This window comes from Phoca vitulina, unplaced genomic scaffold (genome assembly GCF_004348235.1).
Source record: "Phoca vitulina isolate PV1807 unplaced genomic scaffold, GSC_HSeal_1.0 scaffold3, whole genome shotgun sequence".
In the NCBI taxonomy this organism is placed as follows: Eukaryota; Metazoa; Chordata; class Mammalia; order Carnivora; family Phocidae; genus Phoca; species Phoca vitulina.
Genome location: NW_022589706.1, coordinates 14,810,483 through 14,882,571, shown reverse-complemented (window position 1 = coordinate 14,882,571; position 72,089 = coordinate 14,810,483). Strand labels below are relative to the sequence as shown.

Genomic DNA, 72,089 nt, shown 5'->3' with positions numbered 1-72,089 from the left:
TCAATTCAATCCCAATTCAAATCCTAACAGGCCTTTTTAAGGGAATTTAGTAAGCAAGTTATACAATTCAAAGGAAAGGCAAAGGGACCCAAATGGCCAAGAAAATTTTGAAAAAAAGAAAAACGAGAGAAGCCTTTCTCCTCCAGATATTGGAGCATACGCTGAGAGCCTACGTATAGACTTAGTTTACTGACATAGTTTACTAACATCTGCTCTGGGCCAAAATGAAACAACCGGTGCCCAGATTTAACCTCTTCCTTACACGATGAAATTGCTACACAAAACATACAAAATAACAGTTTCAGGCATTGGTTAACAGGTAGCACAGAGAAGGAAAACAAACGAGATGAACCCTAAAATTGCCTAAGCCTACTACCTGCAGAGAATTTCTCAGCTGCAGTTCAGGGAAGAATACCCAGAGTGATCCCTGACCTGAGCACAGAGTCATTGTCTGAAGAGTTGAGTCAAGGCAGCTAGAATTTGCGGGGCACACCAGACAGCCAAGAGCCACATGGCAAGAGCTCCGAAGACCTGCGGAGGGTTCCCTTTGCAGGTTTCAGCCTAGCACTCAGCAGTACAAGTGTACCTGAGTGAGCTCAGGCTGCTGTAACCAAATGCCATACACTGGGTGGCTTAAACAATGAACATGTATTTTTCATACTTCTGGAGTCTGGAGGTCCAAGATCTGGGTACCTAGTCAGGTTCTTGGTGAGGGTCCTCTTCTTGGTTACACCCTCATGTGGTCTTCCTTAGTGCTAATTGAGGAGAGGAGAGAGATCCTGTCTTTCCTCCTCTTTTTAGAAGGGTGTTAATCCCATTATGGGGGGCCCCACCTTCGTGACCTCATGTAACCCTAATTACCTCCCAAAGGCCTCACTTCAAATGCCATCATGTTGGGGTTAGGGTTTCAATATACGGATTTGGAGGATTCAAACATTCAGGCCACAGCAATGTGAATGAGAAAACTACATGAAGTGAGAGAAAGACCACCAGGAAAGATCAGGCAGAGCAATCCCCTCCACTAGCTTTAGGGTAAAGGCCCTTCTGGACCTAACTAACAAAGCATAAAAACAAGCTTTAAAAGGATCAAATTCAAGGCCTTGGTGGCTCAGTCGTTAAGCGTCTGCCTTCAGCTCAGGTCACAATCCCAGGGTCCTGGGATCGAGCCCCACATCGGGCTCCCTGCTCAACGGGAAGCCTGCTTTTCCCTCTCCCACTCCCCCTTCTTATGTTCCCTCTCTCGCTGTGTTTCTCTCTGTCAAATAAATAAATAAAATCTTTAAAAAAAATAATAAAGGGATCGAATTCCTTCCAAATATCTTAATTCTGCCCTAGAGCAAAGCCCAAAAATATTTAAAGGAACAAAAAATTCCCCACGTTGAACAAGACAACATTCATAGTATTTGCATTTAATAAAAGCTTACCAGACATGCAAAGAAGCAGAATAATATAACTCTTGATGGTGAGAAAAAGGAATCAATAAAACAACCCCAGAAATAACACAGTTGATGAAATTCGTAGACAATGGCATTAAAAGAATAATCCCAAGTTTAAGAAGGTGGAGGAAAGCACGAGTGTGTTAAGGAGGGATGTGGAAGCTATAGGAAAGATCCACACAAAATTTCTAGTGACTGAGGTTTTAGAGACTGAGGCATTCAGTGAATCAGCCTTTGGTGAATTCGCTTTTAGAAAAGTGGCTTTGGGAGAACTGGCCATGAATGTAGCCTGGACCTGTGACTGAGAGTGGGGCTAATATCTCTTCACCCTTGGAATGCAAGTAGCACAGCTGGGTAACAGTAAGCCTCTCTCCTCTTGGTGGAGAACCCAGGGTGTGAGCAGTGTGGGCGTTCTTTCTGGGCAAGTTACGAGGAGGAGGAGTGGAGAAAGAGAATGGACTCCATTTGTGGGCATGCAGATCCAAGAGAACAAGAACCAAAATCCTGGGTCAGACGGTGACTCATTAATCCCACCCAACTGAGAAACACAGACCAGCGGAAGTCAGGCTCTCACTGGGTCAGTGGAGATGGTGAAATCCTGTTCCTTGGTAGTTCCGCATGAGGAAGACTGCCTGAGAAGTGTGTAAAGACTCAGGGAACTCGGGAGCTGTCTTCAGACACCAATTGAGTTTAGGCATTGTGATTGTGCTGCAGTGTCAACTTGGGGGTGATGTGGCTGCATTCTCAAGTCTCTCAGTCTTGATTCCTCACTTTCTGTTCCTTTCTGTTTTCTTTATAGGCTTCCATTAGGGTTTCACTTGCCTCAGTGCCCGTATGGGGCTGCCCTGAGCTTCCTACTGCTCTGTTTATAAAGTTATCATGAGAGGAGGAGACTCTGGTACAAACTACCAGAGCCTAGAGCAGGGTCTCCCATAGACTCAGGGAACTCGGGCTCAAACCCTGAATGGCCCAAGTCTCATGACCATTCTCATGACTCTGAGGCCTGGGCCATTCAGGGCTCCAGCGGGGGTCTTCTCGAGCCAATATTCACACACTTGGCAAGAGCCAAGGGCATGTGGCCATTTGGAGTCCCTACCCCTGGGAACCTGGATGGGAGCCATGACAATTGGGCTAGGGTGTCCATAGAGGGAGGGGACAGAGGTGTGTATGCCACAGGCCAGGAGCAATCATTTGTATCCTTGCCCCAGATCCCTTCAATGTTAGCACTAGACCTGTTAGCCAACCCAGAGGTGGCCTGACTTCTTGGTGGTGGACCTCAGTATTATTTTTCACCAGCTCGAATGCTTTCTCTGAGGCCTGGATGTTGTATCAGAACTCATGGCTTTACCTATCCCTCTGGGTCGTGTCTCTGCTTCTCTCCTCCTCCTATATATCTTTTCATCTCTCATTCACTCCACCACTTTGGCTGGGTTTTCATCACCACCACTCTTCTGAAACAGCTCACATAAAGGTCATCAATGGCCTCCATCTTTCCCAATCCAGTGGTCAGATGTCTGCCCCATCTTACTTCTACATTCATTTTCTATTGTCGCTGTAACAAGTTATTACACACTTAGCAGCTTGAGGCAACAAAATGTATCTTATAGTTCTGTATGACAGACGTTTGACAGGTGACTCACCAGGCTAAAATAAAGGTGTCAGCAGGACTAAATTCCTTTCTGGAGGCTCTAGGGAAGAATCTGTTCCTTTGTTTATTCAGATTATTTGCAGAGTTTGGTTTCCTGCGGTTGTAGAACTGTTTGCTTTGCTGGCTATCAGCTAAGGGTTGTTCTCAGTTTCTAGAGGTCACATTCACTCCTTTGCTCGTTGCCCCTTTCCTCCATCTCCAAAGCAACAGAAGATGGGTCCCTCCCATGCTTAGAATCTCTCCTTCCTCTTCTTTTATCATATCAATCTGACTGTTCTGCCTTCCTTTTCCATTTTTAAAGGCTATTTGATTACACTGGGACTGCAAGCATAATCCAAGATAGTCTCCCCATCATAAAGTCTGTGAGCTTAATTTCATCTGCAAGGTATCTTTTGTCACATAATGTAGTAGATGTAGGGAAATATCCAGAGAATGAAGATCATGGAGCCAAAGTCCTGCCTACTACACTGGGCTTCCTAGAAACATTGAACATTTTTTTTTTCTTGATATGTCTACTGTTCTTACCAAGGGACTTGGTGTTTTTTGTTTTTTGTTTTAAGATTTTATTTATGTATTTGACAGAGAGAGGCACAGCGAGAGAGGAAACACAAGCAAGGGGAGAGGGAGAGGGAGAAGCAGGCTTCCCGCTGAGCAGGGAGCCCAACGCGGGGCTCGATTCCAGGACCCTGGGATCATGACCTGAGCCGAAGGCAGACGCTTAACGACTGAGCCACCCAGGCGCCCCAAGGGACCTGGTTTTGATGGTTGGTGCTTCTCTGTTGCCTTCACTGGCAGATGAAAGGATACCAAGAGGATGCCAGGGACTAGTTCTCACTCATGGATGAAGTGATCTCACCTAATTCCATGGTTTTATTTTTTTATTTACTATTATTTTAAAAAAGATTTTTTAAATTTATTTTGAGAGAGAGAGAGAAAGCATAAGCGGGGGAGGAGGGACGGTAGGGGCAGAGGGAGAGAGAGATGCAGGCTCTCGGCTGAGCAGGCTTGATCGCAGGACCCTGGGATCATGACCTGAGCCGAAGGCAGATGCTTAACCAACTGAGCCACCCAGGGTTCCTAGTTCCATGTTTTTAAATAACATCTCTATGCTGATGACGCCTAGATTTACAACCCCAGCCCTAAGCTTTAGTTGTAGGTTTAGCTGGAGATATCCTTGCTATCTCCACTTGGAGATGACAAGCATCTCAAACTTAGCATGACTAAAATAGAACTCTTAATTCATCTTAATTCATCCCCTCCAACCCATCCATCACAATCCTACCCACCTTAATAAATAGTTCCACCATATACCCAGTTGGCCAGATGTCCCATTTCTCTCTCCTTTCCCAAACTTCTTTTGAGACAATCCATTAGCATGTCCTGTGGGTTCTGTCTCAAAACTAGATCCCAAATCCAATTCTATCTCACCTGCTTATTGTCATCATTCTGGATTGAGTCACCATCACTTCTCATCTGGGCTACTTCAGTAGCTTCTGTACTAAACTCCCTGCTCCCATTTTTGCCTTTCCCCTGTGTAGTTGATCCTCTAAAGGTAGCTAGAGTGGCTTATTAAAAAGTAAAACAGAAATGTTGCTCCCTTGTTTAAAATTCTTCAGTAGATTTCCATTGAGATTAGAGTAGATCCAAACTCCTTACAATGACCCATGGGTCCTACACAATCTGGCCCCTGCCTACTTTAATGACCTCAACTCAGCCCACGCCCCCTTGTTCACTACCTCCATCCATGCTGGTCTTTTCCTATTGTTACCACACTCATACGAACTTCATTCCTTATGCTCACTCTTTTATCTGCCTAGAATACTCTTTTCTAGTCCTTAAAACGGCTCCATATTGCAATGCACATTCTAAATAAATGACTTTTATATGGTGCTGTTTCCCCAATAGGTAGAATACATAGGCTGGGAATCAGAAGGTGGGAGAAGGAGATCCCCACCTTCCTTCACTTCTAATGGTCCATTTTGGGAATTTGTACTTCCCATTCCTGAAATTCTGGATTCTGAATAGTTAAGAGTCCTAAAAGGAAATACTTCCACCATGGCTGTCAACTGCGCTCTTGAAGCTCTTCATGCCAAGGAGGCTTTGCCTTGTCTAATGCAACTTCTAAGAGAAGACTTTCTTAACTACCTTCTCAGTAGAATCCCTCCCACTTCTAGCACTTCTAGTCATTCTCTGTCATACTATCCTGTATTATTTTCTTCACAGTACTCATCAATATCTGAAATTATCCTATGAATTTCTTGCTCATTGTTTGTTACTCTCCACTGGAATATAAGGGCCACAAGGGCAGGGATCTTTTCTATTTTGTTCATCACTATAGCCTTAGCATCCAGAGCAGTTCTTGACATATAGTTGGCGCTAAGTAAATATTTGTTAACTGAATGAATGAATGTATATGTGAGATGTTCAACTTTCTGACGAGCCATCTAGAAAGTGTTTGGAGGTTGTTCATATTGAAAATAAGGAAGCCAACTCTAATATCTTAAATTAGGCTTCTTGAGAAGCAGACTCTGTTATTGAGATTAGCACACAGGAAGTTTATGAGGGAGTACTCTGGGGATCAACACCAGTGGAAAAGAAGGGAAGAAAGTAGGATTGAATAGAGAGAAAAGTGTGGCTGTGATAGTCCCTCAAAAGGCCAAAGTCAATCCCAGTGGGGACCTCAAAGCTAGGATAGCTCTTCCAACTGGGTCCAGATCACAGTGGGTGGCACCAAGACTTATATTCCCATAATAATCGGTTATTAGACATAGGCTACCCTGGGTAGGAGGTGTGCAGACACCAGCCCTGCGGTAGGTCTCAGGGCTGCAATCAATACCCATCGCTTCCTTCTTCTACTGGCCATCTATTTTAGCCTTACCCTCAGGTAGCACCTTTTGTGCTCCTGATGACTTACCTGGTAATAAAAACCAGACCTTCGGGGGGCCCCTGGGTGGCTCAGTCGGTTAAGCATCTGCCTTTGGCTCAGGTCATGATCTCAGGGTCCTGGGATCGAGCTCCATGTTGGGCTCTCTGCTCAGTGTGGAGTCTGCTTCTCCCTCCCTCTCTGTCTCTCTCAAATAAATAAATTAATTAATCTTAAACAAACAAACAAAAACTCCAGACCTTCAAATCTTAAGGGTCCGAGTCCCTGGTCACTATGCCATTCTCAGGCTGTAGCTACTACATTTGTATATTTATTATCAAAATTAGAAATGAGAGTACTAAGAGGTGCTCAAATGGATCACCTGAGAGGAAGACATCCTCTTTTTTGTGTAACAGCAGCTTTAATCTCCTCCTGGTGATCAAGGCCAATTACCTTTGCCAGGATGGTGATTCCTCTTCCTGCCCTCTGGTCCCTTGGCATGAGGAGCTCCGAGAGCACAGTTGACAGCCATGGTGGAAGTATTTCCTTTTAGGACTCTTAACTATTCAGAATCCAGAGTTTCAGAAATGGGAAGTACAAATTCCCAAAATGGGCCATTAGAAGTGAAGGAAGGTGGGGATCTCCTTCTCCCACCTTCTGATTCCCAGCCTATGTATTCTACCTATTGGGGAAACAGCACCATATAAAAGTCATTTATTTAGAATGTGCATTGCATTATGGAGGAAGGCATGCCATCTTCACAAGATGTTGTCTCTGAGCCAGGTATTCTATCATGCTAGTTACTTCTGGGTATTGCAGTTGTAATATGAGCAGTGTATCTCCTGGTCGTATGTCTGTTCCAGCACTTCCTTTAATGTTAAGTAGGTCCCTTTGTCTGACACCGTGGTATATAGAATCTCACAATAGAGGATTAAACATTCCATGTGCTTGGATAATGGTACTGGCTGAAGGATTTTGGATAGAAAAAGGCAATCCATACCTAGAATTTGTGTCTATTCTTGTCAAAATGAATGGCTACCTCTTCTAGGGGTGATAGTATCTGATGTAGTTTTTCTCTTGGAGGGATTGTATCATATTGGGCATCCAGCATTGGTTTCTGTTGTGAAAAGGTTGGATATTCAGGGATGGTGGTAGCTAGATCAGCCTTGTTAAGTGGGACCCATGCTGTTGTATCCACAAATAGCTTCCAACCCTGCTACCATGACAACTCCATTCATGTGGCCATCAAGCAAGCACTGGAGTGGCTGATGACAGAGGCCTATCACTGGATGGTATGTGGTTTGTTAGCGCCTCTTCTATGATGGATATTCTTTGATGGGCATTGGCCCATGAAATAAAGATCATCACACTCTGTACCCATTTCCTTATGTTCATCTGTGTGGCTTTACCCTAATCCTCATTGTCCTCCAATCTTCCAAGCTTTCTGCTTCCATACCCCTGGCCAGATGGCCAAGTTATTCAGCATGCCCATGAATCCCTGTGTGTTCTCATTTTAGGCCACTTCTCTTTCCACACAAAATGGCGAATCTTTCAAGATCATGCTGAATGACGCAGCCGTGCAGGCACTGCTGAGTCATTTGTGATCCATCTCAGGCTTTTCCCTCTTACATCAACTGATCATTGAGATGTGAGATGAGCAGTGGTCTACTGGTAAATATTTAACAACCAGCTTACTGAAAAGGAGAAAAAAATATGTGATTTGTAGCATTCGCTCATTTTCGTGGTATAAATACTTCTACCATGGTCAATTTCAATTATCCATGTCATGTCAACAGGATGGTAACATTCTTGAAAATTTAACAATGAGCTCTCATGACCCAGTACAAACTGGGCCCAGCACAGCATTAGAGCTGAGGGAGAGGGGGAGTCTAACAGTGGTGGTTGACTGAGCTACATGCCTACTACCTGTGCTTACACAGCTTGCTTGTGCTCTCTAGTTTTATTGATGTCTAATCCTAGAGGTACCTCTTCCATCTGGTCCCATCCCACCTTATGGCTTGGGGAATGTGATAGAACCTAGCACATGAGGGGCAGTTCTAGTGTCTTGGTCACTTGATGTTCAATGATGAGGTACCTGTCTCAATCAGGGCTTGAGAGTACTCCAAAAGCTGTTTTTTGAAAGGTGTATAATTCTCTGCTGCGGTTGATATGGCTTTGATCCAGAACCTATGGATCTACATTGTGATTCTCCAATTGGGGTTACAGAAAATCCACATGTCATCTTTTTCCATCACCGACACCCCTAATACTGTAGGATCTGCTGGGCTGTATGGTCCAAGAAGCCAGCGGTTTGCCCTCTAGCCTGGACTTGTGGCAGTCCTTTCTTACTATGGACCCCCGGAAAAAAGACATCCATCTGTGTCACCTGGTATGTGAGTTAGAGCAGTACTTTTGGGAGCATATTGCTTCCAGAACTTGAAGAGACCTACCTAGCAGGCACTGTGCTTCCTTGTACACGATGGCAAGGAAGAGATGTCCCCGCACAGCCAAGATCACTAGACTCTAAAATATTACTTATGTGGAAGGCTCTCTCTCTCTCTCTTTTTTTTAGAGAGGGGCGTGGGGAGGGGCAGAGGGAGAGGGAGAATCTTATGTAGGTTCCATCCCCAGCACGGAGCCCAACACAGGGCTCCATCTCATGACCCTGAGATCATGACCCTGAGATCATTACCTGAGCCAGATGCTCAACCAACTGAGCCACCCAGGCGCCCTGCTCCTGAATCTTTTAAGGTTTGTCTCCCTCAAGAGTGCATGTGAATTACCAAGGCCTCCAATCTCCTAGCCACTGTTTATTTGGTCTAGCTAGTATGATGTCATCAATTTCCCAGACCACTGTGGTATTCTGTGGGAGGTCCAGCTGGTTCATGTCTCTTTAGACTATGTTATGACAGAGGACAGCAGAGTTTTAACATAGCACTGGAGCAAATCTGTAAATGGATACTGTTGCATGCTCCAAAGGAAGGTGAATAGTTTCTGATTTTTTTTTTTTTTTGATAGGGATAGAAAAAGTCAATTTGCCAGATCATTGCCACATACCGCATACCTGAGTCCATCTGCTCTAGCAAAGATGACACACCTGACATAGCAGTTACATTTGGGGATGCTATTGAGCTAGGTTCGTGATAGTCAATTGCCATTCTCCAGAATCCGTCTGGATTTTGCAGAGGCCTGACCTGTAAATTAAATGGAGGTATGACATGGACTACCACCCATCCATCTTTTAGACCTTTAAGGGAGGCAACCATTTTTACCTTCTTTCTCTCATTTCTTTTTAATGTGGTAAAATATATTCAACATAATGGTTACCATTTTAACCATTTGTAAGTATATAATTCAGTGGTATTAAGTATATTCACATTGATGTGCATGTACTCATTTCTAGAACTTTTTCATGTTTCAAACGGAAACCCTGTTACCCATTAAACAAGAAATCCCCATTTCTACCTTTTCCCACCCTTGGCAACGACCACCATTCTACTTCCTGTCTTTATGAATGTGACAACTGTAGGTACCTCATATGCGTGGAATGATATAATACATGTCCTTTTGTGTCTGGCTTATTTCACTAAGCATAATGCCTTCAAGGTTCATCTATGTTGTACACGTGTCAGGTTTTCATTTCTTATTAAAGTTAAATAATATTCCATTGTATGTATATACCACGTTTTCTTTATCCATTCATCCATTAATGGACATTTGAGTTGTTTCCACGTTTTGGCTACTGTGAATAATGCTGCTATGAACATTAGTGTACAAATGTCCATTTGAGTCCTGCTTTCAGTTCTTTTGGGTACATATCCAGAAGTGGAATTGCTGAATCCTATGTTAATTCTATGTTTAATTTTTTTGGGAATCACCATATTGTTTTCCATGGTGGCTACCCCATTTTACATTCCCAACAGCAATGCACCGGGGTTCCAATTTCTCTACATCCTTGCCAACACTTGTTTTGTTTATTATAATAGCCATCCTAATGGGTGTAAAAGTGGCTCCTCGTTGGGGTTTTAATTCACATTTCCCTGATGATTAGTGATGTTGAGCATCTTTACACGTGCTTATAGGTCATTTGTGTATTTTCTTTGGAGAAATTTCTATTCAAATCCTTTGCCCATTTTTTAAGTCATTTTTCTTGTTTCCCTAGGTTGATTTTGTAACTGTTTTCTATTCATTATAGTCTTTCTTTATTTCTTTTCTTCACCTCTTCTTTGGTCTGCCTTCTCTGGTTTTCACTGAGTATTTTATATGATTCCATCTTATCTCCTCTCTTAACATGTCAATTACACTTAAATGTAGTGGTTGCCATGTATACTCTCCTGGTTTCTGTGGTACCTGTGAGCTACGTTCTACAGCTTCTTTGCGGTAGGGTCACCTTCCAATATTATTGGCCCTAGAATGTCCCTGGAATATTATATGTTGTGGCTTCAGTTTAATTATTACCTGGTAATCAGCAGGGGAAGTGTAGGTGTATCCTGAGATAAGTGCATTATTATCCCATAGAGAGGAGGCTTTTCATTAATTCACAAGCAAGGAGAATGGGGAGGAGTGGGGCATTTGGGCAGGCTCAGCAGGGTGAAGGGAATTTAGGGATTCAAGATTGAATGAACCTAAATGTCCCCATCCCATGTGTCACAGTTCTGCTCTTTCCCAACGAGGGCCTTGACCTTGACATATCACCCCTGCCTAAGTGGAGACTTTAGTTTTTGCAAGTTTCCACTTGGCTTTCGTACTGTTACGTTTAAGTCCTGGGACTGGTCCTCAGTTTTCTCTGTCTTCCCACTGCAGGAGATGAGAACCTCTTTACGTGCTCCCAGAAGGTCTTCTGGCTTTCACACTTCATTTTGAATTGCAGAACTACCACCCTAATCATTGTTACCTCTTCCCAGCATCCATTCCATTTGGCAGTAGCCATGTAATCCTATGTGCTTACGGATACTATTTCCCCTGTCCTTGGACAGCAATGCCTGTTCTTTCATTATACACCACATGCTCTTTCCTGTTACACCACAGGTGAAACTTTTAACAGTTGCCTTGCTTTCTTGTGGTTGTTGTGTTTTACCCATCACCAGTGACTCACTGTGGCCCTGTGACCAATGGCCAACCCCCAAATGCAATCAGAGTGTCTGCTCTCTTGGACCATTCCTAGCACCAAATCTTCTAAGTTGGGTTCCATGAAAAGTAAACTGAAGCAAAGATGAGTGTTCAGGAAGTTTATTAAGGAGGTACACTTAGGATCAACACCAGTGGAAGGGAAGAAAGGACAGTAGGATCAGACAGAGTGAAAAAAACGGGCTGTGACACTGTTATATAATACTGTTCCTGGTTCCTGAGAGGTAACTTCTAAACCCTTGGAATTTGCCAAGTAATAGGATTGTCTTTGCCATTTACTAAAAGGGTCTGGCCCTTTTAGCACTTATCAGCTGTAACAAACCACATAGCTTTTTTTGTATTTAGCTGTTTAACGCCTCTCTTCCTCTGGTAAGTGTGAAGGCAGGAACTGTGGCTATTTTGTTCTCTCCCGTATCCCCAGAACTAAACTCAATGCCTGACATGTAGGTTTAATAAATACTCATTGAGTGAATATGTAAATGAAGTAATTAAGAATAATAGTGATAAAGTATAGTGGTTAATAGTGTGGCTCTGTAATCAGGCTGGGTGCAAACCTTCCAAATCCTAACTTGTCCATGGAGAGCTCCGTAAATGAGTCCTCCCCTTGCACAGTGGACAAACTTCAGTTTATCAGTCCACATTGAGTTTGCCAGACTGGTAGAACTTATCCTCAGTAACCAAACCCTAGGAGAACAAGGTGGAATAAGAATACTATTTATCAGCTGCAGCAGCAGAGCATGGTACTTAAGCACAAATACTATCTGGGAATCCCAGAAGGGTCATCTTGACCACAGTACTTGCCCTGTTTGTACATCAGTTTCCTCACCTGTGAAGGAGTCTAACTCATAGCACCTAGCTGAAAGCTGTTGTAAGGGTCACATAGGTTGAAATGTATAAGAAACAGTGTCTGGTATCCGTAAGTTCTTTATTTATTAATTTAGGTTGGAAGACATCTCTGGCTGGACAGCTGGAGCTGGTTAGCTGCATAAGATATTCCCTCTAGGTGAATAAATTCATGCCATAAGCAAATAATAGATCAGAGGGTTGTCTAGCGGAAAAAGAGATGGTGTAAAGGAAATATTCTCTGGCATTTCCAGGAAGCTATAGGGATCTGGTGGGTGGCTCTTCTCTATTCTATGGTGGATCATCTAGGCACAGAACTCTGCCCCTCCCCAGCGCTGTGAACATCCTGGCAGATTCTGGCCCTTTGTTCTCCTTATTATAGATTCCAGAAAGGCCACTGTCTTTTGGTAAGTATGGCTTTTCTTCATTCAGATTACAACATGATTACAGTATAGTTTTTAGATATATCCTAGGCCCAAGGCAGAAGCATCATCATCTTGATTTCAGTTCCTCCTTTACCAAGTCTCCTTGCACATTTATGACAGGCTGGTGCTTCTTAGGGTGAGGCACTTTTTTTTTTTTTAAGATTTTATTTATTTTATTTGAGAGAGAGAGAGCAAGAGAGAGAGAGCATGAGCAGGGGGAGGGGGAGAGGGAGAGGGAGAAGCTGACTCCTCACTGAGCAGGGAGCCTGATGTGGGGCTCGATCCCAGGACCCTGAGATAAAGACCTGAACCGAAGGCAGACAATTAACCCATTGAGCCACCCAGGCATGAGCGAGGCACTTCTGCAGGTACAATTCTAACCTTTTCCCTCACTATTTCTCCAAAATTTTAAAGTACTTAATAGTAGCCCTCAAGCTGGGAAACTGATAATGCCCTGGCGGCAGAGATCCACAAAAGTCGTAAGAGTCATTTCACCCCAACAATTTGCTATGGCTTTAGGGACAGCTATTACGACTATGTGACTTATCTTCCTCAGCCTTAGTGTCCACATTTATAGAATAACACCTACCTTGCAGCGTTACTGTAAGATTGAGGACAGAAGTAGGGTTAATACTGTGGAATCACATAACAGGCTCATAGAGGGGAAAAAAAAAAAAAAAGCAAATTATGCCCTTACTGTCAATTTTCTCTGTTCCAGTAAAAAACATCTACAGAACATGTTGCCTCTGCTGGGTTAAAAAAAAGGGCAAAATGGATCATGGCAAGTCTTGATATTTTCTCACCTCAGTTTCCTTAACATAATTGAAAGGGTCTGGTCAGTGGCTGCAAGTTCAAGATTGGGAGTTACAAAATACTGGATTCCAATTCTGACTCCGCCCCTTATCAGCTAGCTGTATGATCTTAAGTAGTTTCTCAACCTCTCATGGTGTCAGATTCCCCTAAAGCCAGGATAATAAAGATGGATAGACTTTCTTCTCTCTCAAGTTTCTTTTCTTTCTTTTTTTTTTTTAGTCAAAGGGGCAGGCAGGCCATAGGGGATTACCCCTCGGAGCACCCAGGCAGGCCATAGGGGATTACCCCTCGGAGTACCCACACAGAAAGCACAGAGAGCATGTAGGAGGGACAAGGGCGGTGAAACGGAAGGAGGGCGGGCCAACGAGGTGGCGGGCGGGCGGGGCTGGAGTTCCCGCCTCCAGTGCGTGCGCGCGCTCCACGCACGCATGCACGCACGGCACGCACAGCACGCTGCGGAAGCGCGCTCGCAGGCCCAGCCCTCGTCGCCGCCGCCATTTTAGCTCCTGGTTCCGGCCGCACGGTGTAGGCTGTTGTAGCGGGAGGGGTGGGGGTCCTCCAGAGTTAAGTAGCTACCCTCGACTGTACCGATACAGCCGCCGGCTTCTTTTTTTTCTTCTTCCTTCATAACCGCCCGCTCGCAGAGTCCGAAGATGTCCAAGCGGCACCGGTTGGACTTGGGGGAGGATTACCCCTCCGGCAAGAAGCGTGCGGGGACCGATGGGTAAGCCAGGCCGGGGGCGCGAGGCAGCGGCTCGGGCTTTGTTGGGGTCCTGGAGGAGAGCGGGCCAGGATCGGCCTAGCCACGTCGGCCCTGGAGCCCGACCCTTTGTTTCCCTGTGGGCTCCGCTCACCAGTGGCGGGTCGGGGAAAGCGGCGCCACTCCCGGTGTTTGGCTGGGCAAGGGCGCGGGGAGATGTGTGGCGCGGCCGCCGCCCGGCCCAATCGGGAGGGTGGAGAGGCCTGCGTGGCCACGAGGGCGCCTCCGAGCCGAGCCAAGCCGGAGTCACTTCGAGGGGAGCAGGCGGGAGGGAGCCGCGGACCTCGTGGCCTGGGTTCTCCGGTGAGGTCTGGAGCCGGGGGGAGAAGGTGGGGGAGGGCGCGGCGGGAGTATTCGCTTCCAAGGGCACCAGGTAGTCTTCAGGCAGAGCGACCGCGGAGAGGGCCTTGGGGGACGGCTGGGTGCCCCGCAAGGAGAAAGGCGGAGGGCAGAAAGTGAGGAAAGCGCGTGGATTTCTGTGTAGGTTGGGATGGGGGTGGCGGGAGTTGAGTGAGGCGTGCAGACGAGTTCTCGGGGGAAGGGAGAGTAAAGTAGAGGGCCTGCCGGGAGAAAGGAAAACGTGGAGTATACCTGATGGGCTGGAGGGCTGGTAGTTTGGAGCCGCTGCATTTGTAGTTTGGCGGGAGAGCTTGTGCCTCAGTCCATTCAAACACTTCAAAGTAGATACTAGGCAAACTTCCGCTCTCTGCCTACGCTCCCGCCATCTCCTTTATTTCCTGCTTTGGCTAAAATAGTGGTTATTGGGCAGTCCTGGGATGGGAATTGGAAGGCATTTTTTTTTACCCCCAGAAGTTCTTGTTTTATATCTCCCCTCTTTCATAAGTAGTTTTGGAAACACGCAGACACTTTTCAAAAATGTTTTTAGTATTTTTGGCAAAATGTCGCCCGTGGGGAGGTTGTTTGGGAGTTGAAATAGACTCGTGGTGTTTCAGATTGCTTTCCCTTAGCATTTCCTGAAAGCTACAGAGGAATTTAACAGTTGATTTAGCAATTTCATCAAAATCACTTCTTGTGTATTGTGTGTTTTCATTCCTGAAGTTCAGAGATTTATTTGGGTAATTCAGGCTAGAAAACAGAAGTATGCATATCCAAATACTTTTCATAATTTTATTTTGTGTGTATAAGGAATGGAAGGAATCACTGTGTCAAGTTATCTATGTAAGTTCTGTGGGTTTTTGTTTGCCCAAAGTCCTTCATTTCTCTTGGTTTCCAGGTATCTGTTTAGTGTCTGTGGAGTATGAGCCCGGGTAGGGTGTATTGAATGTGGAAAGCAGAATATGTAACATTTTAATCTTGTAGGATTTTCAGTTTACAATGTTAGACATTAGTTTTCTTTCTCTTTAGGATATTCTCCACCCCGCCCCCAGCAAAACTTTAGCACTTTCAGTGAAAGACTCCTTAGAGCTGGAAGTTACTTTGAAGAGTATCTATCATCAGCTCCACTGAAGGGATAACAAATGGAGATGCAGAGTTGTTAAGGTGGCTTGTGCAACCTTACACAGTTTACAGCTGGATCTAGAACCTTGATCTTTCATTCTCACTCTTAGTCTCTTGCTTTTTTCCATTACAACGCAGAATATGGCTGTAGTTAAGTCAATGCAGCCTATTTTAATGACATTTGTAATGGGTTGGTAAAGTAGGGAACACTTGGTTCTTGGTTCCTGTGAGGTAAAAATAAATTGGCATGTCATCTGGCTAAGATGCAACTGATGTCTCGCAAGAGTCAAATTGAACAAAAGACACTAGGATGCAATGAATTCATTTATTCATATTTGTATGTATGTGCACCATTAAATGCTTTGGGATTAGTGGCCCCATGACAGACATATATATGGGGTTGCTCCCTTTCTCTTGCAAAACAGATAGCCTTAGGAAAATGGGGATTTTTTTAGGTCTATGATGGTGACCTTATGATTCTCTTGGTATTATATGATACCTACCTGTTGGTAAAGGAGAGTTCATCTTTGGAATAGAGCCCAAGTTCTGAGATAATTCTGGAGAGGTTTGTATACACATTCCTGTATCACTTCTCATACAACTAATTCTTTAGCAGTGGGTTACAATTGTTAATAGTGTTTGGGTTTTTTTTCCCTCCTCTGTTCGATAATTTCGAAAGTCACTTTTGTTGACTGCCATGCAATCTTGAAGTTGGGGTTTTTTTGTTTGTTTTTAAGCTCTGATAGTTATTAACAAGTGGTTTTATCTAAGGGAGAGGAGCTTGCCAGTCCAATGAACTCCATTACTGAGAAGGAAGGTAATTTGGTGGGAGATTTCATTTAGATTCAGGTTCCCAAACTGTATATGGCGTTACTTATTCTTGCTGTATTTTTATTTGGAGGTCAGGTAGAGAAGTTGAAGGTTTCTGTTACATACTGACCTTATTACTTTTTTCATCATACCACAAAATTTGCTTTATAAAATTATTAACAAGCCAACTGAAGTATGGAAAAAACTTTGCGAACATAAGGACACTTTCCATTTTGATGTTTGTTTTGGAGATTACTTCCTAATAAGAGCTTTTCTCCTCAAGTGTGGAAAAGTGAAACAAATACAGCATATGTAGAATACAGACTGTGCTCCCAAAACTATTCTGGGTGCTAGATATGTATAACCACATTTTCACTGCAGTCCTATGATATAGGTGAGGTTAAGTAACTTGCCCTAGGGAAGACAAGAAATGTCCATACAGAAAAAAATAAAGAAAAGCAAAAAATTTCCCTGAAATCTTCATTCTCATCTTTAACCACTTGATGAACATTGTTTTTAGTCTTTGCATGTTTATTCACAAATATAAACTATAATGTTTAGTATCAGTGAGATGTTTCAATATGGGTTGTTTTGTGTTTTGATTTTCATTTACTAAGAAATGTATCATAAACTAGAATAGATATGCATTATCCTTTTCATTGGCTGTATAATATTCCACTCAAAAGGGGTATCATAACTTATCTACCCACTTTCCTGTTCTTTGGTGTTTAGGTAGTTTCCCAGTCTTTATTGTTTTACAAGTGAAAGGGATGGAGAACATCCTCATGTATACATATTTGCATACTTATATCCTTTGAAGTTCCTGAAGTGAGATTGCCAAATAAAAAGCAAGGCGTATTTAAAATATTCTGATTTTGATAACCAGTTTTTACATCTTCATTAGCAGTACTGTAGTACCTGTTATTCCATGTAGAATTTTAACATGGTATTATAAATTAAACAAACAAACAAAAAAACCCTTCAGTGATAAGCAATATTTATCAGGCATTTACACTGTTCCAGGCACAACTTTAAGCACATAACATGTATTAACTCATTTAATTCTTGAAATACTGCACAAGATCTATGAAGAGCCACATTTTATAGACGAGGAAAGAAATAACTGTGGTCATATAGTTAGCTTAAGTGCTGAGCCAGGATTGAGCTGAGACAGTTAAGAAACATGTGCTTAACAACTGTGTCATAATTGTGTCTACCTGCCAGGATTGTGGCGCTGTGATCAATAAAGCACTGCTTTTTACTCAGTTTTTTTAACAGTAAAACTCCTGTCTAATGAAAGTGCCTGTTTAAAAACAGAAAACAGGCGGGGTTGCCGGGGTGGTTCAGTGGGTTAAGCCCCTGAGTCTTGATTTTTGGCTCAGGTGATGATGTCAGCGTTGTGGGATCCAGTCCCGAGTCGGGGTCTGCGCTCAGCCAGAGTCTGCTTGTCCCTCTGTCTGTCTCTCTCTTAAATAAACTAAAAGAAAAGAAAAGAAAAGAAAACATATACATGGTAGTCTACACATTATTTATGAAGTAATGAGTTTGAGAGATCTCTCAGCTGTTTTTTATCCTCCCTCCCCTATTGAAAGTAGATAGTTTGAATCTTGGGCAACATTTCAGGATGATTGGATTTGCTTTCTGCATCCTTCCTGTTGCCTTATTTTAATCTCAGACTATTTTATTAATACTTGTCTCTTTGCAGATAGTAAATTGAGGCTTACACCCCGCTGTGATCTCAGTGCTCCTTTTTTACTCTTTTTGCCCCCATTTTTTTGGTCGGCAGTTAAATTTTTGTGTCCTTAGAATGTATTTTATGCTCCCTATGCTGTAGTTGTTTTTGGTAATGAAGTTTCTGGTGAAGTAGGCCCTTGAAAAACATCTTTGTATAGATATTACTGTAACAAAGCAAGGTGTTACGATTTACTTTGTCGATCACTCTCCATCCCCCATATTTTATAACTCTGGAAAGGTTAGGTTCATATATGTTAAGTGCCTGGTGCTAGGAGTATAGAAGTTCATTAAACTTCTATTTTTGTCCTGTTGTCTCTTGGTGATCATATAATGGTCTTCTGTCCCACCCCACTCCTAGAGTACTAGAAACATGAATCCTTTGCATTTAGACCAGATGTTCTTTAAGGGTTCTTTTATGTTCTGTGACCTTTAAGATGCATGGTCTTTGAACCATTCATGGCTACAATGCTTCTCACTTTGCTGGGCACATTTCCGTATACCCTGTTAGAAACTTTCTCATTCATTTTTGGGGCAATATAAATAATTAATGAGCACCTTAGACCAGAGGCAGAATGAGAAAAGCAAAGAAAAGATGGTTGATGGCATATTTCAAAGATAGGCCAGGAAGCTGTGAGTTCTGAGACTTGATTTTTTTATGTTTATTAGGTTATCCTTTGGGTTTTTTTTCCCTTTGACTTTCTTGTGCGAGATAGGATGAAAGGCTTCAATCCTAGCTTGTATGTCCTGTGATTCTGTAGAAGGTGAACAGTGGGATTGGAGAAAGGAGGATCACTTTTCATATATGTATTTTATATTTATACGAAAAGTATGTATGTTGTTATATGAAAGTATATATATGAAAGGTGTGTGTATGTGTTTATACACATGATAAAGCTTTTCTTTAAATTCCTATGGAATACAATTATATTTTAGGAAGGACAAAATAAAATGCAATTGGTCTGCTTACCATTTCTGTAATTGGAAACATCCTAACTCCTGCTGGCTCTAGAATTTTAGCTGTATTCTACCAAGGGTTTTCTTTTGTCCTGCTGATGTGCTATTATAGAGAATGAATGGTCTTTCCTACTTGCTACTGATAATTGGTACATGGGAAATTTGTATGTCTTTTGAGTCTTATGGATAAGGAATAATGACATGTTTAGTGGCTTGTCTTACAGCTCTATGTTGCCTCACTATTTCAAGTCTGGGTCCAGATACCTTGTGGCAAGTTTGCTATAGGATTTGGTCTGAAGTAAACTGGATTAGTAGAATAAATAAGCAGAGATTATTTAAAAATTACTATTGTTTTGGGAATCATGTCTGGTAACTGGAAGTAGATACTAAAATTGAGTACTTAAAGTTGACCTAGATTTAATATAGTGGCCATCTGCATTATTTTAACATTCTAAAACAACTTACTGTTGTTCAGTGGAGCTTGTTTTTAATGGTTATGTTTCACTTGATGGATGTCCAAAGTATACATAGGTTTACAAAGTTTTGCAGTTGCTCTTAAGGATATTGTGCAGATGAAAACAAAAGAATGAAAATGTTTTTAATTTTAGTTTTTCAATAGGACAAATATATGCTTATTAAACAAAATTGGGAAAGTGCTGTAAAGTGTAACTTGAAAGCAAACTCACCTACAGTCTTTTAATTCGTGCTTATATTATCGTTAGTGAAATAGAATTGTCTTCGTGTCCAGAAGCAGTTTTGAATTTTGAACATACCTTTTCATGTGACTAAAAAGAGAGTCTGGGGAAAATTGTGATGGCATCCTCTTTTTGCTTTATTTACTCCTACCTTTTCCCCACCTTGCCCTCAGTCTTTAACTTCTGTCTAAGTAGGAAGGGATTTTACTTTACTCAGTCTAGTCTGAGTTCTCAGACTTGTGTTCTCTCAGCTGGTGGTTAAAGGTGTGGAAAGAGACTGCCCCTTAACAGAATTTGAGGTCTCATCAAAGAGGGAAAGATGTTCATGGGTGAGGCATGGAGAATTCTTGATTATAAGGTCTTTTTCATTATTGAGTTTTTCATTGGTTTATTCATTGGCTGTTGGACGTTTCATTCTTTGTGACTATAACACTGCCAAGAACATTTTGTGTAAAATTCAGAATCTGAATTCTAAATTTTTATTTTTAGGAAGGATCGAGATCGTGACCGGGATCGTGAAGATCGGTCTAAAGATCGAGACCGAGAACGTGATAGAGGAGATAGAGAGCGGGAGAGGGAGAAAGAAAAGGAGAAGGAATTGCGAGCTTCGACTAATGCTATGCTTATCAGTGCTGGATTACCACCTTTAAAAGCTTCCCATTCAGCTCACTCAACCCACTCTGCACATTCAACACATTCGACACATTCTGCTCATTCAACACACACCGGACATGCAGGACACACATCACTTCCACAGTGCATTAATCCATTTACCAACCTACCCCATACTCCTCGATACTATGATATTCTAAAGAAACGGCTTCAGCTCCCTGTTTGGGAATACAAGGATAGGTTTACAGATATTCTGGTTAGACATCAGTCCTTTGTACTGGTTGGTGAGACTGGGTCTGGTAAAACAACACAGGTGAGTTATTATTGTATACCATGGTACCTACTGTATTAATGTTCATGTTTACTAAATGTTGCTTATTTGATCCTAGTAGTCCTTCACCTTGTCTTTCTGGTAGAAACATCCCGAAGAATAGCTGCTTAGACGCTTAGCACTTTTTAGTGACACACGGAGTGGGCATCTTGTAGGGAGTGCCTATTTTCCTGAGTCTAGGGGAAAATAGCAGTGCTGTTTTGTTAACTTTAAGTATGGCAGAATGATGCTTTCCGGCCACTTTGACTCTGGGGTGGTACAAATTTGGAGGTACAAGTTCTGTTTTCCATTGCTTGAGTGTAGAGATTTGAACCATTGGGGCAGTTTTGTTTTTGTTATTCTTGTTTGTTTCTTTGTTTTGAACCATGTGACTATTATCCTTTTTTTAAAAAATGGAAGAGCTAAATAAAGTCTCTTTGCCCGTGACCTCCACATCCATCTAGTTAAACAGCCCCGGAGACACATCGCAGTAAGCACTAGTGTCTTGTTAGTAATAAATCTAGGATATTTTTCAAAAATGGATGAACCATTGTTTACTGGGCCCATCTTACAGACCTCTAGGCTGCTTCTAATGGTTGTTTTTCATGAGCAAGTAGATCCAATAGAGTATACTACGGAATTTGAATTTTTATGAATCTGATATGTGAAAAATGGTATTTTGGTGTAATTTTTAATTTGCATTTCCTGTTACCAGTGAGGTGTTAACCATATTTTCGTATGTTTGAGCCTGACCGCCAGTTAAGAATTTCTAAGAGATTACAAAAGTAGTAGTCCCTGGCCATTGTAGAAAATCTGGAAAATCCAGGAAGTGTCGAAATGAATTTAATAATTCCTCTTACCATGTAGAGGTCATTATTATTATATTGTGTTTCTTCCTGGCTTGTTTTCCATGTTTATGTTCCTGTGATACATGTTTATAATTGAGCATACTGCATATACAAGTTACCATTTTTTTTAAGTTACATATGCCACAAACCTATCAATTTGGGTATATCATGGAGATATTTTGAAGGCTACAATAGAAGGCTTTTAAAGACTGAGCATTAGTGAATATGGTTGTTCTTTGTAAGTGAAAAAAACTTAGTGTTGATGTTAGGAACTGAAACTGTTAGGTTTATTTTTATCACCGTGTGGAAATTTAAATAATGTATGAAAAGATATAATTTTAAACTTATTTTAAAGATTTAGTATTTTAAAGAATTATTTCAACTGGTTTATCTGCTTTGCGTAGTATTTAATTAGCAATTGGATAAAGCTAGGTGCTATGTCCTTTGTATGTATTTGTTTCAAGAACACTATAAGGAAGTTGTTAATCACCATTTTACAGATGAGCAAAATGAGCCTTAGATTCATAAGAATCTTAGAGGTTTAGTGGGTTGCCTGTGGTTACATAGTAGATTTAGGTGGGTTCGGGATTTAAAGCCTTGTCTCTTTGTTTTATAGCCAAAGTTATAGTTACTTCATTCCGCTATTCTTTGATCTTACCCACGTGGTTAACCTTGTTCCAGAGACGAGTTTCTTTAGTAGCAGTTAATTTAGAAGGTCAAGTCAATTCAAAATGAGAGGTTTGTGATTATTTGGATGAATATTTGTGGTGTTTTTTGTTGTTTGTTTTTGTGTACTTAGGATTGCAGGGCAATTGGGGAGTTCAGAGGGAAGCTGAACAGCTTAAATAGTGAATTTCTTACCCAAATGTTTTTTTGGCATGCTCCTATTAAAATTTTTGACTCAAAACCATTAAGAGTAAGCCATTTTTGGTTATCTTTTTGTGCCTGTCAGAAAATGAGACCCTCCAAACAAAATCTCAGGTTTTGACTCTTTTGACTGAGACTCACAGTAAAAGTCATTTTGCATTGCAACTTGGTATATTCATACTATATCCATATATAAGAAACTAAAGCCAGTTCAGGGTGAACGGAGGCCCAAGTTCAGAGAAGAGAAAGCTTTGTATGCTCCGGCCAGCATATAGGGTGTATGAAGAGGGAGATGGGGCAGGTGAGACTGGAACAGCAGGCTGTGCCTCAGTGTATCAGGCGGTAGATCGGGGAGCCGTCAGAGCTTTTTGATAGGGATTTTTACAAAAATGTCTTCTGTCTAGTGAGAATGTTGATGACAGACTACGTAGGAAGTCATAACAAAAATTTGACTGCATATAAGGTAGTAGAATGGAGAATAAACAGTAGATTGGAGTTAGGATGTTAATATTACTGATGGGACATGGGAGGGATTAATAAGTATTGGAGGAAGGTGTGAAATGGTTTTGGTTTTGAACTTGTTGAATTTGGGGTATCAATAAAATATTCATTCCTCAAGTGGAAATGACCACTAGGTTAGGATGGGAAACATAGTTAGGATTGTCACTGTGTTATAGGTAATAGTGGAAGTCAGGAGAATAAGTAAGACCAGTCAGACTAGAGGGCTGAGGATCAGTTTTTAGGGAGGTAGCCTCAAATGGAGGAAGAGAAGAAGCTGAAAGGAAGGAATGATCCCTGGCTTGAATAGGTTAGTACACTGCATATTTCAGTTCCTGCTTCCCTTCTTAATGCTGTTCTTAGAAATGTGAATAGATGCATTGACTGCGCCGTTTTCCAAATATTGTCTGGGAACCCTTGAAGGTTCCTGAAACTCTTTCAGAGGTCCTGGGATTTTCTTTGTATACTTCCAACAAAACAAAAATTGTGCAACACATTCAAAATTGAAGCCGATAAGAGAATCCAACAGTCTTCTATTAAGCTAGACATTAGAGATATGCAAAAATGTAAAACAGTGTACTCTTACTGCTAATTTTTTCTTTTTCTTTTTTTTTTGTTTGGAAGATGTAATTATTTTTTCATAGAAAATCTTCTTGTTAGCATAGAATGGGTTTTTATTGTTAGGAATTAATAAATATTCTGAAAGTTTTTCGGTTTTAATTTCCTCATATAGTAAGTCTATTAGTTATTTGTGGCATCCTTGGTTATTTTAAGAGTTTAAGAAGTCCTGAGATCAAAAGTTCAAAAACTGCTGAATTAGCCAAAAATGTTTATCTTGCTTTTAAAGTGGGAGTAATTTGTCCATTTCGCTGGAGTGAACTTAAAAAACTTTGAATATTCTTGCCTTGAGAATTCCAAAATAGTTTTAAATAGCTTTAACTGAATGGTAAATGTTTCTTTGAATTTCATTTTGTTTGGTCTTATAAAGTACATTTTGCCTTTGTAAGAGACTTGTTGAAGATAAATATATAAAACTTTGCTGGAAAACCACTTAAACTTTGGTTTGTGGGTTTACAGACCTAGAGAGACCCTTCTCTTTTAGGGTAGTAGTTATTTCTGTTCATTTTAAGTCCTTTAAAGATACACATTGTTACATTCTTAGAGAAGTGACATAGTCACCCCTCCCCTTTTAGATTTGTAAGTGAAGACAGTTATCCCCAAATTGCAGAAGTAACCTAACTAAAATGTAGTGATGGTATGGCAACCAATGTTCTTAAAAGTGCCTTTGTACAAATCTGGTACTGAAACCCCTGCCACCCACATTTTCTTTAGCATTTGAGTTTGACAGACTTTTGGACGCTTTGATGGAGACCCATCATGACTTTAATGCAGTGGATTCCCATGTAATGTAGTGATTACTTAGATTTTTCCCATGGTTCTTACCCAGGTAAGTGAGTGAAGAGCCATGAAATTAGAGGTTCTATTAGCTTCTGTTGATAATGGAACAAGGAGGAAATGCGTTGTCGTCATGGCAGCCAACCAACTTGTGCTTGTTGGTATGTTTTCTTGCATCTTTAGGTGCCATTGAATTTGAGATTGACAATTACTGAAATTGACTTTTAAGATGGCACCTAAGGTGTTCTGTTGTGCATACCTTACCTCTCCCGAAGGCAGAAGAATAGGGGTCAGATTCTGCTAGCTTACAAACCAAATTTGAATTTACTTAAAAAGTCATATCTCTGTAACCACAAGGGGTTGTGATTTCTATTTTCACCTGCATTTTGTAATTCAAATTGTATAAGAATTTAATAATTTCTGAGAAAATTTGTGGAAACTCACATATATTATAAAGTAGAATTTTTCATAAGTTGGGTTTTTTCCAGGGTATAGAGAAATGTTTAAGGATGGAACAGTTGACGCTGTAGAGCATATTCAGCACAGCCTCAGTGGGCCTAGCCTGCTCAGGAGTCATATCACTGTATGACCCCTCCTGGCTTGGAGAGTTCATGATATGCTCTAAGTTTGAGTCTTAATACTTTGTGGTGTGCCTAATTGATTTTTGTTTTAAATTAATTGGAATGCAATAAAATACTACATGTTAAATATACCTGATATGCAGGCAGACTAGAATTAATTTAAATGTGAAATTATTTGATAGATTCCACAGTGGTGTGTGGAGTACATGCGATCATTACCAGGACCCAAGAGAGGAGTTGCCTGTACCCAGCCCAGGAGAGTGGCTGCAATGAGTGTGGCTCAGAGAGTTGCTGATGAAATGGATGTAATGTTGGGCCAGGAAGTTGGTTACTCCATTCGATTTGAAGACTGCAGTAGTGCAAAAACCATTCTTAAGTAAGTACTCTCTTTAAAAATGCATACTTTATTTCTCTACTTCTAGTTTTCTGCCACTAGATAGAGGGCTTTGCTAGGAGAGTCTCAAATCATCCAAATTTAAGATAGTCCAGAGAAGACCTTCTTAGACTTGTAAGTGACTTTTTAAGATGGATTCTCTTTCTTGCTAGTAATACATATAGCTGTTCAGTAGACAATGAGCTTCAAAGGTCAGATTTTAGTTATTTGGTGCTGTGTCTTAGGTGAAATGTTCTAGCATTTAAATGTGATAGAAAAGTGATACATCTTAGTAAAAATTATTTTTAGAAAGAATGATGTGTGGGATGGGATAGAAATTATTTGGGGGATAGGGCTTTTCATGTTAATTATATAGCTATTACTGTACATATGTTATGAGCTAAAAGGAGGAATCTTTTGTTGTGTAATATACTCTTGGAGTCTCCTCAAAGTCCTTTACCTTTTCATTTATAGCTGTGGTGCATGATTGACTACCACGTTGAGCTTCTTTCTAATACTTTCTTTAACTGTCCTAATTTTTTTCATCTTACACTTACATTCTGCGTAAGTTGTGAGATATGTTCCCTGACGGTAATTCTTTTGAAAAATCTTCCCTTTTTATTGCTTCTGTTTATTCTGTATATATGTGACATTTAAATCATTTTTAAAAAAATGATTTCTTTGTCACGATGTCATCTCCCTGAGGTTTTTAAAACACAATTTTGGAACAAAATGTTACATGGGCAGTGAAATGAGTCATTGATGGCAGAAATACATACAGTCTTATGGGGGAAATAATATATTACAGAAATTTTCAAATGTATGCAGAAGTACAATAGTATAATGAACTCCCACGTGTTTATCATGCATCTTCAACCATGGTCAGTCTTGTTTCATCCATATCCCAACCTTTCCCTGTCCCATATAATTTGAAGCACATCTTAGACATTATATACTTTCATCTCTAAATATTTCAGTGTACATAGGTCAAAGATACAGTTTCTTATATAGCTATGGTATTCATAACTTTAAAAATTTCCTGAATCAAAACATCCAATCATTCTTCAAGTTTCATGTCAATTTTTTCTAGTTTCTTTGATAAGTATTATTAGAACTTCAGGTTAAAGAATTTTTAATAGCAGCTGGACAGTTATTTAAACCAGCTTGTCTTTGACTTTAAGGCATGTTTTTGGTTTATATCTTAAGCTTCATTGAGTACATCTTTTTAGTTTAGTGATAATCATTATTGTTCACTTGTAACTACGATATAATTGATGACAGAATTACATAAAATCGTAACTTAAGATTTCATACTAATTTAAAATGCAGGTAATGTCATGGACTTGAGGACAGTAAAGGGCAGATTTTACTCATCTTTAGGAGAAATAATTATTTTGACATTTGATTCACTAAGTATTGAATGTTTCTTGGCAAGCCACAGTTGAGCAGGGAAGACGGAATTTGGAAATTGGGAGAGGAAAGTTACATGTAATACTGGGTCAGAGAGAGAGTGTGTGTGTGTGTGTGTGTTAGGAAGTGGTAGGCTTTCAAAAGATGTATGCGTGTGAAAGATTTTGGCTCAGTTAATAGGGAATGACGAGTAACGTATAAATAGTTTCGATAGATCAGAATGAACGTATTTTTGGCATTGTGATGTTTTCTTACGAAATGGTTCCCAGAGGCTATAACTAAACTTTAAAGAAAAAAAGCATACTTAATTCTGGACAGGGCAAACTTACTGGGATATCTTCTAGAATCTGAAGAGCTAGAAGCTAACCTAATGTTGTATTTCAGTGATACTAAATCCTATTTAATAGTATGGAACGAATGATAGTTTTGACAGTAGGAATGCTTCACCAAATGGAGTGTTGTTATGAATCCCTAGATGTATTTTATATTAAAGTCATCAGCTCATTTCTTGAGAACCCCAGATGTTAAAAACAGCTAGAACCTTATCTTAAGGAGGATCAGTTACATAGTTAATTGGGTAGGAAGAGTGAATACTTACGACAGCTATCAGTCTCCTCCTTTAGCTATTCTCATACACAGTTGACCTTTGAGCCACAGGGGTTAGAAGCAAACCCCCCTCCCCTGCACAAATCTGTGTCTAACCTGACTTCCCCACAAGTTATCTACTAATAGCCTGCTATTCACTTCACCAATAACAAACAGGTAACGCATATTTTGTATGTTATGTATGTATTATCTACCATATTCTTAGAGTAAGGTATGGGAAAAATCATAAGAAAATAATTTACAGTCCTATACTGTATTTATTGAAAAAAATCTGTGTATGAGTGGATCTGTGCAGTTCATACCTGTGTTGTTCAGGGGTCAGGTGTGGATATAAAAATGCCTAGGAATCCATTATTTAGCCAGAAAAAAAGGCTTCTAATTTTCACCATAGAAGAATGGTAAAGAGGACTAACTTCTGAGGATTCTGCCTGAGGGACTCAATTCAACCATACTCCTCCTGATGTCGTTGTTGACAGTAAACAGATACTTTTTTACTAATTAAATTTGTTTGAGAGTACTTTAGTTAAATTAGTGTATCTTTAAATCATCTCTATTCACATTAAGAGTCCAAAGGTACTTTTTCTGGTGTTTGGGATATACATCCATAAATTCTAGATTCTAGATCTAATATTGTGCTGTTTTCAGAGAATTGGATCTAGTATAAATTAGTGCACTCTCTGTTAGGAGCCTTAAAAACCTGTCCAGTCCCAGTAGACAAGTAGTTTTCAAGCCGTCACAGGTGTAAATCGTTTTTATATTTCATTTGTTGTGATTTTTGCCTGCTCCCATCACTTTTCTGAAGTATTCCTTTTGCAGTATGCTTAATGTTCCATTTTGGCTTGGAAATTATGAACAAAACCCCCCAAAAAACAAGTGAGATAGCTAAAGAAGAGCACACCAGTCTGTGCAAGATGTTGCCAAGTTTGTGACTTGTCAGTGAAAAATATCTTAATTCACTTTAAGGAAGAAGAGATGATATACTCTTGCAGTGGATTTTAAGAAGCACTTTGGAGTTGTGACAAATTTTAAGAAATCTGTTCATTTATTTTGAGGGGGCTGATAATTTTTTTTATGGAATAAAACAGTTTGATAGTCTTGAACTCTCAGGCAGATATAATATTTGAAGTTGGTAATTTTGTACGTAATTTAGTTATTTCCTTTTTGTACTCTCTCCCCCAGGCTGCAAAATTCTGAGATATTTTGATATTAAGGGAACCCAGTGATGTACATAAGTAATGTTTAGTTAGTCGTACAGTTAATTGAATGACTTCTTTGTGTTGGACAGTGCTAGCTAGTTACAGTACTAAAAAGCAGATCTGGTTCTTGTCCGCATAAAGTAAATACAATTTCATACTGTGATTAGGCTTCTGAAAGAGAATACTGGGGTTTGTATGAAGGCATGATTTGACAATTCAAATTGAAAAGAGAAGATGGAATAAAGGCCTGAGTTGAAAGTAATGGTTTGCCAGGGTAGGGATTGGGGTACAGGGAGCAGAGCTTTCTTGGCAGATGGAACAGCATTTTTTTTTTCTTTTTTTTTTTTTAAGATTTTATTTATTAGAGGGGCGCCTGGGTGGCTCAGTTGGTTAAGCGACTGCCTTCGGCTCAGGTCATGATCCTGGAGTCTTGGGATCGAGTCCCTCATTGGGCTCCCTGCTTGGCAGGGAGTCTGCTTCTCCCTCTGATGCTCCCCGCCCTCTCATGGGCTCTCTTTCTCTCATTCTCTCTCTCTCAAATTAGAGCGTGCACATGAGCAGGGGGAGGGGCAGAGGGAGAGGGAGAAGCTGGCTCCCTGAGCAGGGAGCCCGATGGAGGGCTCGAGCGCAGGACCCTGGGATCATGACCTGAGCCGAAGGCAGACACTTAACCGACTGAGCCACCCAGGCGCCCATGGAACAGCGTTTTTAAAAACTTTCCTGAAGGGGGTAAAAACGGACTTTTTACTTGAGAAGATACTGCAGTTTGTGTATTCTTTAAAGTATCCAAATGATTTGTGTAAGTCAGCATTTCCGTGCCTGATCCCTCGAGAATGATACAAGACTGGTTTATGGACAGTAGAGATAATTAAAGATTGGTTTCTTTCTCTTGCCTAGTTGGAGTGTAAACTCTTTGGGAAAGAGTTTGCGTCTATATCTGTATACTTGCCTTGTGCATGGAACTTCAAAAAAAAAAAACCTGAGATGGAAAAGGCAACAGTGGAGTGTGAAATTTGTCACTACACTGTAGACTGTGGGTGAATCCTCAACATAAATGTGAAAAACGGGTAACTTTTTCATGAAAAGACATTTTTCCTGATTTCTTGGTGGAGAGGGTATGATGATAGAGTGATTTGGTGTATATAATTTGTACTTTGCCTTCTATTCTGAATCTTTTGCTTTTGGGTATCAGATTCATTTCCATATTGGGACCTGTCACAGGCTAAGGAATTAATCTGGGGTAATGTTTATGAAGCAGAAGGTGTTGTAGCTCTTTTCTTCAAGGACGCATGTTTGTTTTTTAAGACCTGCACCATCCTGAGTTGTTTATCGTATATATGTAGCTTCAGGACAAGCAGCTGGAAAAATCAAGAAAAGTTAAGGACAGGACATAGTTTGTATCTATAATCGGGTGATAAGGAGAAACGAACAGAACTTGGGGTCTAAAGGTGTGATAAACCCCTTGTTAAAGCTTAAGGGAGAAAAGTTTTGAATTAACGAGCCAAAGAAGTGCTATTCTACATAATATCAATCAGAAACTTTCCACATTTTTTAATCTCCAAAAGGCAACCTAGACAAGAAGATGAAAGAAAATCTAAAAATATATAGCAAATACGAGATTCCAGTAGGAACACTGCTACAATAAGGAGTTGGCTGGTACAGGACCTTTAAGGTTGACACTGGGGAGGATTTACCAGGCATTGCTGTAGCACGTTCCCATAGCAGATTGTTTGGGGTCTGAGTTAGAAGCACCAACTGCATAAGGACCACTTAAGAGATGCCACAGTGGGTTTCCAATAAGGCAACATTGTTAAAAAGTGTATGAGTTGAGTGTAAAAGGAATTTCAAAAGGAAATAACATCCTAAACCACAGACTCAGATTACAGGGCCGGAGTTGTGTCCCAGCTTTGCCACTTATTAGCTGTGATCTTGGCAATGTTAATTAACCTCCCTGTGTTTATTACTTTTTCAGAAGATAGAGCTGATAATAACTACTCATATGGTTGTTCTGAGATGAAATACATTTATTTGTGTACAGCCCTTAAAGTAACTCCTATCGCCCAGCAAGTGCTAAGTCAACATTTCTACTTTTGCTGCTGCTGATAGTGGTGGTAGATTTCCAGTTTGAGAAATTATTGGATCTTATTAACCAGTTAACCCAGTTAATTAAAAAGAACAAAATCTTAATGAAGTTCCTTTTAATGCAGCACATGAATTACAGTTTGGGGGTTTTAACTTGAATTAAAACTTGGACATTACTTGTCACTATGAAATGAATGAATGAATCCAAATATTATTTTAGGGCTGGAGGTAAGCTGTGAAAATAGGCCTGGTACTTTAAAGACCATTAATTACATAAACATTAATTATAAAGTAATTTATTGAACATCTGTTGTATAGTAGGCTTTATTCTAATTCAAGTATAGCACTGGGATTAGATAAAGGTAGTTTTACTAAATCTTTAGAAAAGGGGTGGTAATAAAGAATAAATGTGGTTATTTACCATTTAAGCATTTCCTTTCAGATTGAAAACTCATCATCGTCACTTAGTATTAGAATTCTTTGTTTTTTATTCATTCATAAAAGCTAACTCGATTTCCTAAAGGTATGCATATATTACATTTGATCTTTGTGTTTATACTTCACTACTTGGCAAGGGTTTAGTTATTAGGAGGCTCTTTGTTTATAGTGCTTAACATCTTAAAAAATATTAAATCAAATGTATGCATTCATACTAGCTTTCTGTAAATTCTGTTGTGAGGATGACAGGCATTTCCTTCAAAACTTGTGAAAACTTGAGGAATGGGCAGTCTATTTTGAAAAAGTGATTTTAGTTGCCTTCTGTTAATTTCTTAGCCATTTCTTTTGCTTGATTACATAGCTAACTGAAACATACCACATATATTTTAGCTGTTTGCCCAAATAAAGTTGTATGCTTTGAATGCTGATCTCAGAACTATGAGGCTGTCTATACAGGTTATAAGTGGGGTTTGCGGTTTTCTGTTTGCTTTCTTTTTGTCCATTTTTTTTGGTATTATAAATGCATTGAAACGTTGTAGATTCCAAATTATTCAAAACACTGTGTGGTACCTTTCCATGTGACTGTTCACATCTAGTGGTTTGTTGTTTGTATCCAGTACTATGTATAGGTTGTTGTGATTGTAGTAGTAGTATTGTTCGAGTGTATCAAGTTGAACTTGGCCCTATATAAATGTTTGCTTATCCCTTTACAAGTGAAAGGAACATTAAGTATACAAAGGAACTGTGTTAGTGTCACTAGTTCTTCTCTGACTTGGTTGGGGACTTAAGCTGTGAAGCACAGCAATTAAAAACGTAGTTTGATTCAGTCACATGAACTATATAGATGATTTCACAGAGGAGAAGGTATTTGATCTGAGCTGAGAAGGGTGGAGGGACTTGCAGATTAACTCAGTGAGCTAGGTTTTAAGTAGAGTAGAAGTTCCTGCGCTACCTTGGTTCACAGCTTCATGCTTAATGTTTCAGTAATTTTTCGTGGTACCCTAGGCCAGAAGAAATGACTCAGAATTCCATGTATTTATTGGTTCAGTCCTAAAAACATCATTAAGTATTTATGTCCTAAATTAGCCCTTTAAACAAATACCACATACACATTGGAAGAAAAATATTTTTATTTCATTCTTAAACCACCGTTATCTTCTAGTGTGGTATCAGTTTTTTAAACTTTGGAGTTGGTTTGGACATTGCCACCTTTACTTACTGTTCTACACTGATATTTGCCTTATGTTTGCTTTTTATTAGAGCGACTATCAAAAGTTCAGCCTTGCAAGGATAATATCTTTGAAAGGAGTATGCATAATGAAGTGCCTCTGCTAGTAGTGCTGTGGCAGCACATGTTGAGTATGGAAAAACGGTAATATAAATTGTTTTGAATCCTAAGGCAAGAACATAATTATTGTTCTCTGGAAATAGGGTATCATTTAACAAATTGAATCAATTTACTGTAGCAAGTTAATATATCTGTTTATACCCAAAGAAGGAAGTAGTTTACTCTTCTCTTGACTGGATATATAAATAGTTGTTAAAGTTCTACAGTAATCTAAACTTGGACTGTGCTAGGGGATTATACATAAGCTGTCCTTTAGGAGATCTTAATATTGAACAACCAGATATCTTTTTTTTTTTAACTGCTGTGTTCACATGTATCAGGTTTGTAAAGGTTTTTTTTTTTTTTTTTACATAACTTCATAGAACTGTATAAATTGAGAAATACAGTGCTAGCATTGTGGATACTGAAGACTTTAAGTTAGTGATGAATCCAAAAATAGCCAGATCACCTAAAAGAGGTAAATAACTTCATTTTAAACTGAGTTATGCTTTATTTTTGTACCTATGCCATATAGAAATAACTGATATTGGAAGAAATTGTTGGAGGAAGGTAATTTGATGACTCTCAGTAGTTACTGAATAAGTATAATAGCATTCTCTGTGAGCATGTTTAAAAGTTGGTAATTGACCATTTCATAATGTTGGCATTGTGAAGTATGGGTAGGGTGTGGTGTTCAGGCTTCACTATATTTATAGTAGTGAAAAGAGCTGTATTTTATAAAGTCACTAATACTATATATAGTTCTTTTCTTCTGATATAGTTCCTGCTAAGTGCAAGCTGTTTTAGCTTTGTCATTCTTCTGTTTCTTTTACTGTTGTCATTCAAAAAGTATTCCACTGGTAGGGGCTGCTTTTATTTTTTTTAGAGATTTTATTTTTAAGTAATGTTTACACCCAGGGTGCCTGGGTGGCTCAGTCGTTAAGCGTCTGCCTTTGGCTCAGGTCATGATCCCAGGGTCCTAGGGTCAAGCCCCTCATAGGGCTCCCTGCTCTGCGGGAAGCCTGCTTCTCCCTCTCCCACTCCCCCTGCTTGTGTTCCCTCTCTCGCTGTGTCTCTCTCTGTCAAATAAATAAATAAAATCTTAAAAAAATAATAATTTCTGCACCCAGCATGGGGCTCAAACTCAGAACCCTGAGATCAAGCGTTGTATGCTCTACCTACTAAGCCAGCCAGGCGCCCCATGTACTGATAGGGGCTTTAAACAAAAATAGGTTATATGGTAGAGGGAAAATACATATATTTTTTGGTTATGGTCTATTTCAGAAGTCTTGCTCCATTGTAACTTAAAGAATACTACATACTGTTTGTGCAGGCATTTTAATATACGTAGTTTTTCTTTAATAGAGGCACTCATAGGACTTGATTGGATTGTAGTGGGTTAATCTAACAGTTTTAGTAGTAAATAGTAAAAATTTATACAAACCTTAAACTTTTTTAAAATTTTAATTTAAAACCTGTACATTCATTCATCAGTCTTTTAATGTAGGATGAACACCATTTTCTTGAATATGGGCCCTTTGTTTGGAGTTCAGTTAGGCAGTTAAAATGTCTAGATCTTACAGTGGTATTTAAACTTCAGACACTTGGAAAATACATATGTGTTACTTTTCTGGAATTCAAGAGAATTGAATCTTGAATTCTGGAATTCCAGACCCCTTTCACTTTTTTATAGTTACGTCACACATTGATACTGTGTGTGTGACTCATCTTTTTCGAGCTTTTCTGAAGCATATAACAGGAAACATCTGTACAACTCTCTTTTCTACACTAAGAGCTTACCATTTCATGTCAGATATAATTATGTTGATCCAACTGGAAGGGACAGAAATGTGGCTACCACAGTATGTTGTACAGAGGTAAGGTTATCCCAAGGATTTATCAGGTGAAGGTTAGTTAAGAGCATAGCGTACAATTCTATGTAGAGTATTCAACAAGTGCCTAACAATTGGTATACTAGGTGCTCTAAGTACATTCTTTTAATTTAAACAAAAGCCACCATATTCTCATTTTACAAATGGCGTATTAGAGAAGTTGATCTTGTTCAAGATCAGAAGCCAAGAAGAAGGCACGGACTTGAACCTAGGTTTGTCTTGCAATAGGGGTGATTCCTTAACCACTGTATGTGGTGTTAATCCTCATCTCCATGTAATTCTTCTATGTGTAAGTATTTGTGAAGTGTTGCTAGGTAATTTGGGAAGCAGTAAATCTAATTACTCAGATTAAACAGTGCCAATCATTTATAATAAACTTCGAAGCAGTTACCAAGAATTTCTTTGGGTCATGCTGAGTCAAGTTTTGGATTCTTTAGAAACACAGTTTTTTTGTTTTGTTTTTTTTAAAGATTTTATTTATTTATTTGACAGCTAGAGAAGGAACACAAGCAGGTGGGAGTGGGAGAGGGAGAAGCAGGCTTCCCCACGGAGCAGGGAGCCCAATGTGGGGCTCGATCCCAGGACCCTGGGATCATGACCTGAGCCAAAGGCAGACGCTTGACGACTGAGCCACTTAGGCGCCCCATAGAAACACAGTTTTGATTTAGCTGCATGTGCAGTTATGCCAGAATAAAGCCTGTACTTTGAAAGGTAACCAGGTCCTAACAGTATTGCAAGAGCACTACCTATCTAGGATTTTCGGAATATATTAACTTAATTGTTATAGCAGGGCTGGTTCAAGACATGGCTGCTGATTTCACTTATATTGCTCTAGAACAGTAAATACAAAGTTGCCTTATTTTTTTTAATGACTATAGTTTGTTTTATTCTATTGATGGGCACTTGGATTTGCAGTTTTTGCTATTAAAAACACTTGTTGGGGTGCCTGGATGGCTCAGTCAGTTGAGTGTCTGCCTTCGGCTTGTGTAGTGCTCTCGGGGTACTGGGATGGAGCCCCACGGCGGGCTCCCTGCTCAGTGGGGAGTCTGCTTCTCACTTCCCCCCCCGTTTCTTTCTCCCCTTCCCCCTGCTTGTGCTTTCTCTCTAATAAATAAATAAAATTAAAAAAAAATACTTGCCCTTAGTACCCTCCTAACAAAACCTTATACACACATTTTTTCACACATGCACACGTATATATCTGAAATGAATTCCCTACAAATGAAATTGGTTGGGTTACAGGGTATGTTTGAATTTTATTAGTGCCAGATTGCCTTCCGTAGAGATTTATCTACTCTGACCAGTAAGGAATGAGCAAATGAGTGTCTGTTTCTGTATCCTTGCCAACATTGTATTGTGGAACTTTTTTATTCTTTGTCAGTATTGTAAGTGAAAAATGGAATATTATTATGGTTTTAATTTGCATTTCTTTTGTATGAAATTGAGCATCTTTATATGTATTTATGAGCCATTTGTGTTTCTTTTTGGGTCTCAGACTATTGCTTTTCTCATCTTCCCAGAAGTGTTGCTACCTGCTTGACTGTCATTTGTAAGGTGCTATTTTAAAATGCATCCCAATCACAGAGAAGGTAAATTTGAAAAAATGTACAGTATTATAGGATTAGTGAAACTTGGAGTTTGTCCATCTTTCTGTGGTCAGTTGGCCTTTTTTATATTGATTGTAGGAGCTTTTAACAGAATTAGCGTTCTAGATATCAGTTGCAATTTTCTTAACAAAATTGGCCTTCTGGATTTAAGTTCCAATTTTTGCTCACTTTGCCATGTTTCTTTGCTTTGTTTATCACACTTCATGCCATGTAGAAACCTGAATTTTATACAGGTGTTTTTAATTAATTGAATTAGTTGAAGAAGATGTATTCAGTGTATTGAACAATTATTTGAATCCATGTGTTCTAGTATTTTGTTTTTGTTTTACACATCTTTGATCAATTTGGAACTTTTTTTAGGGTGATATAAGGTTTGAGGTAGGGATTTAGGAAGGTTCACACTCTCTGTCTCTCTTAATACATTCCTACACCAGAGGAAATAACACTAAGTTATTGGGAATTGTTTCCCCACATAGACATAATTTTTCATTACTTATAACTTGAGCATTAGTTATTGACATTCATTAAAGTTATGAATAATCTGATAACAGAGTTTATTAAAAATTTCTGGCATACATTTTGGGAAACATTTTCACCATTCTGTGCATCTTTTTTCTTTATGATTTTTTTCTTTGAACCAGACAACTTGAGAAATTTTTCAGAAAATTATAAATATATGTAAACACAAAACTAAACAATACCTTTGCAGTCTGTAATGTTTTATCATACTTTATTCACATTGGAATTGGTGAAATTGGCTAGGGATCAGGGTTGGCAGTTGGCTTGTAGTTGTACTATGCCATTTGCATGTGCGTATTGCAAAAAAATACTCAAGCTAAGTTCATACTACTCAGCACACTGAATTTTTTTGTTTATTTTATTAATTAAACAGTCATGGTTGAAAATATGAACTGTGTCTGACTTACTCTTCAGGGATCTTTTGCTGCTTCAGGCATGTATTTAACCTGCCTCTTGTTTAACTTGATTTAGACTGGTGCTTCTCATACTTCAGCAAGCATCAGAATCACATGAAAGCTTGTTCGAACAGATTGCTATGCCTCATCTTCACAATTTCTGATTAAGCAGGTCAGGGGTGAGACCCAAGTTTTGTATTTCTAACCAGTTCACAGGTAATACAGATGACTCTTTAAGCAAGTTTTTGTTTCAAAACAGAAGAACACTGGATAATAGGGTATGCAGTCAAATGCAGAGTTTGACTCTCCTATGCAGTTTTTGATTATTAGCCTATTGTTGAAACTTCAAAATTGGGTGATCACAGTTTTATTATTGTGACACCCTGAATGCCTTAGTCTGGTTAAATATTCCATTAGTACTATGGAAGGTAGTAAAACTTAAAAGGAAAATGGCTATGGCTTTTATAGGATCATCAGTACCCTGGTTCTGTCTTTTTCTGTGCTTTGTGTTTGGTTACCTTTTTTTTTTTTTTTTAAAGCAGAGGGCTTCATATATCTAGTAGTATAGCAAGTCATTGGGTGACTTCTTTTTTCTCAGGATTAATAAAGACCTTAATTTCACACACACAAAATTCCATGCATAATTTAAAAAAAGAAACGAAAACAAGGAAAAACCATAAAGGATACAGGGGAACAATTCTGTTAATACACAGATAAAGTGCTGTTCTGTACAAAACAACAGAAAGAATCAGAATCAAGTCACTCTAAATATAAAGAAAGAAAATCACCTCAAATACTGTGCTAAAGTTGCCAGTAATTCTGGTAGTGGCTTAATTAGGCAAAGTGTAGGACCCTTCCTTCTGTTTTTCTCTTTACAGCATAAGTAAACAACAGTGACAACAGGCCGGAGGAGTCTAGATGGAAGGACAAACCCAGAGGGGGAGGGAAACCTGGGGAGGGATAGGTGTGTGGTCTTGCTCCCAGCCTCGCCTCTGTTCTTGACATAGGCAGGTCAGTTGATTGGTCTTTATTATTTTGACATTTGACCTATTGAACTTGGGTCTTAATCCAGAGCCTCATCCTCTCTATTTTTTGCCAGTGAACATGTCTATACTTCGAGCCTCTTAATGTACTTTAAGGAAAGTCCAATATTCCTAAAATCAACTGCTTATGTTCATACTGGCACACTTTTTATTTAGAACTTCAAAACTTCAGACATACGGCACACATAGAAAGAAAAATTTACCGTGTATAAATACGATAACAACGGAAAAGACTACCTGAAATCTAGTATTGAAAGCATGCCATAAAGATTGTTGGTGACACACAGCAAAGAATTGTCCCAAAACTCTGAAGGCCCAACAAACTGTAGTTTTCCAATAAAACAAAAATGTATGTTTTTCAGATGTTAAATAAGGTATACTAATAGAGACAAAATTAGAATTTTGAGGTGACTCATGAGAAAGATGTTGGATGGCAGAAATCTGTTCAGTTTTGGTACACACTTAAAGAGAGCATTACTCAGTGTTACAGTAAGATAGGGAGGAGGAAAAGGACATACCTGTTTTGGGGGGACACTTATGTGACTTGCATCTGGTACTGGGTTGTTGAGTTTTTAAAAAATCTCTCTATATAGAAGACCCAGATGTACTTGGGGGGTCTAGCTCTGTTTCCCTGATTTAAAAGGCTACTGGGGTGCCTGGGTGGCTCAGTTGGTTAAGCCTCCAAATCCTGGTTTCGGCTCAGGTCATGATCTCAGGGTTGTGAGATCAAGCCCCACTCTGGCTTCACGCTCAGTGTGGAGTCTGCTTGAGATTTTCTCTTCCTCTGCCCCTCTGGCTGTTGTTTGTGCGTGTGCACGCGTGTGCTCTCCTCTCTCTCTCAAATAAATAAATCTTAAAAAAATTAAAGGCCACCTAAGGTTTGGGGGTCAATTAAATCAGGGCAAAAAAAAAGTTTGGCTGACTAAGAGCATGCCCTGCAGTCATTTCAGAGGACAAAGAAAAGAGCAGTAGTACTTATGTTTGTTTTAATATTACCTCTTTTCAGTAGATCACAAATGAGCTTACAAACTATTTTTTCTGTATGTTTCCAACCCCCAACCCCACACCAGGTAACTTTTTGCTATTGTATTTATATGTACATTTTTCTTGGACTTTGAGGAGAGTGTGTTTGTATAGGAGGGGCCCAGGATTGGGGATCAGTACACTGATACTTAGTCTTAAGCTATTTAACTAGTTTTGAGACCCTGGGAAAGTTAACTACTGATAGTGAATTTTCTACACTGGAAAAGCGGCAATATTGATTATATTTTTAAGAGACCTTTCATCTTTAAAACATTTTAGAGGGTGTGCACACGCAAGTGGGTGGGAGACAGAGGAAGAGAGAGTCTCAAGCAGACTCCCTGCTGAGCGCAGAGCCCAACTCACCTTGGGGCTCCATCTCACAACCCTGAGATCACTACCTGAGCTGAAACCAAGAGTCGGACGCTTAACTGACTGAGCCACCCAGGTGCCCCTACAGATGTAATTTTTCCCGAAGCTCTCTATTGCATACAATATTCCTACATTCCTGTGATGCAGGAGAGATCACTGGGTGATGATCAAATACCGAGACAACTGTTAGGAGTCTGTCTCTGGAGTCTGGAAGTCAGAGGGTTTAGTTGACCATTTAACTTAGTACATATATTATGCATACTTTCTAATAAAACAAGGCAAATAGTAGTTCCATTAACGTGCAATATCTCTGTTCTGCCATTTGCAACACTTCCCTTCAGAAAAATATAAAAGAATGAGTATTTGGGTTAACTGTGCTTTTAAATGCCCTCTACACTGTTGTGGTTGTGTGAAGCTTGAGGAATGTAAGAGGAAAAAGATCAAAATAAAGAGGGTGGCTTTTTTTTTTTTTTTAAATGAGTTTCAAGGAGTTTTCAAGTTAAGCCTGATACTTTTATCAGTTCTGTGACTTCACCTTTTTAGTACGTGAGATTGAGGTACATTTTTACAATCTGAGGGTTTTAAAACTTGTAGCGGTTTGGTGGTGGGTATTACCTGGGAATGCTTGAACTTGATCTAGCTGTCCGTATTTCACTTCAGATAAGTAATGTGCTATTGTTGGAACTATGTGTACTGGGTTTCTTTGCTAAATAAAATGTCTTCAAAAAGATTACACTGGGATTCCATGTTGAAATGAGTAAGCTTGGATACTGAGCAGCATGGTGTACATTTGATGGTATTTAAGCAAATATTTATTGTTTGGAGAGTGACCAGTTCGTTTTTTTTTTCCCCCTATGAAAGAACAGACAAGAGCTTTGTGGAATCTGAGGAAGTTACTCACAAGCAGATGAAACTGTATTATGTTTTGCTACTGAGATAATGTGCAAAAGGATTGCCTATCTCATGTCAGTAAGCTGAAGTCAGGAGAAATTACTAAATGTCCTCAAATAGATCAGAGGTACTTCAAAGCACCTAGAGGCTATAGTGTAGCTGATTCATGTGCTGTGCTGCACTGTCGTTAAGCCATTGAGTCATAGTTTAATTGGCACTTTTTTCTTTCATGGTCTTAATATAAAATAATCTTCAGGTAATTCTGGGTCAACTGTAGAAATGTAGTTTATTTTAAAAAATATGGCCAAAGAAGAAAGAAGCCTAAAATATATAGAGTAAGGATGGGTTTGTTTGCCAAAAGTCTTACTAAATTTAGAAGTTCAAGTGAAATAAGGAGAACGATTCACTTCTGTACATTGTCAATTTGGTGAACTTCACTGCGCCAACAATCGCATTAGCTAAAAATACCAAGTTGGTCCATGAAAGATTAGGTTAGACTCATGTGTGAAAAATAAAAACCCAAAATAGTGAAGTTGGAAATGATGACTTCACATTTTTATACTGCTTTTAAATTTGTAAATAAAACCATGAATTGAATGAACTGTGACTTCAGCCTCTGCAGGTCGACTTTGTTTTGTTCCTGTGCCAAACTCTGGGGATAGTTGTTTTGTGTTAGTGACAGTAGCAGCCAGAATAGCATGGCTAGGAGATGGCTGGCCCGTAACACTGTTTGCAAACCACCCTGCATCTGAGTGCTGGATTAGCTGTTTCATCTTGAGCCATCTCTAAACCTGGTTTCCCTCTCTGCTTCGTTGATTTAGTGGGTGTCCTTTGCCTTTTCTCTTTCATATGTATTTATCAACATTTCTAGTGCTAATGCTGCTCCTTATTCCATGAATACATCACATTGTGCTTCTTTGCCATCATGTCATTGAATTGGATGGGACTGGGGCAAACAGAGATGGTAGACTTTTGTGCTCTCTCAGCCCTTTTGAACCAAGGAAGGCTATTGTTAGCTTAAGTGGAGAATTACTGAAGTTTTAAAGAAATGTACTTTTGCATGTGGTAACATTTTAGTGATGTGTGGTTATAAAACAAAGTGGCTTCTTAGTTTTGTTTTGCAGGTCAAACATTTACGTTTTAAATTTTGTTTTTAAGAAACTCATTTAAGTGATGCATTTTGCTTTGGCATTTGTATGAAACCATGTGATCATTATATTCCATAAGCAGATTTACTCTTGTTTTCTTAATGCATTTCAGTATTACAGTCTCAGTTGACAAGATTTGATAGTGTATAACTTGTTTGATACTCTTAGAAGTTTTTCTTCATGTTTAATTTTGCAATTGATTATGAAACAATAGTACATTTGTTTTGGGGAAAATTTCATTTTGATTTTCCTGATGTCTTTGCATGTCATGAAGTTTAGTTTTAAAATGTTCTAAATGAACCTTGACCAACTGTGTTTTGTGAATATAGGTATATGACTGATGGGATGTTACTTCGTGAAGCTATGAATGATCCCCTCCTTGAGCGTTATGGTGTAATAATTCTTGATGAGGCTCATGAAAGGACTTTGGCTACAGATATCCTCATGGGTGTTCTGAAGGAAGTTGTAAGACAGAGATCAGACTTAAAGGTGAAGTAATTTTTTTACTCATTTGTTTCATAAAAAAAGGTATATATAAAAAACAGGGAATACATGCCAATCACTCTAATCAACTATAAAATACCAAGTGTAAAATAAGGAACCAGTAAGTACCTACATTGTTGTTATTCTTCGTTTCTGATGTACGTAGCTATGTCTTCATGTGTGTTCTTGGTATGATTCCACTTTTTAGTAATGTATTTTTAAGCCAGATCTTTTCCATTTCTAACCCACCTGTGTTTTCTTATGATCTAATAACATGGTGGTTTTATAACCCTGCTGCTCACCCTACCCTTCATTAAATACAGAAACCTCAAATCTTTGTCCTGTCTCAACATAAACACACCCATTATAACTCAGTCATGTTGGGTAGTAGGAACAGCTATACCCAGAACAAGCAAGCCACTCCTCAGAAATGTGCTCACTTAACCTAGTTTGCTTGGTTTTTTTTTCTGTCTGTTATACTGCTACTACCCTGGTCAGTGTTACTCTGTTGATAAGGGCCTAAAACGGACTGAATTTTCTGACCTTTTTGCCTCCCAGAGTTTATGAAGTGCCTCTTTGCTGTGTGTGTGTACCATTTATTGGAGCTTAGACTCATTATTCGGTTGTTAGTGTATGTGTTATAGGGATTGTACACTGGGCAGAAAGATTCTGGGTCTTAAAAAATTATCTTAGTATGTTTTTGCTTGTAAATTAAATTTATGCTTTTAAAGAATGTATTTAAAGAATGAGTACTGTCATTATTGATTAAACCTTATGAACGATTGAAGTTTTTGTTTGATTTTAATTGTAGTTGACAGGTTATGTTAGTTTCTGATGTACAACATAGTGATTGGTAATGACAGCTTGTATGTTATGCTGTGTCACTTGAGCATAGCTACCATCTGTGACTGTACAACGCTGTTACAGTACCATTGACTATATTCCCTATGCTGTACCTTTCATTCCCGTGACTTACTCATTCCATAGCTGGAAGTTTGAAACTCCTACTCTACTTTATTCGTTTTGCCCATCCCTCCACCCCCCTCTTCTGGCAACCACCAGTTTGTTCTTTGTATTTATGGGCCTCTTTCTGCTTTGTGTTCTTTAGATTTCACATATAAGTGAAATCAGGTGTGGGCTATTAAAGCTTTTAGGAAAGAAAGTCGAAGTAGAAATTACTCTGTAGTAGAATGTTTTATGGGGTGCCTTCTTTTTAAGTAAATTTTTAATGGGTGCTGTAATGTGTGATTACATGGAGGGAGGGTGACTGCACTGTCCTGTAGCCCTGAACAGCCTTTTGTGGCTGTGGCTTTTTACAACAATGTAGAAAATCCCTGTGTAGGAATTTTTCTAAAGAAGTCGTGCTTATTAAAAATGCTTTGGAAGAAGGGAGAAAATTTATATCTGTGCCAGTGATTTTTTTTTTTTGTCTTTTTCACATTTCCTGTTTTTTCCTGTCATGGTCTGTCTTAATAAACATGGTAGTAATCATACTATTTATTAATAATGTTTTGTATCAATCCCCTTTACATACTGTGTAAACTTTATGTAAACATAAATATGTTAGGAGCATTTTATGAACTTTGGGTTTTAAGATATTGTTTCATGAAGATATATTGTAGTTTATTTATTGGGTATTGGGTTTATTTCTGATTTTTTAAGATGTCAGTAACTCTCTTACTCTATAGCTCAGCATTTCTGTATTTGATATAGTTTTTAAAGATTTATTTATTAGAGAAAGGAGTATGAGCGGGGGTGGGGGGTGGCGGTTGTGATCTCAGAATCCTGAGATCATGACCTGAGCTGAAATCAAGAGTCAGGCGCTTAGCTGACTGAGCCACCCAGGTGCCCCCTGCATTTGATTTTTTTAATCCATTTATTTGTATGAAGATTTTTGTAGTTTTTTTAAATAATTGATATACATAGAACAATAAACATTACTTGTTTTTTTTCCTTAAGACCATGTAAGAATCCTTGAAGACAGCTTCAAGTAATTTACTGTTTTTTTTTTTTCCAGGTTATAGTTATGAGCGCTACTCTAGATGCAGGGAAATTCCAGATTTACTTTGATAACTGTCCTCTCTTAACTATTCCTGGGCGTACACATCCTGTTGAGATCTTTTATACTCCTGAACCAGAGAGAGATTATCTTGAAGCAGCCATTCGAACAGTAATCCAAATTCATATGTGTGAAGAGGAAGAGGGAGATCTTCTACTTTTCTTAACTGGTCAAGAGGTATAGTCATTATTTTCTTCATTATTTAGCCTTTAGCATATTAAATTATACAACAGCTTTTTAAACCTAAGAACTTGGCGTATATTAACCATGTGTTTCTTATCCCAAGTTTTAAAGATTTTCTTCAACTTGATTGTATTTAACTATGAAATATATAACCCCTTTGTCTGTGTACTCTCTGAATACCCTTTTATACTGTTGGTGTTTGTTAATTATCGTAAGAATGTTAAATGCTTTTAGAATTTCAAGATTTAGCAATTGCAGTCTCAGCTTTCGAGAGACCTGGGTGGTAAGAAGTGGTGTGGTAATTTGCAGTTTTGCTGAAGCAAGAATTTGAACCACACAGCTGCTGTGAAGATCAGATTGTCCTAGTCAGTTAGCTTGTGAGTGAACTTGAGTCACTTGGGTGCCCATTCAACATCAAAACAAATGTTTGTGTTTTGGTTTTGTTTTCCATGTGTTCACTGAGGATTAGAAGGAATCACTGAAATTTCTTAGTTAGAATTTAACTCATTTTAAGATACACGTTTTATTCTCAGGTGCTACATTTTTAAAACTTGTTTCCCACAGTAGGTTTATAGGTGTGCTAATGAAATTCTCAAGCTAAAGTTCAGGAAAAAGCTGTCTGGATAAAACAGTTTTAGAGAGCCTTTTACTGGAGGTTTTCTTAAGAGCTTGTCCTTTGTTTCAATAGATTTTATGAATTTTCTAGAATGTGCTTCTCAAACTAACATACACGCAGATCACTTAGAAAATTTGCGGATTCTGATTCAATAGATCTGGTGGAGCCTGAGATTCTGTATTCCTAACAAGCTTCTAAGTAATGCTGAAGCACTCCAGGTTTGAGTGGTGAGGTTCTAGAGTAGCGCTGTCCCATTAGACCTTTCTTCCTTTCTTTCTTTCTTTTTTTTTTTTTTCTTTAAGATTTTATTTATTTTTTGACAGAGAGAGGGAACACAAGCAGGGGGAGTGGGAGAAGGAGAAGCAGGCCCCCCAGCGGAGCAAGGAGCCCGATGCGGGGCTCGATCCCAGGACCCTGGGATCATGACCTGAGCCGAAGGCAGACGCTCAACGACTGAGCCACCCAGGCACCCTGCATTAGACCTTTCTTCAGTGCTGGACAAGTTCTGTGTCTGTGCTGTTCAGTATGGTAGTCACCAGGAATGTTAAGGCTTTTGAGTATTTGAAGTGTGGCTGTGAGAGGAGGGATTAAATTTTAATTTTACAGCATTTTAATTAATTTAAATTTAAATAGCTACATGTGCCAACCCTCCTGTTTGTTTTTGTATGGCCCACGAGTTAAGAATTGTTTTTACATTTTTAAACAGTTTTAAGTAAGAACAAAGAATGTGCAGCAGAGATGATCCATGGATGCAAAGCCTAAATTGTTTTGGCCCTTTACAGTAAAAGGTCTGACCCCGCCCCAGAACATTTTTTCTCAAGTGTGGCCAGTGGACTGAGGAGGGGAGAGTTTGTTAAAGCAAGTTCTTGGCCCTGTTCCAGACTTGCTGAAATAGGTGAAATCTGAGGTGTGATATAGGAATCTGCATCTTCAATGAAGTCTACGGGCCATTTTTGTATTTCCCTAGGTTTAAAGGTCACTATGCCAGAGAATGTTTAAACCAGTATAATTCCTATAGTACATTAATGACACAACTATAAACACTGTCGTGGGGGAATTGCCCTTGTTCTCCCAGATAGCAAAATCAGAAGTCTTCTGTGTGACTGCCTGCCTCCATTGGAATGTGAATTATTTTATTTGTATTCAGTTTCTACAGGAATGCTTGATAACACATAATATTCTGGCAAGTGCTATTGTTTTAAGAGCTATAAATATCGAATAATTTCTTTATCCTTGCATTTCTTCAGTATTTATGTGATCTATGATTTGTACCCCCATTGGCCATCGTTCTTTACTGTAGAACAGGATTTTTCAACCTCAGCACTATCTACGTGGTAGGCTGATCAGTTTTTTTGTTGTGGGGTAACCTGTGCATCGTGGCGTCTTTGGTCTTTACCCATTAGATGTGTAACATTCTCTCCCCCCGTGGTAACAACGAAAAATGTCTGCAGACATTGCCACATGTCCCCTGGGTGGAAAATCATTCCCAGGACAGCATCACACTTGCTCTTTTGGGAAATAAAATGTGTTGCAAATTCAGTTTTACAGATAGACCTATGTTGGTACTAGTCTTCCCTTTTATGCATTTTGAATGGAAGAATTTTTAAATATTTTGTAAGCAAGAGTACCAGATGCTTTTTTGATGGCATATAAACAGTATTTATGCACTAATGCAGTCTTTAGGCAGTTGAGGTATTTATTTTGTCCTTTTGTGCCTGGTCTCTAGTTTCTTGCTTCATCTAGAGTGCTGCGTAGTGTATTTTTGTAAATGACTTAAAAATAGCCATTATGTTCAGATAACTAATGATATTAGAATTTTATCAGAAACATCAGATGGTCTCATGGTGAGGACCTGAAAGGCTTTTCTATGATTTAACTTCTTGTATTTGATATTTTGGCAGCTATCCCATAGTTGGGGAAAGGAAGGGAACAGGCCCCATGGTTTTCAAATGTGTGCTAGAGTATATGTTTTCTGATAAAGTTATTAACTGTAATTGTGAACTAGGTTTGCATGTGTCCTCTTATATTTTTAAATCACCTTTCGATGACTAGTCTTGAATTTGAAGATCTTTAGGGTTAAAGGAGCAGAGTACCTAATTAATGTATTTTGTTTTACTGATTGTGTTTAGTAGAGCTGACTTAATATAATATAAAGTATTACTGTTTTTCATGTCTGTGAACCTGTTACTTTTACATGGTCAATTAAATGGTAGATCTCAGAATTCAGTATTCTTGTTTTCATAAATTTGAATAGCATCTATAAAATTTAGTTTTCTCATGAAATTTTAAAATGATTTTTAAGAGCATTTTGCCATTTTGACTACTTAAACAATAATGCATCTGTAGTAATCTGAGTGAATTTGGGAGTAGGAAATCAATCTTAATTGGTTAAAGGTTGGAAAAGATTTGAATTCTAGAATATTTTTTATGTTATAATATGTTAATGCATAGAATCTGGACTTGTGATTAAAATTAAGTGTTGCCTAGTAGAAGTCCTTAGGGGAGCTACAGTTCTGAATTAGATTAAGAATGATTATAATTGAAATATCAATTGTTTGTCAGGGGTTACATGAAGATGTTAAAACCATTCTTTAAGCAACACGTTCTTTTATCTTTAATTTTGCTGAGTAAAATGTCTTTTCCATATGCAGTGAGTTCAGCCTCCTCAAATTAGTTGTCCAAATTTATTTACTCACATATATTAATACTTTTGGAGCTGAAAGTCTTAAAAACTCCTGCACTTCTGTCTCAGTAGTCAATATTGCTCATAACTAAGCAACCCTAAGCAGATGGTTACTTTGTGCTGCTGAATGTCAGTGAGCTTTGTGCTCCTCTGAACTTAACATTGTTGACTATGGAAATTTGGTAAACTTTAGGGAAAAATTTGTTGCAGTTTTAAAACTAAATATTTAGAACCTTGCTTGTGTAAAAAAACAAGTGGTGTGGGATTCCGCCCGCCCCATCTTCAGAGATGATTTTATATCCCATGCAGTAGTGATTTTGTTTTAGCTGTATACTTACTTGGTAGATTGGAAAGTATAGTCCCAAGTATAAAGTTGGAATTATCTTGCTAAAATTCTGGAACCTGCAATGTACCATTTGGGGCACTTTGTTTTCTAGTATATGAAATCTGGATGTTTGGTGACTTTGGACCTTTTGTTTTCTGGTCAAATATATGGTTAAGTCAGCTAAATTAAAAAATATTCTGAATATTGGCATCAGTTTTCCTGTGTTTATCTTTTTATTTTAGAAAAATCTAATTTGGAGTTTATATTCAAATCTTTTTGATTTGGAAGAGATCTAATTTTGTATTTGCATACCAGCAGGGGGCATTCTAATCTAGATACAGCATTTAAATGCTTTTTTTTCTAAAAATACTTGTTTTGTTATATTTTTTCTACCAATAGCATTCTTTCATTTTCTTTTAGAAACTTCAGATCTCAAAGGGAACTATGAACATCGAATCCTTAATAGTAATTTTCTGCATGATAATTTTCAAGACCCTTAATCCGTTTTTTAGGAGAACTACTATGTTTGAAGGAGAGGGTGAAAAAAGTTTTTGTTCTTAAGTATCCAGAGACTTTGTATTTTTTAACATGGAAACAAAATTGCCTTTGATTTAAAATTATTTCAAGGAAAATAATTTTAGTTTAATATAATAAAAATACAGACTACATTTACCTGATAGATTTTTTCCCTTTTTTTCTTTAATCATTCTGATTTTTGAATAAGTTTTTCTTTAATCATTCTGATTTTTGTGTAAGAGATAATTTGTTGATAAGGATAGCTTCTGATTGGGTCGTGCCTTGGACAAGCTGCCAAATCATTTAACATACTTCTGAATTTAACTGAATTAATGCTTCAGTAAAATTTAAATTTGTTGCTCTCCCCCCTCTCCCCCCTTTTTAAGTCCCTTTGCCACTCCTAGAGCCTCCACCCACCTCTCTTTCTCGGTCTCCCATACTCTGAATATTTATTGTGAGTCCTCTCTTTAAAACCTAGAGATGAATGCAAATGTGTTGGAATTATTTTCTGTGGTCGGGAAAGTTTTGAAGATGCTGTAAGTTATTTGGGTTAGCCTACTTCTTAAATATCTATGTTGATACTGTAAAGGTGTTTGTTCTCATTAGGCACAATGAAGCAAATCTTCCATATAATTACATTAGTGATACGTGACATTAAAGCCTAATTGGCTTATTTAAAATATCTAGCACATCAGTTTCTTTTAGATTGTGAACATTTAAAAGGTTATGAGTGCAGTTAAATATTCCTGGGTGAGAAATTTTAATTTTAGTACAATTTGTTGAGAATTAATTAGGACGTCTGACTAGAAGAAAAAGAGTGTGGAATGCCAATAGATAGTTGACTATTTATTTGAGTACAGAAATCAAAATTTTTCTTCCATAGTTTTGGAAATCCCGATGAAGTTTACTAACTTAGTTTTGATTTACCAAATTCAAAGTAAGCTTCATAGGACTAGGATTATGATAAATACTTAAATGTTTCAGTGTGTGTTTGTTTTGTTTTTACACTCAGCCTTTTATTTTGTAGGAAATTGACGAAGCCTGTAAGAGAATAAAGCGTGAGGTTGATGATTTGGGCCCCGAAGTTGGTGACATTAAAATCATTCCATTATACTCTACACTTCCTCCTCAGCAGCAACAACGCATTTTTGAGCCTCCGCCTCCAAAAAAGCAGAATGGAGCAATTGGAAGAAAGGTTAGCATAGAAATATTCTCTATAAACGTTTCATTAACACACAACTGTCTGAGAGATATGAAACTATATTGAATTATTAATGACTAAGTTATGGGTGGTGGTGATCTGAGTTGCACACTACAAAATGATCTGTATTTCAAAAGTAAATAGAAAAAAGTGTATTTTGGTGGAATTTTGCTTATCTTTTGACCTTAGAGTAAGAGCGTGTACTGTTTTCCATCCCCACAGGAAGCACCTCCTTAGTAAATGGGTGGTTGGTTAGGGTGGGTCAAGAAAAGCAGGAGATGATCAAGTGTCTTTCTCTCCTTTAAGTCACTTGGCAAAAGCCTAAGCACTTTTTTTCTTCAGTGCCTTGGCTTCTGCCGGCAGTTTTCTTAAAGACCTAACCAAATGTCATGTTTGGAGGTATGAAATATTGACTGCACAGATTCCTGCAATAGCACTCATCATGCGGCATTGCATAAATATGTGGGTTTCTTTAGGGCAGGAATGCAGATTCTCTTAGTGTGGATGTCTGCCTGGCATAGGAAAGGGCAAGGGTTTTCTAAACCTGTTTCTGAGCTCTTTGTTGGGATGGGAAGGGGATCTAAGTTGAAGTTAAACAAAACAGCTATGCTTTTATTTGTTTGAGAGCTGGGGGTTCTAGTAGGTTCTTTGATATTAAAATTATACTGTTTGAAAAGGTTTGAAAAACATTAGTATAGTGGAGTTAATCATTTGTTAGGTTAAATAGTAGCTGAATATGAATTTTGGCAAGATTCTTAATCTCTGGTTTTAAAGTTTTCATTTTTTTAAAGTGGGTATTATTTACTTCATCACTTTTGGGAGATTATCATCAAGGATTAAGCTTTGTATATACAGGGTCCTATTATATCTAGAATAAACTAGTCCCTCATGGTAACTGCTATAAGTTCCTTGAGTATATTCATGTAGAAAAAACTCTTACTTGAAATATTACTTAGGTATGATTTACTTGTCAGATTTGGAATTTACTGCTTTCTTATTTCTATATTCAGGACTAACAGATTCTCACCTTTTTTCTGCTTTTTATTTCAGTCTTTTTGCTAATGTTTATCATGATTATTGAAAAATTTCACATTATAAAGATACTTAAATATATCAGGGCTAATTATTTCTTTACATGGCTGTGTAAAAGTTAAATGAACCAAATACATTTTTCAAACTGAAGGAACTTACCAAAAAGATACATACAACACCAGCCTAGTGGAATGTAAACTAACAAGAGATTGATAGGAAAAAAAAAACAGCTTCTGAGTTTCTCATCGATGAGTAGTGAATATGACTTTTAAAAAAACAGTCTGATCATAGCTTCATTATGTTGAACTTTCCAATTCTTTTTGTCATAGTGCTATCTGTAGAATATGTTAAAACATTTTTCCCTGTTACTTTATGTGCATTCTCAACTTCGGGGAAAACTTAACATTTTAAATGATGAGCTTTAGTAGATAATTTTGAAGTTGATATGTTGACTGAAAAGTACTTATTCTCTGTAGAGTTCTTAGCTTAATTCTGTATCAGTCGATGTATGTAAATAAGTAGCTGTTTTCTTAAACATTTCTATAATAAAGAGTAGACTGCAGGCAGATAATTTTTCTTAAAATCATGTACACTTTGTATATCTGCATTTGTTTTAATTTTAAGATTTTTTTTTTAACCACTGAGTAAAATTGGTATTAAGCAAGATTTGCCATATTTGTGTGTCTTTTCATATAGTTCTTTACATTCCATTTTTAGGTTACTTTGAGAAGTATGGGCCTGAACTTACTGAAATTATTTCACATCTGAGTTCTTTGCTCTGTTAATTATTAGTTTATTGGAAATTTAGGTTCAGTCTGGTGCCAGTCCAGTACATAATTTTGTAGGATCTACAACTTAAGCCCATGAAGTAGAATTTAACTGTATTGCTTTTTGTGTTCTTGTAAATCCTAAGGATATTGAGGAGAGTTTTGTCTCACTGAAAAGAGTGACTCAGCAGTAGTTGGATATATGTGTGGTGATGGCCACGGATGATGAGGGGACCACTGGAGTCCCCAGGGCATGGGCTTACCTTGGGATCCCATCCTGGGCTTTCAGGTCAGAGTCAGACCAAGGGCCACAGTGCTACTTCATCCACTGACGGTTTTCATTCAGCTAACTACAGGACCTCTTGCTGGGAAATCATGTTCTCTTTAGGCATGAGTCAGCTTCATCTTAGAGGCTGAGAACATTGTCACACACACAGATGCATGCGCTCACGCACACACACACCCATCCACCACCACCCCCCCACACACACACCTATGATCCCAGCAGAGGGAGGGAGGACTTCTTGGCAGTTGGTGCGACAATCTTATTATGGGGGGTGAGGTGGGGAAAGCTTTGAAGCCTGGCATGTTTAAGGAAAAATGAACATTTTTATAGAAGCCTAGTTCACAGGAGGATTCACTCATCCGATCATGGTTTTGGTGCTGGACAGGGAAGCTGCCTGGAAGAAGGTAGTAGGAGTGTCAGCTGAGAACCAGAGAGAGCAGAAACACATTCTGGCCAGGCGCTGACTGGCGCTTGAGAGGAGCGGGTGACTGGCAGAGCCACGGCTCTGGCTGGGTTAGACAGAGCCGTCTGAAGGATTGGTGGGACTGTGGGGAAGGAGGAAGGGTTAATTCCTCATTAAGATGCACAATTCCTCATTAAAATGCACACAGGTTATGTGAGGGAAAGTGGCTGCATACGGGAACAGGAAGAACTGGCAGTTGGTTGCTATTTTCCTATTATTGTCTTCAAAAAAAAAAAATGCCACAACTTTGATAATATCCCATTTATATTATAAAATAAAGAACTAGGGGCCAAGGCTTGCTTCTTCTGTTCTGAATTCGTTATTCTGCCAGTTAGTAGAATGGAACTTTCATTCAGGAGTGTTAAACTGTCACTGGTTGATATTCACAATTGATTTAAAAGTACGAAGGAATGTTTAGGGATTTATGGTCTGCTTCCAGTTGTGTAAAACCAAATACGATTTGATTCATTTTTTGTTAAATTTGTTCTAGTACAAGGATAATAGCTAGCATAGAGTAGAATGTAAGAAGTCAAAATGTTTGGAACCAAAGAGAATATTTAATGTTTTTTAAATTCTGCCAAAACAAGTGTAATTCTGTATTTATATTTGGACACCTTTTGTGAGGTAGGTAGTGCCTTATTTATCTTACTCATTGTATTAATTTGTGCAGAATAGTTTATAATATGATTGTGGTAAAACTAACAAAACAGTCTTGTAATATTAAAGTTTTAAAATGTAAGCTATATTAAAGGTAAAGCTTTATGGGCATGGGGGACTTAACTAGCATCCCTTTTACAAATAGTTACTGAGTTCTTTTTATGTGGGCTTCTAACAGCACTACTGGTAATGATCGAGAAAGGTTGAGAATGCATGTATTTTTGTGAGGGTAGATCATTTTATTTGTTTTGATCATGCTTGACATTTATTCAGATATTTGAGTTTAAGTTCAAGGTACAGTTTTGTATAAGCATTAAAGTATCATCAATAAATCACTTGTGTGCATCTTTTGAATAAGTCTTATAATTGCTGTTTTATAGATTTGGTGTTATTAAAATCCAGCAACTATTCTTTGATTTTATTTAGTTTTCATTAATTTTGTCCATACAAATAGCTGATTTTTCTGTAGCTTATGTTACAGTTTACTAATTAACATGGCTCAAAGCATACACTGCTCAATAAAAAAGAGAAATGGCCCTTGTGGAGATGGTTCTGTAGTTTTAAAGAGAGGCTTAATGATCCACTATCTGAAGATAACTTAGTGTGGTACTGCTGGGACGTGGACAAATAAAGAAGTTAATGTCCTTACTGAATTGGCGACCCCCACAGAGTTCCCTGGGGACTAAAAATCCAAACTAGTTGAATCTAAATGCATTATTGTGTCCAAATAGAATTGAAGTAGAGCAACGCAAGTACTCTCAGTTCTACCATTTTGAAGTGGAATTATTGAAATAAAGAAGATTTCATTGTAAGGCATGTTATTGAGGGGGAAGGGGATAAATCTAGATGAAAGTTTAATCTTAACACACTTAACATAAACACACAAAATTGGCAGTGGGATGTCAAACTTTTTTCCACAGGGTTTTCTATTTCAGGTAAATAAACCCCTAAATATATATTTATTTATATTATATTATATTATAAAATATAATATATATTTAGGGGTTTATTTACCTGAAATAATTGCTTAGTCAATGAGGTTTGAACACTTTTTAAGGCTCTTTGAACACTTATTGCCATGTTACAGTCTAGAAAGCTTGTACCATTTATATGTATATTCCCATTGGTCATATGTAGGTCCCTTGACAAAATCAGGATCACTTTGTGTTCTCACCGTTTCCTAATTAGATCATGTGCCACTTGACATCTAGAACATACTTATCTGAGGTTTCAAGGGAGCTAGATAACTTTTATCATCTATTTGTTCTTGTGCATTATGTATGTGTGTTTTCTTTAGCCTTAGCTAGTATTACTTCTCCAGCTCTAGTAATAGAGTCATTAGAAGAAGCACCCTGAAAGTCATACAGTTTGTTACATGAGTTTTTCCCTTTTTTGTCCCCAAACCTACCTCCCATGGTTTCAGAACCCTGCCCTTTTTCTCATAGACACTCTAATAATTGTTAAATCAGTATGGTAGATAAATCCTATTCAGAAAAATTTTTATTACCTTAATGCTTTTTAACCAATTTACTTTTAATTTTGGAAAAAAGCTTAAAAGTCATACTTCTCTAAGGTCTTTTTTAACACTACTGCTTTAGATAAGTTTGATAATGACATGGGGTTTGCCAGGTTGGCATAATCCTGTGATTCTTAAACACTTGTGGAATCACAAATCCACACTTCCTTTTAAGTGTTATATAATTTGTCACACACACACCGAAAGATGCATGCATACCAAGTGAAATTATTTTGTAAAGAAAATGATTTTTAAATAACTCTAAAGAATTGATCACATCAAGAAATTTTTATCATACTAATTGTATTCTGTTCTAGAAGAAACATGTGAAATATATTTATTTCTTCCACTGCTCTAAATATATATCCAGAACTGTAACAGTTTCACCCCAGAATTCCAGAAAACCATAAGACTTCTTATATAATCACAAGCATGTAGCTGGCTCTGTAATAGGTTTATGAGGACTTCCTACATTTATTATCTAATTTTATTAACAACTTTGTCCTTGCTAGATTAATATGCAGGAGTTATAAAAGGAAATTGAGGTTTGGGAGTCTTAAAACCTTTCCACTATAACTTAGCTACTTAGGTTTGCTTCCTGGCTCTGTCCCCTACTCCTGAATTCATTGCTCCTTCCAGCACAGCACACTTGCCTTTGTAGAAGAATATTAAACTCAGGATATTTATTCAAATTCAACTGTCAACCTTATATACCTTGTTTATGTTTGCTTTGGTTCTAATTATTGAACCGTGTGCATGTCGTCTAAATGTACTGAAACACGTATTTCAGTAACATCAGATGATCTGTGTTTCTTACCATTTGCTAGTCCGCAGTCTTTGCAACTGCAACTGCCCAATACAAAAAGGAAGGATTTTGGTTTTAAGATATGTGAACGATTCTGAAATATTACCCTGTCAGTGGCTCTCTAGTAAGTTTTGGCAGTATACGTCCTTTTCATTTCTTAGATGTGCCTGTGGGCATTTTTGCTTACATGCCCTAGTTTAAGCGGAACCTTCCGCTGTTAGTGTTCTTCCCTTCTCTCTCGTGGGAGATCCCACCTTACCCTTGCCAACTCGTTTAAGTGCCTTTTTCTCGGTAAGTTTCCTTGGTCTTTGTTGTGGAAGTAAGCCCTTTTTAAGTCTCAGAGTGAGTCTTTGGTGTCATTTATACTGTCCGCGTCTGATCTTCCTTTACATGCTGTAAGAGTAGGCCCTGTATCTGATTCATTTTCTAGGTCATCTGCTTGCATATACAGGCATTTTCACTTAATGGCAGTTTTCTGTTCCTGAAAATCAGATGTTCAGGGGAAGAAGTACTAATGAGAATCCCATTTTCTTATTGTTTAATAAGAAAAATTATGTGACATGTCATTCTCAAACCCCAACCAGTTTCCTAAAATAGATCTAAAATATATTGTACACTTAACATAAACCAGCGATCGTATTAGTATGTAAATGCTGTAAACATTTTTCCCTGGCAGTGAAAGGTTCAAATGATTAACAGTTACTTGGTATGCCATGACATCTTCTTTTAGACTGTACACTTTCTAAAATACCTGCGTTCGATTTTGATGATCTGCCAGTTCTTGGATTGTAACTTGAGATTTTCTCTGCCCATGCCCTCCTGTGCCATTTTGTTTAAAATGTTGAGTTTTGGTGATACAAAGTTTCCTTTGTAAATATTGCCAGAAAATACTGAAAGATACACATGTTGTGTAGACTTTGGTAATAACCAAAGTAGTGTTTTGTCAGGGAGACATTGTATCAGTTAAGCTTACACTGTTTCATTGATATTTTTCTTTTGATGCTGTCCTTATATTTAAGTAATCAAAACATTATGTGATTGAGTGATAACCTGAAGTAATAGCTTTCTTTGAAAAAGGAATTTGCTATGATGGACTAAATGAAATTTTGATTTAAGATCTTAAAGACTAATTTCTTTATATTGCATTGGCCATTGAGGATAAAACCTTATTTTTAGTTTACTTGATTGAAATTCATTTTTGAAAGTTCATGGCTACTTTTACTGTTATTTCAATTTTACTTGATTTATAATATTTATATACTGTTTATTTCTTAACAGGTAGTTGTGTCAACTAACATTGCAGAGACATCTTTGACAATAGATGGTGTGGTATTTGTGATCGATCCTGGATTTGCAAAACAAAAGGTATATGCTTTAGTACTTTAGTTGTATACTTTATTAAATTGGTGTTAGCTTAAGAGTACTTACTGCCTATTCATTTAGTGACTGCAATTTACTTTTTAGAATTATTTTTCTGTTGTCTTGTGTTTTGTTTTCAGACTTTGGTGATAGGAACCCTTTTTGTTCTTAGCTGGCTCTCATGTATTAAGCCCATGCATAATGTTTAATCCTAGGCTTTTTTTTTTTTTCCTCTTAAGGTTAATTGGTTTTTGTTTGTTTTTGTTGTTGGGTTTTTTTGTTTGTTTCTCTGTAGCAGTGGCAAGTGTTTCGGTTTCTGTGTTCATTTAAGGAGTGTGGGGGTAGTAATAAGAGGGATAGAATTGTCATTGCTGTAGATTGGTCACTTACTCAAGGAAATTAGAGTTTCTATTATGTGCTGGGCATAGTGTCTGAAAAGATGTTAACGTTAACCTCTAGTTGAACAGTGCTGAATACCAAGCAGTTTGGTCAGAGTAAGTGACTACTCAGGAAATACTGGGGATGTTGTATAATTCACAGATCTTTCATTACATTTGGTTACATTTTGTAGGTGTAATTGGGAGAATTTGTTGCATGTAGTATTCATGTTTCTGATGGAAATTTTTCGCTTTAAACTGGCAGTGTGTAACTGACTTCTTCTGGACTAAGTTCAAAATATTTTTCTTGAAATTGACAGGTTCTTTTCAGGCAAAAGCCTTCAAAACTGTCCACTCTATGAAAGCAAAGTAAAATTGGTAGAACTGAAATTATTTTCAGTTAGGAAGAGTAAAGGTATTAGAAGCTTTGTGTGTAATAGGTAAGAGCCTTTCCATGTTAGCTTGAGTCTTCAGAGTGATAGAACATCTGAAAGAAAGTTAAGGCACAAGATGACCAATTCTCAGTTTCTGTCTCTGTGATTTACAGCCTTCATCAGTACTACTTTGTTTATTTTGAGATTAACTATGGACTTTGTGTACTTCTGTTATAGTTTTGTGGTTAACTGAAGAGAAAATTCTTAAATTATTTTCATTCCAACAGGTGTACAATCCTCGAATCAGAGTTGAGTCTCTTTTGGTGACAGCCATTAGTAAAGCTTCAGCTCAACAGAGGGCTGGTCGAGCTGGGCGTACCAGACCAGGGAAATGCTTCAGACTTTATACAGAGAAAGCTTATAAAACAGAAATGCAGGTAAGGGATTTTGCTGTATCCTTCCTATGTGTTTGGAAGGTTAAGTTGAATTTGTTACAAGAAAATTGCTTTATTTACTTCATCTTGCCTTTTGGCACCATAAGCTCCTTACTTTTTCCCTGAGTGAGATTTATGGTGTAATCTACCAGTACAGCTCTCTGTTACAGTTCTAAGTTGAAATGAACAGTGGCAGTAACACTTTGAGCCCTCTAAAGATAGTTCACAGAAAGTGTCTGATTCCTTTGTGGTATATTCTACCAGTATTTTTCTCATGTAGATCGGTGGTTTAGAAGTAATGCCAAAGTAAATAGCTGAAGAGGCAGAGAACAGATACGTTTTGTTTTCTGGAGCAAGAGGATTAAGGCATGTTTAACAGAATAAACATTTTTGTTTTTTTGCTAGGATAACACCTATCCTGAGATTTTGCGTTCTAATTTAGGATCAGTTGTGTTACAATTGAAGAAGCTTGGTATTGATGATTTGGTGCATTTTGACTTTATGGATCCACCAGGTATGAATTCTCAAAGCATATTTTAGCAAACCTTTTGACCAGAATTCACCATCTCTGCATCTTATTCATTACACACACACACACCCCTTACTATTTTTCTTCTAGTGTATGCATCAAGAAAAGTCTCATATGTTAGCATTAAAACTAAAAGAGTGACAGCTATCTGAGAAAGTTCTTTTTAATTTATTTCTTTCCTCAGAATAAATTATTCTGGGAATTACTGACTGGGCAGGAAAATTAGAAATCTCCGAATTTTTTTTTTTTAGCAGTTACTTAATTTATGTAGGAAAATGACAGTTTTTAACTACTGTGCAGGAAAATTTTGCAAGTTTATGTGATTCATTGTTTGCTAGATCTCTAACTGAATTTGATGACAGTTTGCATTTTGAGTTTGGTCCACTGTAGAATGAAAAATGAGATTGCTTCTAATAGTTTGTACTTTATCACATTTTTTGCTTATTAAAGCAGTTTGTCTAATAGATTGCCTTTTCCCCCAGCTCCTGAAACTCTGATGAGAGCCTTAGAACTTTTGAATTACCTGGCTGCTTTAAATGATGATGGAGATCTGACTGAATTGGGATCCATGATGGCAGAGTTTCCTCTAGATCCACAGCTCGCTAAAATGGTTATTGCAAGTTGTGACTACAACTGTTCTAATGAGGTCCTATCTATTACTGCTATGTTGTCAGGTAATAGAGGGAAAGGAACTAAAAAAAGCCCAGCTCTTCACAGTTTGGGTGGACTTCACATTTGGTTTTGTTTTTTAATATTTAGTATGATAGTGGATTTTATAGATGGTTTTTTCGAGGAACTCATTTTGTTTCCTAAATATCTTGTAAATAGATTTATAAAGACATAATATTTACAAAAGTAAAGTAATTGATTGTGCACAAAATATAGTTAAAACATTGGCTCTCTTGAGTGCGAATAAAAATTGCAATAAGAAAAAGAACAAGTCTGAACACAATTGTAACAGTTCTTTGGTAGGTTCATCAGTTTTGCGGTTTATTACTCAAAGTACAAGAAGAACTTTGTTCTAGTACTTGGCACTATTAAGTGAGCCTGGGACAAACCCAAACTATCATTTAAAGAGCTTTCCTACATGTATAAATACGTATTCTAGTGACAGTCGAGCAAACCTGAATTTCAAACTTAGTATCAAATAAATAGAAGTAGTAATGTGTACTTTTAGGCTTAAAATCTAACCAGATGATAATTCTTTTACAATGGCAGAAAACACTTGATAAAAGAAATATACCTAATAGATACAATTGCTAATTTTGGAAATTGGAGTATTAAGCTGAACAAATCATGCTGTTTTTAGTAGCAGTAAAGCATAACCCACAAATGAATTATAACTTGGAAATTAGATTTTCCAAAAAGAAGAAATATTCTTACAGCTAAAAATAGAAGACATTTCATGTTTTTACTGATGATCAAAGTACTTTATACTACTAGTTCCAGTACTGGGGAGAATGACTTCAGTTTCAGAGTGGTTTCTTAGTCTTAATTATAACTTAATGCCTCAAATAATTGAAAATCTTATTTGGAATTAAAGGATAAATTGAAAAATTTTCTAAATATAAAATTTTGGGTTAGTTTAGATGTATGGTATGTTTTAATGGTTTGAATTTTTTATTTAAGAACTAGCTAAAAATGTTTTTTTGCAGAGTTATGACTGATCAGACTCAGAGCAGATGGGCAGGGCAGTATCGAATCATTTTAATAAAATTGTAGTCTCACTTGCGGAGGTGGTGGTAGGTTGTTGTCTGCCTTTCTTACATGTTTTTGTTAGATGCTCCCAGTTGGTATTTACCCAAGATTTCAGTTTGCAGAGAAAGTGTGCGGCAAGAATTAACAGATTGTTTGTGTATTTATTTGTTATCTGCTCAGTTTTTATTCTTCCTGTTTCTCTTATCAGGCATACTATATAATTACCATCGTTTGAGTCTAGATTACTAGCTCTTTAAAAAACTGGTCATTGTGACACAGTTGAAATCTTCCAACTATATCTCTTATTTGTAATAAGGAGCTCTGCACAACACAGGGGTTTATTAGCACATCAAGACAATGGACATTTATGTGTAGCGGTTATTAAGCATGGCACTTGGGGGGGGGAATGTTAAAGGGTGAGGAAGAAGTCATGGAACAACAACAGTTTGCTGAGCTTATACTGCTTTGTTTTTCATTTAAATAGTTTTTGAAGTTTTCAGGTCCTGATATAAATAGTGCAAATCAAGGGCCTTCTAGAGTGCTACTTATTCCCACTGTTAATTCTGGGAGCTAGTTCACATTTACTTTCACATCTTTGAGAGGTTTCTGTACTTCTATGAATTACCTTGCTTCAGTTACATTTAAGCAAGACATTTAATTAATATTTATTGTGATCATGTGTCATTGTCTCTATTTGGCTTCTTTGGTATCTTTTTAAAGGGGAAACTGTATGGGAAAGTAATTTGATACTGTATTTGATCTTGTTGTTGATTATTCCCATTATCTTCTATCTGGACTGATCATTTATACTTTTTTATATTGACAAGGTTTTAAGAGCTTTAAAAATGTGTTGACAAAGTCCCAAGCTGTTAAGTATTTTTACCTTCATACTGCTTTTATGACTATGGAATTGCTAAAGTGAATTAAGGAAAGTTGTATTTTAAAAATGTAGTGCACGCTTTGTAACAACTTAAAGTTTTATGTGAATTAACATTGAGGCTCTAAACAAATTACTGTAGTTACATATTTTGGTGACCCTTGAAATAATGACTGTTTCAGACTAATTGTCAACTTTTTAAATATTGGATTTTGCTTTTTATATTGAGGTTTTGATTCAAATAACATTTTTTTTTTTAACTTGGGACGTCATTTTCTAATCTTTTTATTAAAATGCTGGAAAACTAGGCTGAATATCCCCAGCCTTTTTGAATTTTCTTAATTCAAAGGCGGTTTAACCTTCCACCACTACTGCTATCATCAAAACCCAAGATTTCATGATATTTTTTATGTTTACATATGCTTCTGCTCACCGGTGCTAATAGTGATACCCACCAGTTGGTAATAGCCATAGCACTAGGGAAAAAATTACAGTAGAAATGTGGCAATAGACTGGTTAGAAAGTTGTTTTTAGCCCTGCAGTGGGCAGATATAGCTTCATAACTTCCATAGCCATTCAGTGGATTCAGTGGATGGCCTTTTGAAAAATTACATTTAGCTTAAAGGCTATTGACACCATAATTCTGGTTATTGGTAGAGCTATCGGCACTGGTTTTTGAAATAAGTTGAGCTTTCTATTTCTAGTATCTTGATGGCCTTCAGAATAGCTGTTGGATGCCTACTTTTAGATCTAGTTAAAGTAATCAGGTACTCTGTAGCTTTGAAACCCTCTTGTCTTACAGATGTGGTTAGGTGTTGATGTACCAAACAAGGTAGTAAACAGTCCAAGATGCAGTTGGAGGCCATCCTGCCCTGCCCTATGCTCTGTGAACTGACCTAGCTAGGCCTTGTTCCTCTATCTGTGAATGCGTGACTCATCGATATGGGCGTTTGTGTTGGGCCCATACCAACCTTGTTTAGTCCCACAGTGTTTTGTTCGCCCCACGGAGGCCAAGAAAGCCGCAGATGAAGCCAAGATGAGATTTGCCCACATAGATGGAGATCATCTGACACTGCTGAATGTCTACCACGCTTTTAAACAAAGTAAGTGTAAATTAGATTGAAGGCACTCTTTGTCTAAATGTCACTTGCAGCATATAAGATGTTTCTTCATCTCACTTTCATTTATTATCTGTGACAACTTTACATTAGAAACCCAGAGGTACTTTAGAAAAAACTCCTGACTAGCATTTAAAATAGAAATTGTCTGTTTTTTCCAAAGTTGTTTACTTTTATAATCGGGGAAAATACCGATTATAGAAAGCTCGAAAATACAGAGCAATAAAAACAAAATACTAGTACTATATTTACCACTAACCTACTTTCATTCGTTTTATGTGAATAGTTTTGTATCATTTATAGAATCTTTACTGCTTAATAATTTTACTAATAAATAGCTCTTAAATAAATATAAAACTAACAAAATAGAAAAATGGACTGCAGATGTGAATGACCATTCTCAGGTTACAAGTGGTCCATAAACGTGAGGAGGAAAGTCAACTCTGCTTGTAGTTCAAGAGCATTGTTATTGAGAAGTACCATTTTTTCACCTATAAAACTGGCAAAGGTTATAGAAAAATAGTTCTTAGCTCTGTAGAAGTGGGTTTAGTGAAACAATCCTACACCAGAGGTGGAAATATAAATTGATGTGGTCTTTATGAAAAGCAGTGGATTTTATGTCACCGACACCTTAAGAAGTTTCATACCCTTTGACCCAGAAATAATCTATGAAATTATCCTTCGGTATCCTGTGGACACAGATATCGTTAAAGATTTCATCCCAGAATTACATATCATAGTAAAAAAAAAAAAAAGTGTAGGGGGGACCTACCTTAATGCCCACCGATAAAAAGATAGTTCAGTGATTTATGTATGCTTTGACCATATGGTGAAATACTGTTCTAGCTTTATTTATTTTATTTTATTTTATTTGAGAGAGTGAGACAGAGCACAAATGGGGGGGCGGCGGGGAGAGGGAGAAGCAGACTCCCTGCCAAGCAGGGAGCCCAATGGGGGGCTCCATCCCAGGACCCCCGGGATCATGACCTGAGCCGAAGGCGGACACTTAACTGACTGAGCCACCCAGGCACCCTGTCCTAGCTTTAAATCATGTTGTCAGAGAATATTTAGCGACATCAAAAACACTTTCCATTTGAGAACAAGGAAATGCAGGGGCTCAAATTCAGATTTTTCACCTCTTGTTTTATTTGTAACTCATTTTGTTATCTCCTAAAAATCTATTTACACTCCTAAAATAATCTGTTCATTTTGGCACATCTCTTTTGGGGTGGGGGTGAGTTTATTTATCTCAAGAATCCAAAAGTGCTGCAGAGCCAGTGAGTGGAACAAAGAGCATAGCTGCCAAGGTGCTGCACGTCTGTGTCTTACACATAAACTTTGCTGTCAGTTGAAGAGAATTGATAAATACCAGGTTAAAATAAAAAATGAAGGCCAGTACACAGTTTACTTCAGAACCTTTATTTTATCCCTCTTGTGTCCAGTGTGTTGATAATGCATAATGTTAAAGCCTATTCCCGATAGGTTAGGTCAGTCCAAGAAATATACTATATTCCTGTGTGTGCGAAACTATGTCGTGGTGGTGGACTGTGTGACCACCAGACACATAACCTATTAACTGACATTGAGAACTGGCTACAGAGGGGAAGGTCTTGAGAAGGAGCAGATTCATGTCCATCTTGGTTCTCAAAATCCTTTGATATCATTAAAATACTGTTTTAAGTGGAAATTAAAAGATTTCTAAAGGAGCAGCATGGATTTTTACCATGTATGTCTCACAAGACATTTTAATGTTCTTTTTTTTTTTTTTTTTAAAGATTTTATTTATTTATTTATTTGACAGAGACAGAGATGGCAAGAGCAGGAACACAAGCAGGGGGAGTGGGAGAGGGAGAAGCAGGCTTCCCGCTGAGCAGGGAGCCGGATGCGGGGCTCGATCCCAGAACCCTGGGATCATGACCTGAGCTGAAGGCAGACGCTTAACGACTGAGCCACCCAGGCGCCCCAATGTTCTTTTAAATTAGGAGATTGTGTTATTTTGTTATTTAAGTTCTGATAACTGGCACACCAGTCCGTGTATTTGGATTTCGTAAGTTGCTTTGAGAATAAAGTTTAGGTTTGATAGAATTGTGTATTTGGATTTTAAGTATGAATGTAACAATTGAGTCCTTGAAATTCGAGTTTACTATTTCACATGATAAAATTACTAAATGCTTATTCTTTATGTACATATTGGTAGTTGGGAGCTTTCTATGAAAATATTGAACAGTAGGTATCTATAAAAGCTTTATCCTACCGCTTCTTAATAGGACTAGCAGAAGGAGTGTCATGCATTAGAGTGGTAGCATCCATTCTCTAGATGCTTGTTTCTTGTCTACTGCATGCTTCTCACTGCCATAGGGATGGTAAGCTGTTGGGTGGTGTTAGACCTTTTACTCTGTATACATGTGATAAATAAGGTCAAAGCAAACAGAATCATTTGATAGAAGTGTTCCCGTTTAGTCAAAGGATTTAGCCTATTAATTACTGCCTGTCATCTTTTCAAATAAAGGGAGCTGTTCAAAAAATATCAGACTTCCAGATCTCTGCGTACTATTTGGACATTTCATATCCCTTTATTGAATTTGGAATGTTTTCACTAATGATTTTTAAATGATGCTATGTTATGTTATTAATTGAAACATTAAATATGTTTGAAAAATAGCAACTGTGTTTCAGATACTGGTCAAGAGGAACTATTTGATTAGAGACAATGGTTGATTACATAGGAAAGCTAAAATTCATCTTGATACAGTTGAAATAATAGTTTTAAAATAAGTTTTATTTTAGAGCGCGCACTCGTGCATGCATATGAGCAGAGGAAGGGGAGAGGTAGAGGGAGAGGGAGAATCTTAAGCACACTCCCCGGTGAGCTTGGAGCCCATCGTGGGGCTCCATCTCAGGACCCTGAGATCAAGACCTGAGCTGAAAATTGAGAATGACATATTTAACCAGCTGAGCCACCCAGGCGTCCCTGAAATAACACTTTTGAGAAACAACTAGATTTAGGTTATTTTGCAACACCTTGATTTCTTTGTGTGTAGGTCTCATTTCACTCTGAAATGGTTTTACTTGAGATCTTAAAAGTAGGTTTACTGTATTGGTTAAGAAATTTATAGCTAGCATTTTAAGAAAATATTTCCATTTTTAGATTTTATTTCTCCCATTTATCAAATTATTTCTCACAAATTTAGAAAATACAGTAATACTACCAGATAGTGTTTGTTTATCTTGACAACTTAAAATTGCCATTTTGTTACTCTTCAGGGTATGAATTCTGAAATTTAGAACTTCAGAAAAGCTATACTTCAGATGAGAGTCTGCAAATCAGCTGCCCTTTTCAAAGGGCCCCCTTTCTTACTGTCTCAGTGTGGACATTTCCATTGCCTTTCAGCTCCGTACATTGCACCAGCATAAGCGAGGATGCCTCTAAAGCATACTTTCTTCTCTTTGTGTTATCTCCGGAAGATATTTGGTGCTTTGTTTTAAATGTCAGTAAGTTCAGATGGATGCTTCTTCTCATTCTAGATGGGTTAATTAATGGACTTGAACACATCAGTTCTTTAATTTAAAGATCCATTTTACTACCTCACCTACCCACCCACCCTTTCTGAAATGGTGGCTGCATTTTGTAAACCTTTATTAATATATTTGTTGCTCCTTTGAAAAGCAGTTAAGAAAATGTTGTATGTTATAATTGGTAGAATCCTAGAACGAAGATGCCAAAGATTAGTGTATATTACAGAGGCTGCAGAAGGATCAACGTAGTTCTGATTTTAAGACCCCCCCCCCCCGAGCCCCCCATTTCACAATAACCCTCTTAGGTTTATTTATCAAAAGGCCTATGAAGTAAATGATCAAGTTTTCCATTGTGATTCTCCGGGACATAAAAATGTCATTGTATAATATTTTATATTATGCTGCAGTTTGAGCTCTTTGCTTAAATGAGCAAACAGTGGGTTGGTTGGAAGCTTGTCAAGGATTCATCAGTGGAGAAATATCCCTTTGATAATAAATACATGCAGTGAAATTATTTGAAGTGTTTAGTTTTGTTTATTAATAATAGTAAGACTTGTTTATTAAACATGAGTGGGGATTCCAGACATCCTTATAAACTACATCACTTGTATTTTATTTTTTGTTTTATTTTTTTACTTTTATAGTCTAGCTCTTTAGTTTTTTGTCCCAGTTTTTATTTTAATTCCAGTTAGTTGACATACAGTGTTATAGTAGTTTCAGATGTTCAGTATAGTAATTCTCATCACTCTTCAAGGGGATACCTGCATCCCTATGTCTATAGCAGCAGTATTTTACAATAGACGATATATGGAAGCAGCCCAAGTGCTCATTGATTGATAAATGGATAAAGAAGAGGTGGGGCGTGTATGTATATGATGGAATATTAGCCATAAAAACGAAATCTTGCTGTTTGCAACGACAAGGACGGAACAAAACAAGCAAAGGGAAAAAATAAGATAGGGACAGATGAAGAAACGGACTCTTAACTATAGAGAACAAACTGATGGTTACCAGAGGGGTGGTGGTAGAGGAGGAGTTGAAAAAATAGGTGGTGGGGATTAAGGAGTGCACTTACCACTTGTATTTTAAATCTTGTTTGTCCACCATTAAGAGGCACATGGGTTGCAGTAAAACTTTTAAACGTTTAGCTCTAGGTTTGGTGCTCTAGCTCAGGAGTAATTAAATAAAAATTACGCAGTAGTCATTTGAGTTCTGTTTTATAACTTCTAAATTGTATTTTGTAATCTTAATCTAAGGCTGTCCTTTCTTTGAAAATGAGGAAGACATGGCATTTTATCAAATTCCCTCAACCCATCCCTGTCTTTTGGACTATATTAGAAACAACCAGGTGGATGTTCATGGGTAACCTAACTTCAGTTCATTAAAAGTGGTTTATTTAAAAATCACAAAATCCAGTAACCAGAAACCTTAGTGCTATTTCTGATTTTGAACTTTACTACAGATTTTTAGGAAAGTTGATAACATTGTGATTCTTTTATAACACTGATGTGGGTAATTCTCCTTTCTGGATTACTTAGTTTATTCTTAATAATGATTTTCCTTTTTAATTAGATAATATACCTATATAGATGATTCATGTCCCCTCTTTTTTTCCCCTCCCTCCAACTTTGTAGATCATGAATCGGTTCAGTGGTGTTATGACAACTTCATTAACTACAGGTCCCTGATGTCAGCAGATAATGTTCGCCAGCAGCTATCACGAATTATGGACAGATTTAATTTGCCTCGTCGAAGTACTGATTTTACAAGCAGGGACTATTATATTAATATAAGAAAAGCTTTGGTTACTGGGTATTTTATGCAGGTACGTGGATAATACATGCATGCATAATTAGATGTTTACATAATATTGTTTGCTTTCTGTAACAGCCCTTTGAATCTACTTAAACAAGTTAAAGAATGCCTCTGAATATTGATTTTAAATGTTATGTCCAGATTCTCGAATGAACTAATATTCTAAGAAATTTTATCTGTCTAATGAGTAACAGATTAACTCGTTAAATGACAAAGTTAGTAATCCAGTTATGTAGAAATCAATTTGGAATTAACTCTTAATTAACAGTCTTTTTTATACCAGATGATATGTTGGCCATTTTCAGGTGGGATTAACAGCTATTCCTTCAATGTAAATTTCAGTTCTTGGCTTTTGAAAAGTCTGTGAATCTAGATTGTGAGTGGAAGTTGTATAATTATAAACTGCTGAAACAAGGCAGTTGCCTGGGTGGATCCGGAAGTGCAGTTCACTTTTCTCTTTATGTAGAAACTAAAGACTCCAAAATCAAATATTCAAACACCTGTATTTCATTCACAGCGCTGTAGAGTGATCATTGATATTTGTAACTAAGAAACTTGGGTGCTACAAAAGCCAAAAATGTCTTTTAAGTGATAATGATGGAAAGTAATTCAAAATGTTTCATTTAGTTTTAAGTGTGTTATGGTGGGGACTGTACTAACTGACGTATAGGTTGTCAGATAAACGTAGTGAACATTTATTTTAAGGGATTTTAAACTATGTTTAAAAACTCATTCTCTGGTGGTAAAATTGAAAACAAATCAATCCATTACTTGGGATTGGATTGATTTTAATGATCTCTTCTGTTGCCGGCTTGTTTTTTCATTCTCTATTTTGGCTATCTCTATTAAGCAAGATGTGGCCTGCCTTAAGGCCAAATGAGCTGAATAAATAGAATTGACCCAAATGCACAAAATCAAAATAAGAATTGATGGGTGCATAGTCTGTAGTTGAAATCATACTAACAGTAAGAATTTTTATTGTGGCATCTTCTATAAGATCCCATGCTCATTGGAGTTAGGAAAATAATAGAGCAAGGTATGAAAATTCATTCTTTAGACACTTTATTCTTAATATTTGTTTAATATGTACTAGTACACAGTGGCTTCTTTTTGACATATTCTTAAATTTGCTAGTAATTCAAAAAAGATTGACGAAGCCATATTCAAACATTATAGATTTCTACTTCTCTGAAGATTAAACTTTGTTAGAAACAGGGCATGCAGTAAGTACCTGGCACCTAGTAGGTGTTTAGTATTATTGAAGGAAATTGAGTTCATTTTCTGTTATTTATTAATAATTATTCATTTCTATCATTCATACACATTTTTCATATTACTATAGTTCTAGAATTGGAAAAGGCATATCATCATCTATTTCAGTGTTTGCTAATTACATATTAGGTAAGCTCCACCAGTTGATGTGTTTGATTATAGATAGAAGAAATGGAGGCAAGAAGCACGTGCACCTTTGTCCGCTCCATTCTTTTTCTTGTTCTCTTTTCCCTGTAGACTACCTTTTGCTTTATTTTTCCATCTTAATCATAAATGTTCTAGTAATTGTTCATCTAATACACAGTTGCCACCTGGCACTAAAGAACCCACTCTAGATAGTTTTAAGGAAGGACCAGATAGTGTATATACAAGGCTCTGTGGGCCCCTTATGTCACTGTTGAAACTGCTTAACCTTGCCTGCCCACGCAGTGCAAATGTGCAGCTCTGTGTTCCAGTGAAACTTTACTTATGGACCCTGAAATTTGAATTACATGAGTTTCACTTGTCACGAAATTTTTTTTTTTTGTGCCCCCCCCCCCCCCCCCCCCCCATTCTTCAGAGATGTATGGAGCACTTTTGGCCGACAGGCCTTAACAAATGCAGGCAATGAGTTGGATTTGGCCTGCAGTAGTTTGCTGATCCTTGCTTTTATCAGGCAGTGATAAATAAGTGAGGCCATCGGATAAAAAGCAAAAGCTGAGGTCTGCCCGTTCTAATTATATAGGTAGCTTTACACCACTTGTGCTTTACAATGAGCACATCACAAGCATTGTATTAACTGACTGGGTTTCGGTTTCAGGTGGCGCATTTAGAACGGACAGGGCATTACTTAACTGTGAAAGATAACCAGGTGGTTCAGCTGCACCCCTCTACTGTTCTGGACCACAAGCCTGAATGGGTGCTTTATAATGAGTTTGTTCTTACGACAAAGAATTACATCCGGACGTGTACAGATATCAAGCCAGAATGGTAAGCACCACCCTTTGTTCTAACAGATTTTGTTAGCATTTTTGCTCCGAATGGAATCTGACTTTGTTGCACTAGTCCTGTCCTGGAACTTAATGTTCTTTCTCATCAGCTCAGGATATGTGCTCCCATGTTTAGGTATAGGGCTTTGACCTGATGGTATGGTTGATCTCTTAGAATCTTTGCTTTGCTAAGAGGACAGTGGGATTGTTGGTATGGGCCTGGGCAGGATTTGAAGCCAAATATAAAATTATAGTTGACTAGCATCAGGAGTGTCTTTGGAGCTATTCTCTTGTTGTGATCAACTCAAGTCTCCTAGTACTGTACTAGAAACAGTCTTTTATCATTAGCTCTGAACTGTTCATATGTTGATGCTTTAGAAAGAGTTAAGCAAACATAAAAACTACACATCTTGTTGTATCTTAGCATATTTGATTTACAAATTGTTACCGGAAATGATTGTGTTATTTTAAGCAAAATTACCACCCCTCCCCTTTTGTATGTCTGGTTTTTTTGTTTTGGTTGGTTGGTTGGTTGGCTGGCTTGCCAGAATCCATTCTGTAACTTATGATAGGAGACGTCAGCCAAGAATGGTGGGACTGAAAGCACTTATTTTAGTTGATGTCACTTGCTAGATATTGTGAGGCTTCTTTCCTACACAAATTTATGACTTTTGACACTTGTGTAGGACATTACCATTTTATCTTGAATGCTTTGTTGAGAAAAAATTGTATGGCTAAACATTAAAAAAGATTCATTCAAGTGAATTCTTTGGGGTATAGATCTATATTTATGGTTACTAAACTTCAAAAATGAGAAGATACAATCATTTGAATACAAAGATATTTCTCATATAGAACCTGTATTACTATAACCTTGGAGAGGTTGGTCTAAAAATAGTGTTCTATAGTGAAGAAATTAATAACCTTATTTTAATATCTTTCTATTAATGTAAAAAAGTGTTTTTAAAAGGATTTGTCTTGAGTTTTTTTTTTTAAGTTATGGAAAGTCCAACATCAGAAAATTTACAGCTTAACGAAAGTAATGCACTTCTAAAAGTAGTGTTTGTATGGATTAGGTGTTTGCAGTTGTAACGTTGATTTGGATTTGTAGATTTGCCTTTGTTCATTAGTATATTAATGAGTAATTCCTATCCTGTTAGCAACTCCAGTCTTTAATTAAATGTTAATTTGGTAATTTTTCCCCCCCCTTCTGGACAGGTTGGTGAAAATTGCCCCTCAATATTATGACATGAGCAATTTCCCACAGTGTGAAGCAAAGAGACAGTTGGACCGCATCATTGCCAAACTTCAATCCAAGGAATATTCACAGTACTGAATTCAGTGCTTAGAACTGAAGTTATTCAGAGGACAGCTTTAAAAGATGAATGAACTCAAAAGTTCAAGTTGTGCTCTTCACGTTGGTTCAATAATGGCCTTTATTTGAAAGCTTTTTAATTTTTCTTTACAGTAAATATTCCATTCTGATTTCATAAATTAAACATTTATGCCTCCCTTTTGTGTTGACACTGTAGCTCATACTGGAAAAGTCGATCAATGTTTTGCAGTTTATTGAAAGTAGTTCTATATATAACAATGTTATAAGCATTTCTTTAGAAATGGTTGAAAATGCTTCTAAAATGTGATTATCGACCATGGTATGCATGATCGTTGTAATTGTTGACATTCCTTTTAGAAGTTGTGAAATGTTACAACTTGTGCTTATGTAGACACAATCTTCTGTCTCAGTACAGAGGCACTGACTTCAATAAAGTCTATTTATACTAATTTCAGCCAAAGCACTTTGATATCTTTGTTCTAGTCTAAGTATGGCTTCTTCTCTTCTCAATTGTGGGGTCTTTTTTTTTTTTTTTTTTTTTTTTTTATTTGGGGTTTTTTTTTTTTTTTTTTTTTTTTTTAATGTAAGTGTACTATGATTGCATCTTTCCACAAAGGCTACTACTCCTTAGATAAAATAGTCATTAAAGCAGTATTTTTAAGAAGATAGCATGGCACTTCGTTAGGTTAATCAGGGTGTGATCTAATGGGATAAAAGTATATAGCTTTCATTCAAAATTGGATCTCCAAGGACAGAATAATGAAAGAATAGCTTTCTCTTCATCTTAAATTCATTTCATAAGGCTGATTTGTTACCACATCTTTTTATTATACTTAGAGAAACCTTCTAAACACCCTATATACTTCTGAAACAAATGTTTATTTGTATTAAATAAATAGTAGGGAATGATGTTACATTGTAGGTCTTGGTTTTACTAAAATCTCAGATTTGGATATTTTATGCAGTGTACAGAGTGATTAGCAAAGTGTGTTAAAATGTGAACTTGACCTTCCGTTTCCTGTAACAGGTAGTAGACAAGTTAAAAACCCTTTTTTTAACAGCAGATGAGGTGTTTGGTGTGACCCCTCAAGGGGCCTGTAATCAGTTCTTTTCACTTAAAGAGTAAATACTGCTTAATTTCTGGACTCCCTTCTTCTACTCTCTCCCCCTCCCCCTGCAAATATTTAAATGTTAAAGGAAATTTATAGGTGTGTTTACTTGGAATTTAAATATATTTTGTAGCATATATCTTATGTGGTTTAAGGGAGTTAGTTGGGCAAATTAGAGTTTTTCAGGCTGTATTGCTTTTTAGTATATAGGTAGCTGTTATTAAATGATGCTGGTGGCTTAAGAGTTAATACAAGAGTTCTCTAAGCGCCTAATTCCCATGGGATAATTTACATGGTGAAATAATATTTTAGGTTGAATTTAAATTGGTTAAAATTTATCCTACTTTAAGTATTGGCGAATTATCTGTTAGGATTTTTTTAGATTATTGTTAAGAACGTCTAGGCACTTGGTCAGACTATTTCCCCTAAGCAGGCAGCTTTTGCCAAAGTATTATGTTGCATTTTTTTTTACAGTTGCATATTTTTATAATCTGACCATCTTTCTAGTTTTAAATAGATCTTGGTGTAGTGTATGTGTTGTTTAATCTTGTGCTTTTTAAAATTCTAAATTAGACCATTAGGTTTTCTTAAAGAGAAACTTAAGTTGCGGAACTCTGCTGTAAAGAAGGAAGTTTGGCAGAGTTTCTAGGAACAGTGAGTACTCTTTCCATCTTGTAAGTGATGAGTGTGCACTGGGAGTGGCCATGGAAACAGTGGAG

The 72,089-nt window shown here is 37.7% G+C and overlaps 1 protein-coding gene across 1 annotated transcript; it reads left to right on the top strand.

The window, feature by feature from the left end:
- Positions 1-13,630: 13,630 nt before the first annotated feature.
- DHX15 (DEAH-box helicase 15) lies at positions 13,631-70,730 on the top strand. Its single transcript, XM_032400107.1, has 14 exons — positions 13,631-13,879; positions 20,056-20,491; positions 24,860-25,053; positions 41,326-41,485; positions 43,497-43,715; positions 48,889-49,056; positions 55,867-55,953; positions 56,986-57,135; positions 57,538-57,646; positions 58,144-58,335; positions 61,217-61,339; positions 66,505-66,695; positions 68,757-68,926; positions 70,144-70,730. Exons 1-14 carry the CDS (start codon positions 13,809-13,811, stop codon positions 70,259-70,261), a joined length of 2,388 nt encoding a protein of 795 aa, XP_032255998.1. The 5' UTR covers positions 13,631-13,808; the 3' UTR covers positions 70,262-70,730.
- The last annotated feature ends 1,359 nt before the right edge of the window (positions 70,731-72,089 follow it).

Coding starts and splice junctions, on each gene's coding strand:
- DHX15 (XM_032400107.1), top strand. CDS start 13,809: ATGTCCAAGCGGCACCGGTTGGACTTGGGGGAGGATTACCCCTCCGGC. Junction 25,054..41,325: donor AGTGCAAAAACCATTCTTAA/GTAAGTACTCTC, acceptor TTGTGAATATAG/GTATATGACTGATGGGATGT. Junction 57,136..57,537: donor CTTATAAAACAGAAATGCAG/GTAAGGGATTTT, acceptor TTTTTTTGCTAG/GATAACACCTATCCTGAGAT.